The sequence below is a fragment of the Oculina patagonica genome, chromosome 4 (genome assembly GCF_052425735.1).
Source record: "Oculina patagonica isolate OP01 chromosome 4, crgOcupat, whole genome shotgun sequence".
Taxonomy (NCBI): Eukaryota; Metazoa; Cnidaria; class Anthozoa; order Scleractinia; family Oculinidae; genus Oculina; species Oculina patagonica.
The window spans coordinates 25,224,307-25,284,361 of NC_135761.1; the positions used below are offsets into that span (position 1 = coordinate 25,224,307).

Genomic DNA, 60,055 nt, shown 5'->3' on the forward strand with positions numbered 1-60,055 from the left:
CGCAGAAGGAGATGTGAGGTAGGTACAATGTACATTATTTTCTTATTTTATTTATTAAAAAATGATTGTTCACAGTCTGTCTACTTTTATCAAGATTGAGGAGAGCATGAGGCCTTATTCACATTAACTGCTTTGCTTGCATTGCCCACAATCATGAGTAATTAGAGAAAATGTGAACAGTCTTTTTAAGACAATTACAATTTAAAAATGCAAGATTTATTGTCAGCTCATTGCCAGTTCACACAAAATCAACATAAGTGCAAAATTATCATCATAAGCACAGTTCACACAAATCATGTGTGGCACAGTCCCAATGGTTAGAGCATTGAACCTTGTATATTATTTGAGTATGTAGCAACCATTTCCCCTACAAATGAAAAGTTTCCACATTTTGGCCGAATGAAAATTAGAAAAATGGAAAATTTCTCCAGGCTCATAATTCTTGTTCACCCAAAATTTGTTCTGTTTTTTTTTTTTTTTTTTTTTTTTTTTTTTGGTAAAACACTTTCAGTCACAGTGCCACTCTCTCCTACCAGGAGTATAAATTGGTAGGAACAAACTGTAAAGCCCTGGCAAAACGGTAACGCAAGTGGACGCAAGTAGTCGCAAGTTCAACTTGCGTACAAACTTGCGTTGGGTGGCCAAACGGACACGCAAGTTTAGTCGCAAGTGCACGCAAGTTTGCAAAAAGTCATTTAAAATGCTACGAGGTGAATTCAGTAGTTACAGTAAACTGCAAAAAATGCGTTGACTCACGATGGGTGGCCAAACGGTGAAAAAAATTGCGTTAACTGAAGTACAAATTTAATCTCGACCGAAGTGAACGCAAGTCAACGCAAACTTTGTGTACGCAAGTCAACGCAAGTGCACGCAAGTCCTGGCCAAATGAAGACGTACAATGTAAGTGGGCGCAAGTTTTCAACTTGCGTCTACTTGCATTGCGGTTTCGTCAGGGCTTAAGGGAAAGCAACTGAAACAAATTGCTCAAGGGGAACTTGTGATGGACTGCATGTAGTTTTATTTTCATCTTACAGCTGAGCTATTTCACTAGTTAGTAAAGTTTTTATCACTGTTGTCAGTAAATTTTTAATGTAAATATTGTAAAGCGCCATGAGCCATGGATATGGCTCTATATAAATATTTTATTATCATTATTATTACTAGCATCTATCCAAAATGAGTGCAAAACTCCTAGTCACTTTATTCTTCAGAAACATTATGTAGGATTAATGCTCTAAAGTTTGGACCACTTTGGTCTGCAGTGCAGACAGAGATAAATTTCATTAAACTTACAGAAGGTGAAAAAAGTAAGAAGAATTTTAGAATTTCCCCATTAGCAGACACCTACATTTTACCATGTTTGAGTCTTCACTCAATTAATTTTTATTGCAGGCTTTGATGCGAAGTTGCCTTCCTCAAGGCAATCTATCAGTTGAGCAGGAATTGGAGCTTTTTGGTGAGCAACATGAATTTGGTTTTCCACTCACCCCAAACTGCTCGCCATTTTGTCCCTGTCACCTTTCTTCGCGCTGATCCCGTTTTTCGCACTACTTCCCAACTTAAAAAACATCTGGAACCGGCTAGACACTGGCTAGCCAGCAGCAATACTCCAGTATAAGTGAAGAGCTAGTTAGATAATTAAAATTGTAAACTACTTTTTAGTTGTTCATTTCTTCCAAAAGTAGAGGCCTGATACAAGTTAGACGAAATTATAGGAGTTATAGGAGTCAACGAATTGTGGTCGAGGATGATGTACTGTACTTTCTTTTTTTGGCTTTTAGAGGCGATAGGAAGTAACACATGTTCACTGCTGAACTGCAAGGACTACTGGAATCGTCCTTACAAAGATGTGAGTAGGGCAGTCTTTGAGCTGAATAACAGGTCTAGAAAAAAGAAACGGCAGTAAAAATGCACGAATTGCGTGCCGAAAGTATGTCCCTGGTGAAACATTGCATGAAGGTTCGCATTAACCGTAAAGTTCACACCTTTTTGAGGAAGTTAAGATTTCGCTGAGCACTTCGCCATAAAAGGTAGAGCAGTTTTCGAAGCTATATATTTTCGGTTTGGTTATAACAGTCGTGCAAACTGCTCTATTATGACCGAAACAGAAAACAAGATGCTACATCTACCAGTAGCCATATTTTTCTGCACATGTCGCCTGTTTTTGTCTCACGTGTGGTTTGCATTTTGGTTAGCTTTTGGATGTAGACAGTCGTGCTGAACGAGATCACTTTTTCGTTCAAGGTAGAATTTCGCCCCGTGTGTATAAAGTTTGATTGCGTTACAACGTAATTAAACGATTGAAGCTCGATCCTCACCAATAAAAGATTGTCTTTTACATGTATGTACATGTACGTGTATTTGTTTTCTTTCAGATTGCTGCGTGGAAGATTGTCCTTTACGCCATAGTGTCGCCATTTTTCTTCATGGGCCTCATCGTCTATTACTATGCTATCTGGGATTACTACTAGTAAGTATTGACGCCAGGGATTTCCTCCTAGACTATGAGGATGCATGACGTGTCTTCCAAATTCTCAAAGAGACGGACCATTTTTTTTTTTTTTTACTTTTGGGGGGGGGGGGGGGAGGGGATGGGCAATGACGAAAAAAAATTGTTAATTGTTGCACAAGAAAAGTAGGAGAAGCAAAAATCTTGCACAAGTAAGCACTGGAAAAAATTCAAGCAAGCCTCTTCTGCTAAACATGGATGGTGCAAAAAAAATCTTGCAGAGGGATATGTTGGTAAAGCAAATTCTCGCAAATAACAATGCTCAAAATCATCTTACTCGGAAAAATTGCCCAACACCCCCTCAAAAATTAAATGGTCTGTTCGAACAATATGTGTTTCGATAGTCCCGGTGTTAGCAAAAATTCGATCAAACTCATTTTTCACCGCTTGAGGAGTGCTAAAGTGGGCGACATTCTAATCTGTGTTGTTTTTGTTGCATTTGTTTCAGTGGAGATTTTCCTGTGGACATCAACAAGTTACGCGAGGAAGAGGAGAGTGCTTCGACATTTGGAAACTTCAGAGGAACTTCATCACATCTGAGGAAGAGATGTGGAGGCCGCCCTCTAATGTACTAAATGTACGCAGCTATTAGAGGTCACTCTAGAATATGACTGACCACTGAAAGGCACTTTGAAGGTTGAGCAGCAACATAGCACCGCGTTTATCGATAAAATCTGTTCATGACTCAACGTACACACTGACAATAATCAACACGCAGCTTTGCAGCGGTGTCGAGAACCAGTGGGCAAGGCAGCTCACCAGCGTCATGAGTAGGATATGCTTTTGAAGAGTGCAAAAAATTGAACATAGTCACCTATTAAGGTCTATAACTTTTTATTAGAGCAGTTTTCAATTGAGTGTCGTAAAACCAAAACCAAAGTAATCACTCCGGCCAATCACAAAGGACACAGACAATCCAGTGAACCAATCAAAACTTGAAGCAAATACATGAAGCTGGCATGAAACGCGGAATAACGTGCGCGAGCGAGTCAAGATTGGTTTTGGTTTTAGTTCTGATTGGCTGAGAAAGTGGCGCGAGATTTTTAAGCCAATCACTAAGCGTAGTAATGTAAAACCAAAGCAAACGCAAGTTACTTTCGACACTCAAGTGAAAACCGCTCTAAATAAAGTACGTAAACCAATCAACTTGCATCATTTTATCGAGTGGAATTAATTTTTTTTTGGTTGGTAACGCAACGTGGTCTTAACCGACACGCGAAAATTATAAATGCAGTAGCTTGTCTTGTAACCTGCTACCGGAACTTTTGAGCTCGGTGGTTGTAACGGTTTGGACGTGAAAGCAAAGTAAAGGATAGGTACCCAAAGATTGAAAACTGTGTTCAGCCACTACCAATAGAAAACTTCCTCTGGTGTGACACCATTTTAATTACACGATTTTTTTCCTCGTATTTAATACTTGTACATGCACAGGAAGCAGAATTAACAATAAGCCCTTAGGCTTTACAGAAGGGCCTGATACGTAGCGTCAAGGGCCATTACACTCTTGTTTTGTTTAACGAAAGTTGTGTTATATTGAAGCGTGACATATACACGTGACGATACACGTCCGTCAATGAATTCATCATCAAAAGACATCAGGGATGTCTGTTTTCACTCTAAACATTTTAAAGCATGGACAAAACCGCAAAGTCTACTTTTCACGTAGTATCATCAGCCTTGCAGCCCGGGGGGGGGGGGGTACTCAAAAAAAGTTTTATACGGGGAGGCTCCGCCCCAGAAAAGGCATTCCTTTCGAATACCTTTTATTGAAAAAAGGTACCACTTTCATATACCTACACGACATGTCATATACTTAAGAGAGGAAGTTTTCTTGTCATTTTTACGTGGCGCTTAATAAATTCAAGAAGATACAGCCAAAAGTTGCGTCTGTTCGAAATATTTTGTTTAAAGACCTTCCTAAATATCTTAATGACAGATTTCCCTACCCTTTTATATACCTAAGCCTGAAAAAGGTACCCCTTTCGGGCGGAGCCTCCCCGTATAGGCCATTATAGGGAGTACCCCCCTCCCCGGGGGGCATGGTTTTGTCCATGTGCTTAAATGTTTCGGAATGGCTCTGTCCATTCACATTTCAAGTTATTTTGCTTTGCGAGACTCCATCGTGACACTTAGAGTTTCTTTTCCCCCGTAACACGTGATGTGGAAACGCGTGATTTGGGCCGGGACAAGTGAGTTCAAAGTACGGAACTTGATACAGTGTACGGGTTAATGGGCAATTTATTTGCGTTGGCTCTTCGAGCTGGCGTCATTTTAATATATTTGCTACACCGCGCCGATGAGTCCCAATAAGGACGAAACAACTGTCCGCGGTTGCAATCCTGCTGTATCGGTTCTAGTCGTGGTGGTGTCTCGCAAAGTCTACATTTCACGTAGCAGTCTTGTTTGACCGGTAGTAAGCCAAACAGAATCACTGAGAATGAATGACGTATAATTAAAGCCCTAACTATGAAAACAAGTGATTATATCACCTCCGTCCCATACCCTTACCCACATCCAGGCAATTTCAAGTGGCCCATTCTGACCCAATCAGAATGCGTGATAGACTGTCCACAGCCTCTCTATTTTACACAACGCAAAAAAAAAGCGCAAAAAAAGCGAGACGAATATGGTGACCCCCCTTTTTTATTTCAAAATTTAAGTTCCCTTAAAGTAATAAACCAGTAGACGAAGCTTGGTTAAAAATCTATGTTCAGTGCTATTTTAGGGAAATGACCTTAAACAAACAGAAACGCTAAAAAAATTACGTCAAGCTGCATTTACATTAAGTAGCACATAGAGGTGAATCAGTGTTAAAAAAATAAACATTGCTGGAACTGTATAAATCACCAGAGATAAAACTTTGCAGACGATTCATGGAAAAAGTTTTGAGTTTGATCACAGGCAGACAATCTCGACAATCCTCTGTGTTTGAGGCCGTGTGACGTAAGCATCACGGAACGCGCTATTTGATGTCCGCACGTTCACTGAATTTGAAACGATTGACCTCGGCTTGAGTCAACTGATCGTGAGAAATGCTCCATAAAATATATACTGAATTTTGCATCTTTCGATTTCAAACTTTGATCTACTGTAAGCCAGATGAATAAAGTTTACTTACATTTTATCGTTTGTGGGATCTTTTATGATTTTATGGGGTTTTGAGGCCGTTAATTCCTCGCTAGCCGTCACCGCCCCCAACAAAAGCAACGAAAGATCACACAGACGATAAAATGTAAGCAAACTTTATTTATCTGGCTTACAGTAGACTACAAGCCTGGGCCCGTCTAGAAAGCTAAGAGAAATTGAACCTTTTTGCACTTATTCGATGTATTGTTTAGATGGTTTTACGCGTCGTCATTGTTCTAGCTACGCAGGCTAAAAAATTTGACTCTTGTCTTCTGTGTACTGGTACTGTTTTTTGGTTTTGGCGCCTGCGGCCATTGGTTTCTGTGTATTACTCCGTGAACTCGCATCAAAAGGCTCTTGGGGGAAATTGCAACATCCTTTAATCCACATCTGCAAGGATTATGTCCTCAACCAAACTGCTTCAGATCTTTTTAATGCCACCAGGAGAAGAATACGATGAAGAGGAGAGAAGGAAAAGAATGGTGATTGCAGAAAAGCTACCTAACTTTCTAGCTTCCTTGAAAGGAGGACACTTCGCCAGAGTTAGTAAAGAAGAGATAAAAGAGAAGTCCGCTGCAGACCTAAAATATCCCAGTGACAATTGGCATGCAATCAAAGTAGCACACGTAAGTTAACTTTTTATTTAAAGTGGGTCAAGAGCAAATTAAACATTTCGAGCATTTACATCCGATTTACAGTGGTGTTCCAAAAATACTTTTTGTACTTTCACCCTAGACTACGAGCAGTCCCTATTTTTTTCGCAGAGTCCGTCGAGCTTGAAGCGAAAAAATAAATGAACGCTCGGGGGGAGGTGGCGGGGCGAGGCGAGAAGCGAAAAAAATAGGGACTACCGGCAAAGCCACAGCGTTTAAATATAAGGCGTTGCTCTCACAACGCAAAAATATGATTGGCTAACGCTTGGAGCGTTGACAGCAAGATGCCTACGCGTTGTCAACACTTGCATGTCATATTGCGAAGTGATGAGAGCGGGAGCTTTTGAGCTCCCGAAATCCCTTCTCGAGACTAATTTTGTCGCCTATAAAATTGCATCTCCGAAGAACATTTTTAATTCAGTGTATGTGCAGCAAGACAGCCAAAGTACTGAGCGAAAAGGGTAGAGAAGAATTCAACCAAAAGTAACTTTATTCCACCGAAATTCAATTCTTGTTTAAAAACAAGGCAACGGCTGTTTTATATAGCGCGAGCTTCGTAAATTACAAGCCGGGAATAAACAAATTTAAGCAAACAGCTTTAAGAGTTTGTGACTGGGAAATTCAGGCAGAAAAGAAAAATGTTGGAAAAAGGGGGTCGGCCGATCTCCACCAAATTTATGTGGTATGGAGGCCTTACCCAACTAGTAACCATGGTAACATTTTTTGATTGATTGACTTTATTGTTTTCGAGAACAGACCACCCCCCGAAAATTGCCCCAGTGGCGTGACAAAAGTTGTGATTTTTAGGTTAACTTTATTTATTCAAGCAACAGTCTCTAATTTACATTAACATAACACTTGTCCTTTGGTTATTTAATGCATACTAGAACAAATCTTCTCTGTATATCATTCACGATATGCATGCAAACTAAGAAGGCATGCTTCGCGACATTTTCAAAAGTCGCAAAACTAGGCATTTTCGAATCTCAGTTTCTCAAGGGTCCGGGAAGATACAAATATAAAACAAACTGCAAGTTACTCACCATATAATAATTATAGGAAAATGTTTTAAGCCAGTGTTGAAATTAGACCAGCGAATTTAATTTTTTTTAACGGTTCACTGTTTTTACCGCTTCGGCCGATTTCACACTCAGTACCATAAAATTACGGCGTCCTTGCTGCTGTCGATCTCATTATCCGGATTTAGTCGTTTGAACGCCTTCGACAAGTTTAAAAAACCAATAGCTATGGTTTCTTATCAAAATATTTATGATTTGGCTGCAAGTTGTATTCCTTTCAAGCGAGAGCAAGGTAACATTTTGCCGTAGATTGCGTGACACTGCCATTGAACACGAAGCTTTCAGCGTAGCCATCAAACCAAAGCAAGATTATCGCGTTGATTAACAGAATTGTGCCTTTTCTCCGTGAATACTTGCTCCTGATTCATAAACAGCTTTCAGACATACCATGAACGATTCCAGAATTCAGTAAAAAAAAATTGCGTTACTTCCGTTTATACCCAAATTTGGCACACAGGAAGCTGACAAAATAAGCCAATTACACAGCGAGTTTGGGCTAGGACACTTAAGTGGCAGTTTCTCTTAAGCGGTCTATCGCATTTCGGGTCGGAAAATAGTTTTCCCTCAAACTTTGCCCAGTGAACTATCTTAGGTTGTAAGTAAATGCAACGACTTTAGTTTTTGGAAATACGTTAAAATATATTTTTTTAGAGCTCTCGACAGTGAAGGCTGCAAATGGCCTATTTTGAGCTTGGCCAGAACGAGAAATTTCATAAGTTGACGAGCTCGCCGCTCAAAAACAACCAAACGCACCGCCAAATTATATTTATTATTCCTAAGTTAAGTGGTCCTTCAAAGGTTGGAAACGCATGCCAATTTTGATATATTTTGATTTACGGGTCCGTAAAAATTTAAATAACAGCAACCGTTAGATCGCTTTTTGTAAACATGCAAAAGTATGGTGTCTTCGCAGGCCTTTATTTCACGAGTCCAGACCAGACTATTCTAAATTCCAACTGAATCCTACTAAACAGATGGTAGGAAGCATAGAAATATAAAAATACCTTGCACTTTTTATCTTTCTTTGCCACAGCGACTTCGAACATTTCGTGCTTATGCGAGTAAGTAAGCTCATTTGCATAATGTGTATGAAATACACATTAAAACCCCGCCTTAAAAGGACTATGTCACAGTTTTTAACAGATTTTTGAACAGCCCAAATTTATATTTGTGTCGTAGGAAACCTAAAAATAATGGTCCATTGGCTAACGTACAATTGCTAATTTAGAGCACTAAAACTGTTTAAAAGCGCGTTTGGCTGCGGATGGCTCGGATGGAAATGGACTTCAATTTGAAAACGTTAGCCAACGTTTTCAAATTGTTTCCACGCGCCTTCAAAAAAATCGATATTTAAGTTTGATTTCTATCCCCAAATAAAGGTTATATCTTCCGTTTCATGTTTAAAGATAATGTTTTCATGGGTAAAGTTGCCTGCCACTTCTTTCAGAACAGTTTAGATCAAATAAAGGTTATATCTTCCGTTTCATGTTTAAAGATAATGTTTTCATGGGTAAAGTTGCCTGCCACTTCTTTCAGAACAGTTTAGATCAAAACTCTGCGAAAATCCCCGTGACTGGTCCCTTTAACCCTCAGACGTTTAAGAGGGAAGGACAAAACCAATCAAATCAGTCATGGCAACTCCATAAATACAAGCAGGTTTGGCCAAAAATCGTCATTTTTAATTCCTTATTTTTCCAGTCTCTTAAAACAAAATTGTGCAATTTTCAGTAGTCTTACAAGCCATTAGCACTTTGGCTTGATTTTGTATCAATTCCCGTTATTTTCTAACTTTCTCAGAAATAGTAAAATCTGAGATGGCGGATGCTAGAGGGCGGCTTTGATGATGTCATATGACGACAGCCTTTTGTTTCGTTTTACAATTTTAGTTTAATAACGGAGCAATGAAAAAAGCAGTGGACGACTCTTTTAAAGCAATACCTAAAGATGATTATAAAGAAGAAGACGGCGGCAACGACGAAGAACAACAACAACAACTAGACGATACCAACGAAGGGGGTTCTGACTGTATGAACAGAGGGCGAGATATTCACGATTCCCTTGCGCAAAAAGTCAATAACTATGGGGATACAAGATATGGCGGAAAATATGGAAAGCTAATTCAAGCAATAGAGAATCGCCTCGAGTGTAGATTTGTTCGAGCTGAAGTTTCGGTATATGGTTTCAGCTTGATTGACAATAAAAGTGAAGCAAAACGAACTGAGCAGCTATTTTGGAGAGGAGCCATTGATGCCGTGGGCGTGACCAAGGAAGGAAAGCTTTTTCTTGTTGAATGGAAGACATTAAGTCGAACGGAAAAGCTTAATGATTTCTGGAGGCAAGGAAGTGATCGTGGCTACGTTCCTGCTCTTCATCAAAGCCTGCTATACCGAAAACTCTTGAATATTCATCTAGCGACACACCGAGATTTGTCCAAAATCTTTAAACGAGTTCTTGGAGTCATGATCGTGCCAATACGCCAGGATTTTCAGGACGTAAACGACACCGATCCCCGCATTTGTTGGTCCTTCGCACAAATGCAACAAACCCAAATTTTAAATGGAATCAACAATCTTGTTTGGGAAATTTCCCCGTTCAAGTTAATTCAGCGAGTCGATTTCAAGGCTAAGCTTTTTTGTAGTAAAAAAGACTCAAGTAAGACCAGACACTGGTACACGGAGAACGTCAAACTAGTCAAAGGAAACAGGTCTCTCAAAGATACAGCCCTACTGAAAAACATTTTCAAACAGAGTGCAAAAGTAAAGGATTTACGTGAAGCGCTTAAACTCCCTCCCTTGGTAGACGTGGAAAGTGAAGAAGAAAGCGACTGATAAAGGAGAAGAATTAGCAGAAGAACCCTCAAGACTGTTATAAGGGAATATGCCCGTGGAGAAAGATCAAGGAAGGCTTTCGAGTAAAGAATTAAAATGACATCGTCTGTTATTCAAGTTTCGGTAGATATAAATACAGATGAGCCCCGATATAACGAAGTATCAGGGAACAGGGAACATGTGTTTTTTTTAACAGGGGTTCTTTATAAAGAGAACCCCGGCCCCTTAAAATGAATTTGTTAGAAAATACAAAGCCAAAAATCTTCGTTGCATCGGACTTTGGTTAGGCAAAAATTGGTTAAAATTGAACAGTGTTATTTGAGGGGTCTGAAGGGGGTAAAATGGGAACTGGTATTTCGGAAAATGTCCACTGGGAAAATGGAATTTGGGTCACTGGGAATGGGAATCACAAACAAAAAACAATAGAACTGGCACTGGAATTTGGAAAATCGGGAAAACGATAGGTAATAGTAATATATTGGACCGAGTGGAGGACAATTCAGGGAGTAATCGGGCGAGTAATTTCAAATCGGCCGAGCGCATAGCGCGAGGCCGATTTGAAATTACGAGCTCGATTACTCTCTGAATTGTACGACACGAGGTCCAATTACTAATTAATCGCATCAATAACAAAATTCGAGGTTAGGAAGTCTTTGAGAACCTTTTTTGTGTGAAAAAGTCAAAGGAAAATTCAATTGGTTGTACAAACAGTGGGAAAACAGCAAGAAAGAAATCATTTAAATGGGCGTGATTGAAGCGTGATTGAAGCGCGAATGGCGTAGGTGTCCAATCACAGGTATCCAATTTGAAGTTGCACAAATTAGATACCAGTACTTGGACACCCGTGTGATCGCGCGCCAATTACGCGACAAAGAGGCGCGCGCAGAACCAATCAAAATCGAGAATTTTGTTATAGATACGATTAGCTGGGAAATGGGATTAAGGCAAAATTTGGGCTGGGAAATGGGATTTATAACTCACCCACCCCCGTTCAGGACTCTTTTATGTTGCCTCCTAGCTTCACAGTGTCATTGTCGTGCCCTCTAGCTTTTATTTTAGGATTAAAGGATTTTCATATCTGCCGGATCTCTTTCGCATTCTATGCAGTCGCGTGATGACATTTGTTCGTATATTTCACTTATGCCAAGACTGCACGTAGTAATTGTTTAAAAACTTGGTTATTGGTCATTTTTATATTGCTTCATTGGTTCATATTTGGCAGAATTATGTGTGTTTTGCTACACTTTTATCAGTAAGGACACGGTGCGATGCCCATCACGAGGAGCGTGCAACTTATCACGTTTTATTATCAACAAACTGCCACGATATCCATATATATATGATTAGAAAGTCCTTGTTATCCGTCATCTTTACATGACAGACATCCTGCGATATACGTTGCTTGCCACGATTCGTCCAATGTTTGAGTTGTAAAACAATTATCCTGCTCAATCTTGAGGTATTAAAATCATCTGATTTTAGCCGACGAGGCCGTAAGGCGATATTCCCCGCAATTTCGCAGGATAATTGTTAAATATCGGGACTTCGTTACAAAGGCTTCGTAATATCGGGGTTCTGCTGTTGTGGTTGGTTGTAGGTTAGGTAGCCTGTGTACAGCCGTCCCGCTCCGCTCAACAAAAAAAAATACACAGGCTACAAGTTAGGACACTCGGATAGGCTTAGATTGCCAACCAACATCGATTTGTCTGTTTGGTCAAATTTTACTCCTCTGCAGTCGTATTAAAGACTTGAATAGAGAGCTTTTAACTGATATAAATTTTTCATACCATCCTTTGTCTAGATGCGAGAAACATTGTCGAAACAAGAAGAATATGCAGTACTTGCTGAGATACTTACCCAGTGGGGGTACTCCGGCTTGTTTATGACAGGGATGATCGAAGGATTTTTTTGGGTTTAAAATTTTCGATTCCGGGATTTGTTTGGGTTGGAAAATTTGGCAAGTATTTTTTTGGGTGACTTAATAATAATAATAATAATAATAACGCAGACAGGGTTCTTCAAGTAGAACAGGGAACTTTCCTCCTTGTTTTACATCCACCGGAGGAATGGGGGAGGAGTGGAAGAGGATCACAGTAGGCGCAGAATTAATCGCCGAAAAGAAAGGGGGGGACCAGGTAAAAATTTTCCCCCCTTAAGGGGAAAAAAAAATAAAAAAAAAAAATTTTTTTTTTTTTTTTTTTTTTTTTTTTTTTTTTTTTTTTTTTTTTTTTTTTTTTTTTTTTTTTTTTTTTTTTTTTTTTTTTTTTTTTTTTTTTTTTAAAAAATATTTATATATTTATTTTTATAAAAATAAAATAATTTTTAATTATATTATAAAAAAAAAAAAAAAAAAAAAAAAAAAAAAAAAAAAAAAAATAATAATAATAATAATAATAATAATAATAATAATAATAATAATAATACGACTTTATTTAATGAGGGTAACACTTGATTTAGATAGGGGATTTTTTTTAGGTGCCTTGTGATGAATTAACAAAACGAGCGTTCTTTGTGTTATGTTATTGCCGCTCCTGGCAATTTAGGGGTAATTTGACAAGGGATTTTTTGGGGGGTTATTTTTGGTCCAGGTATTTTTTTGGGTAATGTCGGAAGGCTTTGGGATTTTATTGGGTCCTGAGTTTTGCCTCCATTCGATCATCCCCGTCATTTACAAGCCGGAGTACCCCCCCCCCCCTGGGGGTACTTAGTGGCTAAAATAAACTGACGCTTTTGAAGAGATCGATTACAAAAATAGAATAAGTTATCTATAGATAGTAATTGATACCTATAAATATTTCTGAAAGATTTGAATTTTATCCTTGTTCTTCTTCTTGCTAATTACACAGGTCTACCCACGACTCCGTTATGCTTTAAGCATTTATCGTGTATAAATAAATTTTTGTTAAAACTGATTGAAATAAAATGAAACTTGAGAGTGGGATCTACAATCCGCTTCATGATTAGTTGTGACACTTGAACCTTTCTTCAGTTTTAGCTCGGAAATGTTGTGTCCCCTCTTTCCCCCCCCCCCCCGGGGGTACTCCCTATAATGGCCTATACGGGGAGGCTCCGCCCGAAAGGGGTACCTTTTTCAGGCTCCAGGTATATAAAAGGGTAGGGATTTCACAAATTTAAGTATATGAAAGGATAAGGAAATCTGCCATAATGATATTTTAAAGGGCCTTTACATTAAATATTTCGAGCAGACGCAACTTTTGAAAAACTTCCCGTTTTAGGTAAATATTATGTCGTGTAAGTATATGAAAGAGGTGCCTTTTTGTAATAAAAGGTATACAAAAGAGGTACCTTTTCTATCAAAATGGTATATAAAAGGGTAAGGGGTTGGATCTCCGGGCGGAGCCTCCCCGTACAAAACTTTTTCGAGTACCCCCCGGGCTTCCCCCTCAATGTTGCCTTAAAAATATTCAGTTTTGCCGCGTGAACAACCAGCTATTGACGGCGTTTTGAAATTTTCCAGCATTAAGGGAGGAAACAGGGAGGTGTTCCGACAATTGTGGTTTAGATTGTTGGTTAACCAGGAATAATCTTCTATCTCAATTCATTGTTCCTAGGCATTCTCCGAATGAAAGACGAATGTAAGAACCAACGTCCAAAGCCATCATCCTTGCAATTACATACGTACACTTGTATCAGCTTTTTCATTAATTTTTTTGGACAATTGTGTTCACGTGCTATGCTAATATATAGTTGGTTTATTTATTTTATCGTTTGTTAGATCGCGATCCCAGTGGAAAGAAGGCGGTGGGATGGAGCTTGGTTTTCCAGAAATAACGTTTAATAAAACTTGCAATATAGCGCATTCCCCCCTCCCTCCCCATCCTTTAGATGAAAATTCATCCTAAAGAGAAAATTCAAGTTAAATCAATCCAATCCCCCTTTGTGCTTGCGTGCCACCGATGATTTAGAATGTAGAAAAGTTCCCTGGAACTGAGTTTCTGGGGGACAAGACTGGTTCGATGTGGCGGTTAAAGCCAATCGAAGGTTTTCACGGAAACAATTCTGTCAAATGGCATGGAAGAGTCCCCTCTTTCTTCTCAAATTTCTTTTTTCAGAGAAGTACCGTGTCTCAAAGGTTTACCTTCCCCACCCCCCTTTTTTAGGTTTAAAAATTTTTCTACGCAAATGAACTGGATGAAACTGCAGTTGTCAATTTTGTACATCACGGAAAGCATCGATCAATAATTGATTTTACTTTTTCTTGATCCATTTTACTCATTTTTTTCTCTTTTTATATAATTTCATTCAGCTAAATTGTCGTCTCGCAACGCAATGTATTTGCGTCACGGCACAAATAACACTTGCAAAGAAAACTACTTAAATCTTTATATTTACACATCATATATCCCACAACGTTCATTTTTTAAATTAATTTTTCGTCAAGGCTAGTTTTCACTGGGCAAAAGTATGAACGCATAAGAAGACCGAACACAAAAATTCTTATGCTGTACTCACTAGGAATAAACATAAGGATAAGAAAACAAAATTGTCCGTTCTTCTTATGCTTATGCTTAAGCTTATTTGTAGTGAGAGCAGCACTTATGCCTCACTTATGCCCAGTGAAAACCAGCTTTTATTTACACGTCATATTTTAGTTCATTCTCAATATGAAAACAATTTAAAAAGTTAGTCTTCTTCAGATGAACACTATAAATACTGTATAGAGAATCACTGCTCGACTCGGTGAACAAAGGGCGCCTTCAGATAGTTATAAGCACTTCTTCGATTCCAAAACCACTGAATCAATAGGGTCACAAAACATGATGGAACTTGACTTGAAACACGGTATCGCTTAGCCAAAAGGGGCACAATTGTCATCTTCTCTTGGGTCCCCTTTTTGCGGACTTGCATCGGCCAGTAGACGGCCGCGCCATGTTCTGCGGACTAACCCCTCTAACAGTCATGTTCTCATCAGGCGTTAACCGCGTCAAAGAAACTTTCCGTTGCGAGAAGTAACTCTTTCCGGGCGATATACCTTTACTTAACGCACTATCAACGCCAGTGTTTGCCATCTTTGCTTTAGCTTTAGCAAAATGAGCCTTGCACGGTGGGTCAAACGTCCTTGCTAACTCTACAATGTCATAACACTCCGAAGCCTTGAGGGCGTATTGGCTGCGAAGGGCATGGACAGAGGTAGCCACACCCCGCGGGCTGGTGCATGCGGACCTGGGAGAAACTGCTGGTCTTGGATTACACGCTTCACAGGGCGGTTGTTTCGGTGCTGATGCCTTTTTGATGTCGCTTGTTTGCGTGTTCGCAGACGCAGAAGCGTTACGACCCTTTCTAGAGTTATTTTCGCTGCTAGAAGATTTCGCGCTTTGTGCGTGAGTTCGGGTTTTTGGCGGTGGTCGCGCCTCGGGATAAAGTGAACCAGGAACGAATGAAATACCTAACTGATATCCACTGTTACGGAAAGTTTGCACGCTATCCGATCCGTCGTCGGAAGCGGAAATCGCATGGTTCGATGCGCTACTCTTTCCGGCCGATGACGTTCGTCTCAGTCTATTCACAGCCGATTTCGCTCGGTATAACTGAGGCGCGCTAACTTTAGCGGACTGAGTTCTAGAATTGGACGCCTGACCGGAAGATAGCCTGGAGAATTTTTGCGACGATCCTTTAGACGAGCTTGCAGAGTCTCCGTTCTGCTTTGCTTTCTCTTCTCTGTATATTTCCCATAACACAGTCTCTTCCTTCAAATTTTCCAGCTCCTTTAATCTGTGCATAAACAGATCAGTTCTCTTCGTTCCTCGAAAACAAGCGTCTTCGACAGTCTCCTCGACCCAAGTCTCCGGATAAGGGTCGTGAAATCTGAAGTCTAAATCCTCCAGTGAAATCTCCTCTGGGACGAAGAGATCTTCAAAGTGAGGGTCACTTTCTTCCCATTCTAGCCTTGCCTTCGCATCCGCTGCAGCTAAATCATGTTGGAGCTTCTTAGGATCCGGGATCTTGTCCGTGGTGCGTTTGACGCTACTGCGAGAGGAGGGACGTAAGGTTGGAGACGGAGAGGAGGTGCGGGACGGAGAGGCGGATGATGAAGGCCGTGACATGGGTACCGGACTGCTGATGGCCCTGTAATGGAATGAACACGATATCATTTACAGCAGGATGAACACTCTAAAATAACGGACCGATGGGATCTATACATGATACGGTATCACATGGTGTACTGAGAGAGACAATCGAGGAAAATAATGTTTTAGTCTTAAATATGAAGTGGAGATGTACGGGATGAGGTGGGGATTAGTAGATCACACAAGCGCGATAATACAGAAAATCTGGCCAGTTCTCCCTTTTTCTCGTCTTATACAACAATGTAACTATATAAATTATCGCTAACAGCGCCTACCTCTCGTGTCGGCTGCAGGGTCTTGTAAGGTAACTAGCACAAGTTGGTCCTAAGTCGTTACACGGTTCGTATGGAGCTTCAGTGGCAGGGATTTCTCTCTTACTCATAGCTGCTGCCAGCTGGCTGCGACGGAGAGCGGGGCTGGCAATTCCCTCATTGTTCATGTGGTGCTGTGGAAGGTACAAACAAAGACGCGTTTGTTAACATCACTGCTTGCAGCACTGTCTTAAAGGGACTGTGTCACGGCTGAGTTAAGTTTATTTTTTAAGTGTTGCCAAATACTTGCTATGAAACTTAATTTTTGCAAAGAAATATTACTTCTATGGATCTAAATGACAAAATTATAGCTTCATTGCAACCAAATGTGTTATAAATTTAAGTTTCAAGCAAACAAGTTTAACTTTGAAAACTATTCAGCCCAACAATATTTCAAAAACCCATATCGCAATCCCTTTTCAATCTTCGTCACTTTTGGCCATCCGTGCCTTTTTTTGTATTCGCTGTGTTATTGAAATGTTATTTTATTGTTTCACGAGGTTATTTATTTATACATCACAAAATTTGATGGTCATTTCCGACGCCTAAATTTGGCTAAAATCCGTGACACAGTCCCTTTAAGGGAATTTTTAATTTTTTTACAAATGCACTGGAGACACTTGACTTTTTGTAAGACCTCTAGCCCAAGATTTGTTGCATCTGTTCAACCCGCACTATATATATCCCTAGATTTATTAACCATTGCCTTTTCCTATTTTATTTGTTCTCTTCCTTTATTTCTTTCTACCATTTAGTAAACTATGTTTACTTTTTTTGAAAAAATACGTATTAAATAACTGTAACGTGATATTCCGTTCAAGCCTAAGTTCCGTCACAAGCTTATTTCTTTAAAAGTTGGTTCTGAGGATCAATTCTCGAATTGGTAATTTCATTATTCGGATTATCAATATTTTTGTCTGGTTGACAACGTATTAACAACATCGTTAGCAAAGTTTTCACTCTTTATATGTCACAGCAAATATTCGCTTTGCCTTTTAGTCGCGTCAAAACGGCAATACAAACCTATTCCATGCCTCGTTTCATTATAATAGTTCCGCTGCATTTTAGCTCACATTTTTTAATCCCCAGATTAATTTTGCTCCTCTTAGAGCCAATGAACTGCTACTCAATAACTTCAACTACGCCATACATCATCAGGTTTAACATTAAAAAATATTTTGAAAGAAAAACTGAACCGCATTGAAAATTTTAGTTTCGACATGTCTGCGTGGCCACTATGTTGAAGCGTAGTTTTTGGCACATTTCTACAACGCTAATAAAATATAATACGGATCCAGAACATAGAAAAACATGCATTCTCGATAACCATTTTTGCCTGAATGTCATCCGTCTACTCTGTTCGCTTACTTTCTGGGGAGTAGGTGAACAGAGAAAACGGCTGAAATTCATGCAGGCTTAACCATTTTTGAAAATGAAAATTTTGACAACAGAAACCACAACAAGTTGGAGTGTGTTGAAACAAATTAAGTCCAACCAGAAATCACTTACCGTTTCTTTAAAAGAATCAACGGGAAAGCTGGAAATCTAAGAGATTACGCGGACATTTTTGACAAATAATTAAAAATGATCAGTTAGCGAAAGATTCTTGTCAAGAAACTAGCTTACCAGCAGTGTACATGTGATGGAGTCAACAAAGCGCCCATTTTAAAAGCCATATAATAGCTGAATATTCACAGCAATTCACATCAATTTCCACTCAAGTAACAAATTAAATACATGCTAGCTACCGACTTACGGTTACTAAGGGAACTTGTGAACATTTTACACAAAACCAAATCATGTTCACAATTTGCTTGTCAAATTGTACGCGTTATTGATTGAAAGGGGGCAGCAATAAAATTCACAGCACACAAACCGCCCATAAATTTTTTTTTCTAAAATTTGATAGATTTTAAACGTGAACATTATACATACCTTATTCTTACTATTTTTCGCGAGTTCTAATTTTCGCGATTTTCGCGATTTCAAAATAATCGCGAAAATTAATACGCGCGAAAAAAACATTGCGCGAATTTTAAACACGCGAAAATTAATACCATATTTTGTATCAAAACAATAAAAATTTAAAGTGTTTGGAACTGGAACTATCCTTTCTTGAAAATATTGATCTTTTCGACTGGTTTTTGACTAGCACTCTTCCTCTGATTACCGCGTGTTTTCTTTAGCTTGATAATCGACCAAAACCTCTTTAGAACAGTCACCAAAGTTTCCGTTTGCAGACTCCTTGTAGTTACATTGAACCAGACCTTCGTATATTTCCAGTTCTTTCTTAGGCATTGACGACTGATCCAGAAAACACTGACAAAATCGCGAAATTTAATACACTTTTGCTCCAAGAATTTATACTCGCGAAATTTGTCTGCCGAGTTTTCGCGAAATTAAGTACGCGCGAAAATTTAGTAAGAATAAGGTAGCTACATTCGATTTTGAGAAAAAGGGCGTAACGCGTTAAAGAAAAAAAAAGCATTTTTCATTACATTGTCCTTTTATCTTGAAAAACGTTAGCTCAAAATATGTTGTAAGTTATACAGTTGCAGTTCCGATGTTGATGACATTATCAGTGCATTGTACTGAACTTGCTGGTTACATTCTGTCTTGAAAATTTCAGCAACTGCCATACGCTATTTAATTACGTGAATGCTTTCAATATCGTTTTGGAGCCAGTTCAAGGCTCAACATGCAAACACTGTGATGTTTCCCTTATAAACAAAGAATGTTATTGAGTTGATATTTTTAAGAAGCAAAACCATTAACAACCACAGAGGGAAAGAAGAAGAAAACTACATTTTATACTGTTTTTAGTGAATTGTTAATTGCTCATAAATATCAAATTTAAAATTCAAATCGGAAAGCTCTTTTTGTTGACCGAAAATAATGGAGTCTTACTTAATTGAAGCTGACAGCTGCTAACTTATGAAGAAATGGTAAAAGTGCATGCATAACAAATAGCCACTAAAACATACATCTTACATGTACTTATAATTTGTTACTTAGTTTAACATGAAAATTAATACTTGTGGCCAATGTCCAAGAAAAAAATTGTCCAAGCTCTTTAAATTAATAGCTCTTTGGAGCTAGTCACATTTTCATTTTCACAAGTTTCCATTTTCACTGGCTGTTAAATACAATTAAATATTGTGAAAACATTGAACATACACTGCATTAAACATCACTTCACAACAGGAGCAAGCTATTAATAAGTTTCATTTTTCAACTGCAACTAAACATTTTCACCTGTAAAATACTTTTTAATTAACATTGACTATAAATCTTTTTTTTCTTTATATCCAGAGCAAAGTCTTCAATATAAACACTAGTAACGCAGATGGTATTTTTTGGTAGTCGTGAATTTGATTAAACATTACATGACTGTATATGAATTATGCAGGTCTCACCTTGAAGCTGTAGATTCTCTGTTGATTCATGCACTGGTTAACATCTCGCACTTGCTGTGTGAGTCGTTTGAAGAGTTGCTTTGGATGAAAGGGGAAAATCTTGCATTAAAAACTTGAGATTACCAGTTATTACAACAAATGGTATTATTCATGACAAAGGACATTTATTAAATTATGATTTTGCCAGAATTTTAATAGGATTCATGGACACAAATTTATTTTTTGACATTTTGACACCTTGTGGAAAAATAATGTCTTTTACATGGAGGAATAATGAAATGTTAAAAGATGAGTGGCTATGTATAATGAAAAGGCTGTTCACCTACATGTACTTCAGAAACCTTAATCAGATCATCACAAATTTCAAAATGAACTCAGCCTTAAGGCATATCTCACCAGGGTACCAGGAGCCAGAGGTTTTCCTTGCATATTTAAAGTGGACTAGGTGGTGAAGAATCACCTGTTGCTTTGATAATGGGTATCTAGATTTTTTAATAAGGGTGGCTGAACACAATTTAGTTCCTTTATTTTGCAATCACTGTCCAAACCGTTGCAGCTGCCGAGCTCAAAACTGACAGGTAACAAGATAAGCTGCAGTAGCCTACTGCAAAATAATGGATGTTTCATGACCATTTTTGTTACGACCCGCTGATGACATTATTAGTTAACAATTTGTGCCAGCAACACACTCTGTCCATTGCCTCGGAAATCCAAAATCTGGAACTCTCCGTGCCTTTGCGGAATTCCAATTGTAAGTATCCCCCCATGCCTTCAGAATTCAAGTGCAAAGAAACCCCCTTCCCCTCAGAATTCCAAAAAGCAGTGTCGGTGGTATGGTATGAATATTTTCTAAAATCACCCATTTCAGATTTCTGGAATCAGCAGTTTTCTTGGTTTCTTACAATTCTAATGACTGGTTTGTTAGAAATTGTGCCTTTCTAGAAAACAATATTTAAAAACCCTTTCAACTGCACACACACACACACACACAGCATAAATTACATTTTGTTTCTCTCAAAGCCTCGAGTCACACGTGCTTGGACTTGTGTCAGCACTGAACCCCAAAGAGTGCACGGAAACTGTGTTCAGCCACCTTAAGATACCTCAGATTGGCTCCTTTTGACCAATGATCAAACACAACAGAAAATCACAGGTCCTTGCTCCAGAGCTATTCTCTGCTTGTATTATCCGTGCAAGAAAAAACCACAGGGCCAGACACTTTGACATATTTTATATATGTATAGCATTCATTTACAAATATTTCATGACACCATTTAAATGAGTATTTGTTTCTGCATGAACTTGTGCTCTTTGATTGCTTTCAATAAAATCATTGAGGGGTGTCGAATGGTAAATGCGAGACTTTGCGAGACGGCAAGACTGATATCCTTTCTGCGAGCCCGAGACCTTTTCAGCCTTGCAAAAGAAATTGAGACTCCGAGAAGGCGTCAAAGAAAAATTCGAGATGACGAGACCCCTGAAATTTGGCTAAAATTTTGCGAGACACGCATTTTTTGAAGGACCATTCACCACCCCTTCATAATCATTGCACACACTGAAGTGAAGCAAATAACACCCTTCCTGTGCTCATAGCAATAGTAAACTAAAGTGAATAGCTAGTTTCTTACCATTGTAAGTTTGAATTCCTTGTAAGTATCTATGATAAAAAACAATAAATAAAAGATATCAATCTGGTGGCCTGCGCACTTGTACATGTAAGGTTTTCATTGTTGATTTTTAAAACAGGGAATAATAAAAGTACAATAATGATAATGATCTCATTTTGACCTTCCAGGTCTGGGATTGGTGATCCAATTTTGGCCTTTTATTCTGAAATGGGGATGCTGAATGGCAAAAAATTGTAAAACCCATGGGGCCTGTCTAAAAAGTGATGGATGATGCAATTGGAAATTAAAAACATCATAATTATTTCTGGTCTGAGATAGGGCATACAAATTAGGTAGGGGCTCCTAGACACCAGCAAAGCATCCCCAAACAAATTTTCCTGGGTACCCCACCCCTCGCCAAGGGCACATGCACATGTGGACATGAAGAAGAAAATGGGAACTGGGATTTCGGACCAGCACTGGGAATCACAAACAAATAAACAATAGAACTGGGACTGGGATGCAGAAAATCAGGAAAACAATAGGCTGGGAAATGGGATTTGCGATTTAATTTCAGGACGGTTGTGTGTAAAAGTGGGATGGGGATGTGGGGACTGGGACATGAGGGCACATGTTTGGGATGCTAGATGCAGGGAGGCATTGCCTGGGACTCAGAGACGTGGGACTCAGGACGTGGGATCGGGGACGTGAATGTGGGAACGCGACAAAGAGGACATGGGGTCCTTTTCTAAGTCACTGCCCTTCAGGACCCTCATAAAAAATTATCTTGAAAAGTTGAGCCACAATCTGTTAAGATTATTGTGGAGAACAGTTATATTTTTCCTCGCGAAGCGAGGCCGAAGGCCGAGCGTAGCGGGGTGTATAATTTTGTCCCTCAAAGGGCTCAGGCGGGATGAAATCTCGTGTGGAGTTTACGGTCATATTTGTGAGCTTGGTGTATGGCGGAAATGACGTCACACGGCCGCGCGCTGGTGGCCTAATGGTGTGAGCGTCGAACTTCAAATCAGATTTTCGGGATGAGGGCAGGGGTTCGAATCCGGCTAAAGTTTCTTCTTTTTTTTTTTTACTTTTTATTGTGGGTTCGAATCCTGAGCCTTTCATTTTTTTCATTTTTCTTTTCGGATTAAAATACCACTGATTTCCACATAATACTCCCTCAACGCCTATTCAGGCCCGGCATAGTCAACGAACGTTCGAAAAGAGACCACGATCAAATTAGTCGAATCGGCATCGAACGAAATCGAACACCAGACTTTCAGTGAGTTCGATTTCCGAACAAATCGAATTCAATCGAACAAATCGAACTCAATCGAACTCAACCATCTGATTTGTTCGATTGATGACCGAACTCAATCGAACACAATTAAATGGATTGCGTTCGATTGGCTCTGGTAAACCAATACAAGCAAGCCTATCAAAGCAGGTTTTTCTCGTGCTTTTTTACAATTTATTCAATAAAGGAAACCCCATTTATAATCTGTCCAAGAGAACAGAACAGAACAGATAAAGCTATCATTATTCCCGCGGGCGTATTCCGAAATTTTGTACCTTTCCTTTATAGCTACAGGTAAATTCCTAACTTCGACACAGGCAACGGCACACAGTAGATGGATGATTATGAAAATATCTTACTAACGATATACATGATTCTCTCAAATTCATCTTGGACAATTAACAGTGACCAAGAGAGTAAGAGGTGAACGAGCGTCAGTATATTGGATGTATGGGAGCATCTTATAATTACTGCCATGATAGAAAGGATAAACAGTTAATGCAACAGTAAAATTATTTTTCTCCTCAGGTCAAAATCAAAGTAAATGATCAGATGTTCGTGTACATTTATTTCTTGAGTGTCAAGAGTTGTCTTACCCCGCGAAGGTGACCACATGTAATTGTCCGCGCTCATTTACAATTCGGAATGCACGGCCTTTCTTGTCTACCGTATTTTATTTCAAACCTTGAAAACTTCACCATCCTTTACGTCAAAGCGGCATTCCTGGTAGCATTTACTACGCATTTGAAGTTTACAATCCACAGCGCATCTGAAGCCATTTCTGCATTTCTTCGTTTACGAAAAACACGTGCGCTACACTCCGGGCTGAAGTAACTCGAGCTTCCAAGATCTGGTTATGGATTTTCAACGCCTGTTTTACACAAATCACGAGTTCGAAAATCAAACGTTCGATTGGGTTCGATTGATTTTTTTTCTTTACGGTGAGTTCGATTTCGTTCGATTGCCGAACTCAATCGAACTCAATCCATGAATTGAGTTCGATTGAGTTCGATTGAGTTCAATTGAAATTTAGTTCGATTGGGTTCGATTGGCTATGCCGGGATTCAGGCTATAAACCTTTCATGGCCATCAGAAGCGCGCGGGCGGAGGGTTCGAATTCTCCTGCCGTTCGTTCTTCTTTTTTTTAATGCCCTGAAATAAATGTCTAAAATGCGAATATCCAATAATTTGTCGATGATTTTGAAAATAGCCTGCGCTTCCCAACGCTTATACCTCTTTTATACGAACCAGAAAGAGCCGCCATTTTCAAAGCGGAGTAGACCCTGGGAACGAGGGTGTCGCAGCCATGTCCGTTACTAGGCAACAATAACAAATCACCGGTTAAAACTGGTTATCACTCCTTATTTATAAGACCCCCCCCCCCTCCCTCCCCAACTCAGAGCTTCGCGAGGCCCTGCGAGTCACGTATTACTAGTAAATTATTGTAAAAACACAGAAGTTAAATTTATAGTGATTCATTCAGAGAAAACCAGTGATCCATTTTGCACTATCAATTTACAGAACATGTGTTGTCCAATTTAAATCTGCAAATTTCTAAAGGGAGAGGGGGTGGCCCTAGGGGGGTACTCGAAAAAGTTTCGTACGGGGAGGATCCGCCAGGAGATCTAACCCCTTACCCTTTTATATACCATTGTGATAGAAAAGGTACCCCTTTTGTATACCTTTTATTGCTAAAAGGCACCTCTTTCATATACCTACACGACATCACATTTACCTAAAACGGGAAGTTTTCTTGTCATTTTTATGTAGCACTAAATAAATTAAGACGATACAGCCAAAAGTTGCGTCTGCTCGAAATATTTAATGTAAAAGCCTTTTAAAATATCATTATGGCATGTTTCCCTACCCTTTCATATACCTACAGTGTAAACTTCTGAAATCTCTACCCTTTTATATACCTGGAGCCTGAAAAAGGTACCCCTTTCGGGCGGAGCTCCCTGTATAGGCCATTATAGGGAGTACCCCCCCCCCGGGGGGGGGGGGGGGCACTAGCTTGCTTGTGGTTAGCTTCACCCTGGTTTGCTCGCAGGCAGCTTTTACTCCAGTTGGCTTGCAGTTAGTTTTTACTCTGGTTAGCCTTTATTTGTTGGTTAGGGCAATATACTATTGCTGCCCTGTCATTCCGCTATTCTGCCGAATGTGGTCATCAAGACGGGGGTCCAGTAGGCAAATTTTCTGGAAGTATATTTTTTCCTGTGAATGGTTTATATAAAACGCACCCACAATCATGAATTTTATAAGCTATATTACTACATTTACTGCTGATTTTTCTTTGAATGTGAGTTGGCATTTCGATAACAGAACTGCTGGAAGATGGATGTCAAAATTTCTGCAGTTCAATGGAATCAACACTTGGCAGACATAATTAAATTTCTTGACATGTTAGCTTAATTTACGGATTATATTTAACACTCATGGCAGCGAATAATCGTGATTAAGCCCCTTCGTATTCAAAACGTAAACAATTAAGGCCACAAAACCGCAAATATTTTCTTGCAGCTGATATAAATTTGCTTACCACTAATTTCGCCATCGCTTGTTTCCAAAAACACGTCCGCAGAGGCACTTCGAAGAGGTGATACACTTTTAGCTCGAACATTCTGCAAATTTAACACAAAACAAATATCAAAAGCCTTGAGAAACAGAATTAGAGCGAATTCGTGATCTGATCGAGCCACCTGAATGCGATCTCTTGTTATAGCTAGGATCAATTCTAAATCTCCGTGGAAAAAATAAACAAAACTCACTTTCGATTTAGCTTTATTCTCCGTTGACTGTTGTCGATAGTGATGAGGAATATGTATCACTCTGCCTCTTATCCAGTCTTTGTTTAAACTTCGGCCGCTGCAAAAGACGGCGATATAAAATCAATTCGAGTTCAAACAACAAAGAAATCAATTTTTGATGCACAGCAACGCTGCTCTGTAAACATGCAAGACCTGTGGAAGAAATTTCTTTGGGTTATCGAAGTGGCCGAGTTCGGAATTTGCCAATTCTGTGAATACACGGCGCAAAGAGAAGGCTTAACTGCTACATATTGAACTGGGACCGCCATTTTGCAGTTGCCATACTTACAGACGGTATTGTTCATGGCTCATTTGGCTAAATTCACCGGTTGCTATTGAACTCCATGCACGCTTTTGATTTCATTCACTGGTATGGCCTCAGGGGAGCGAAGGTGCTAATTACTCGCCGAGTAGCAATTGACCGATTTGTATACAATCAATAAGGGATCGTGTAATACCGAAGAGCTCCGATTGTTTCCGAAATGGACGAAAAACTTAAAATAAAATAAATTCTTTGGTTGATTTACAAACATTTAGCGCCTATTCGTATGCAAATGATATTAAACAAAGCATAAATTTCGAGGGTCAATGAGTGCTGAAACAGGAAGTTTTAAGCTAATGTAGGGGAGTGCCCAAAAACAGTTCTTTTATTGGGTCAGCAAAAACAAAACGATTGTGCGATTTGCTGATACATAAAAAGTATAAAGAGTAGTGCATTTTCTATCCTACAACAAAAAGCTTTGAGATATAGAATTTACTTCTGGAGTGTTGTGGTGAAGAGGAGAGAGGTATAACACAGGTCAAGATTTAAAAATTTACAGCCATTGTAAAAACGAGGAAGCGTAATAACCGGTCATGCCAATCGAAATCCCGATCTCTGTTGAAGTTCGAAGCTAGCGTTGCGTAGCACCAGATGTTCACAGACTTCTATTATCACAAGAAAGTAAATTGTCATCAGGAACTAAATGTTTCCGGGGGGAGTATTCCTCTACAAAAGCTGGGAGATCCTGGAGCTATATAGGGTACGGTACTGCCTCAGCGATCAATGGCCGTTTGTGCTGTTAAAGATTTTGCCATTTAATTTTGCAGGGTTGGGCCTGATTGAATAAGCGCACAAGCTAAGAAGGTCATTTCATTTAAGAAAACGCAACAAATACCGCTTCATCTGGCTAATGTATCAATAAAAGATCAAGTGTTAAGGCTTAATCTAAAATAGAGAATGAAAAACGAGCGACACACCTCCCAAAAACAATGTGAGAGTAACTCCCCCCCCCCCCCACCCTCCCTGTTATCCGGTGGTTGGAGACTCCTTTGAGGTTGCTGCAAGACTAGTTTCCGTACCAGACTGTAAGTGGATGAGGAAGTCAACATAGCCTTGACAAAGGTCCATACCATGTTTACCCCTTTTTCATTAAAGTCGTGGCTAAATACGATTATAGCCGACTTTTTGCATGACCCCTTTACAGCTGCACATATGCAGCCAAGGATGTCATTGCACCTCATAATTGACTACTATGCGTTCTCCTTCATTGAACACATTGTATGATCAGACGATAAGATCACCCCACTGCACTTCGACTGTAAACAGGAAGTTTAACGAGCAAAGACGATTCCAGACCGGGTTCGAAAACAATTCTGAAAATGTTTCCTTGCTTTCTGAAGCACGCTATTTTTGTAGTCTAAATAAAGCAACTAAATCAACCCGGAAACTTGCAAATAGATTGAGAGATTTCTCTATCTGAATGTCTAATTTAGTAATGCGGTAGCGAAAACACACACACACACAAAAATTAAATTAAAAAAAGTGAAGGACCGAGTGTCTCTTGACGTCAATGCATTTGTCATCTTAAAATTAAACTTTAATAACGTATGTAAATCCTGATAAGAACTTCGAAAAAAGAGAAGCAATACACAACTTCACATAGACGAAATTTTCAAGTCTTAAAGTCAGTCGGGCATAGTAATGATATCACTAATAGCACTAATATCAGCAATTATTAATATAAAATTAAATCCGTTCTTATAATTCTGGCAATGGCGTGACTACTGATAGCCTGGAGAACATTAACAGGCGGCTTATTTAGGTCATCAAGGTGAAAAGCTGATTTGCATTTTTAGCTTTTGCTCGCGAAAAAAAAAATAACCTTCAAACAATTGAACAATTGTTGCTTTCGAAAGGGGTCTGCGTAACTAAGATTATAAGTGGTCCGTAGCTGAATATTGCACGGACACTTATCAGATAAACACTGGAACAACACGTCCTCGGTCTATTTTAGTAAGCACTTGGTTGGCTTCAAAGCTCTGCGCGTTTCTCATCGTTTCTTCATGTTTTTAAGTTTTCAACGGGCCTAAATGCAGTCTGGAGGAACCATGATTTTGCAGAAGATCTTGACCCTGGCTCTAGGCACATCAATGCTCATTGCGTTCTCAGGTTTGCACTTACTTTTAATGTTATAGTCCTAAAATTGCTCGCATGATGATGTTTTAGTGCTAATTCAAGTTTTCGTGATGTTCTATGCCGGCTTTAAGTTTATATTTATAGCCGAAGAACCTGATCGGAGCTAGTCGAGGTCGTCTCAACTTACTTCATGTTCAAACAAGTTGAATTGTTTTCACAAATCAAAACGCAACTCATTTATTTTGACTAATAGCAGCAAGGTGTATTAGTAAGTCTATTTTGGACTTAAAAACGTAAGCTTTTCTATTACGAACAAATTGTAGCCATGTCAACGGAGAAACGGACATTTTTAGACCCCGAATTCAAACGTTGTGCAATGTGATTGGACTTTAATTTCCGGGTTCGCGGGGAAACGAAATGAGGTCCGCAACATGTACAGGCAAGTGTGGGCCTCTTGCTAGATTAAACTTGTTCGTTCATTACTGAGTCAATTGAGCAAAATTGTACACTCTAAATGAAAATTCATAAGCTAGCTTTTTATTTCAAATAAATCGTACAAAAAAGCAGGTTTATGACTAGTGGTTATCACAAACTAGAGTAGTGTGCGCGTTCACGGTAACCGGACGTTTCGCCTACGAGTGGATGTGGTCGATTGGCCTACGTCTATAGTCGGTTGGCTAACAAATTCATATTAATTTGAAATTTAGTGATAAGAACATAACAATCTTTATGCCAAATCAATCCGCATAAAAGATTCCTTTTCTACTTGGATTTTGACGATGCCATCAAATTCACCGACATAACACGACAGTTGTAAACAAAGGAAACCCAGGAAAACAAAGGAGCGAAAGGACTTCGGCCAAAAGTTGATCAACATGTACGACCTAGAATACTTTTCGTTCTTTAAACGTGAGCAAAGGGCGTCTACCGCTTAGCGATTTTTGAACGCCGAAAAGGTGGTTGTGAATTCGGACGGTGCGAACTCGGTTGGGAGCGAAACCTTTATCATCCAAAATTGACAAAGATATTTTCAAAATTATTTCAGTGTTTCTTTTTTTGTTGATGAAAAAGAACTAAAAGAGGCATTAGCGTACTAACTTTATACGTTAGCGAAACGACCTACAGCTCGTTAAGGAAACGTCTTTAGACGTACGGGCGAATCGACGTAAGACGTTAGCGAACTGGTCGTTAGCCGGAATCCACTCGTAGGCGAAACGACATATCTGGGTGAGAAAGCCGCATAAATTGACCGTCATTGACGTAATACCTATACTGGTACCAAACAAATTAAAGCACTAAAGATTGTTTTGGTCAGCAAGAATCTAAGCTAACTCAGCCAGGATGGTGCTTGAGGTTCGGCTTCATATTATGTACTTTGTACCCAAGTGTTTTGCTATTTATGCTCGGTGACGTAGCCGGGAGTATATTTCAATATTCAATACTTGCAAGATTATTCAATATTCCCAACCATGCAAATCCGCCTCTTCACGCGTACGAAATTCAATAAGAAACAATTCGCCGACTTCTTCCTTGTCAGGAAAAACGCGAAATTTGGTACCAGATTTGTAACTTTCCAGTGAGGTTTTCTGTTTATTACTTTCACCCTCATGCATGTTCAGCTTTGACTTTGGCCGATATATAACGAGTGTTTATTTTAGACCACTTGGCGTCAACAAGTGGTTGATAGCAGGAGGCTCGAAAGAGAGCTCAAGACTGCCCGTAAAATTAAAAAATTATTCATATAACGCAGTAGACGCATTCGAATAGCTAGACTCTACTATACACATGTGACATACTGAGGCAATTTTTATCAAGCTATATATCCACTGAAAACGTAGCCTGCGTGGCCGGCGTTCAAAAGGGAAGGAGAAGGGGAGTTCGAGCGCGAAGCGCGAGGTGCGAGGAGAGAGCGCGAAGCCCCTTCTTCTTCCCCTTTGAACGCCGGCCACGCAGGCTACTGTAAACGACCCGGGAAATTAAAAAACAGATCGTGTTGTCAATCGGTCAAATTAGGGATGAGGTGTGACAGACATAGTTAGACATTAAATTTAGTTCAAACGAGTATTTAACATGATTGGTAATTAAGTTTTGTCGCAGTTTGATTGCTTTATTGAAAGAGGTTTTTTTTTGGCAATTATTCCGTCTGCGGCCAAAGTAAGTTCGTTCGTTATTTGCCTATTTGGACAGTTCCGAAAGTTGCATGTATTGTTAAGGTACAAGTCGATGTTGAACCTGTTTCATTTATATATAGTGAACCACCTTTCAAAAAGTAAAGGTTTTCGAAAACACAGACGATGCCGATTTCTTATTTTCTTCTCGTTAATATTTTTAAAAGCAAGAAGGCATCTTTTTATCCGAACATCGCTTATCGCGAATAGACCCCGTTGACGTTTTTTTGTCCACGCTTTACAAATATGTATCAGTCCCAAGCAGGTCTGTCTTCGGGTGTGCAACCTACTACATTGGTAAGGTCGGCGCGAGTGTTCAGGGCAGGGCAGTGATTCTACTCTTGGCAGTAGGCATAAATTGATTGTGCTCGGCAACTTTTGAGCAACTTTTTGCGTTTTGAGCAACTTTTTGTAGTACCAGCAACCTAGGGCAACTTTTGCCTTCCTTGGCAATTTTGAGCAAAAATTGATATAAAACCGATCCAAACCATAAAAGGTTCGAAAGGTCGTTTCATTTCGAGATTTTATCTTTTTTATCTTTTTTTTTTTTTTATTTTTATTTTTTATTTTTTATTATTATTGAAGTTATGTTGAATTTAAAGAGTATTTGATTAAACAAAGTATTTATATTTCTCATATAACAATGGCTTTTTGGCCTCTTTTAATGATTGTAAGAATATTTAATGAAAATGTTTAAATGGAAACAAACAAACAAACACGTTTTGAGTATTTATCTAAAACAAAACGACTCTAGAGCAAGCAACTCTTTTAAATTTTGGTGGCAACTTATTGATATTTGAGCAACTTTAGAGCAACTTTTGGGTATATTGTGAAGCAACTTTTCCTGAATTTACTAGCACAATCTATTCATGCCTACTTGGCAGACTTGAGGTCTTAGAGCCAAGGAGGCGTCCTTACGTATCATGCCTGTGATGTATCATCCTAACATACCGTGGTTTTTGGTCTACCCCAACCTCACTCTTGTTTTAACAAAGACTGCATTGTCTAAACGAACCTCATGTGAATGCTGTCACAGGCTCGACAGATTTCCTTTTTAGCGCTCTATGGTCTCTATGGTAACTGCCCCGGATCAGCATTGGGTGTGGTGGCAGATACATCCAGAAAGGAAGTAGTATAATTATAAAAAAAGCTCAGGATCATCTACAGAATAAAAGAATTATACTGATTATGAATTACATCGAGTTACTTGCTTCCGTTGTTTCGTTCGTGAAGCTATATTTACATAAAGTACTGGCAGGTGCTAAAACCCAGACGCTGGATTCTGAACGATAGACAAGTAGACGGGGACGATGGACGATGGACGAGTGCACGAATGACTATGTGCCAATTCAGAGTCTTTAAGGAATTTTAAAATATTGGGCAGCGAAAATCAGTGTCTGTTTTGTCACGCAACATGACGTAAACGAGGGGAGCACCGAAAATTAGGCAGATAATAACTAATTATTATTGATTATTATGGACGAAATTCAAAGACACAATCATTGGCAAAGACGAATCTCTGAAATGTCACATGTCAATTTCCTGGTTTTCGATTCGCCCACTCCGAGCTCGAGCTCGACATTCTCTATTACAAAATATCAGCTCTTAGACTTGCTTAAAGGTCAGACGTTTTTCCGAAGCATGAAATATAAATATATAAAAAAAACTATACCATCGAGCGGGCCCAGAATTAAATGAAAGGCAAAGTGACGTTTTATAGCGTACCCACCCCCTAGGAAAAACGGAAGGGAGATATAAAAGGCTACACGTAGGTTAAGGACAGTGGAAACCGGCCATTTGCACACAATCTCGAACCCGTACTCCGATCTAAAATCCCTTTTGGTCAGAAGCGACAAGACCGGTCTTTTAATTTCTGAACGCAATTTCCAGTGTAACAAAATAAAAATGTGAAATAATCTTAGTTCTTGTATTATGCCTTTTCTGTCAGGAATAAGGAAAATATTTTGTGTAATAGTATTTTCGGTTTCCTTACGTGAAAATGAGTTGGCAACACGACAGCATAATAAACTGAAATACTCTGTCATTGCTTCATGTGATAAATAAATTTATGTCAGTGACATTTCAGATATTCGTTTTCGCCAGATTTGAATTTAGACTAATAATTATAAAAACAGACCCTAAATTTCGCGGCTCAATATTTTAAAATGCCCTAAAGATTCTGTCAAAGATAGGCATGGCATATCGTCCATCGTCTACCCCACCATCGTCCATCGTCTACTCGTCTTTCGTCCAGAATCCAACGTCTGGGTTTTAGCCCATGCCTAAAATCCTGGTCAGCTGCTGATATGGATTCTAATTAATTGGCTTGTCTTCTCAGCTGTGGTCGCTTCTCAGCTTTCGGTGGCGATTTAGCTTTTTGGCTTCTCAGTTCTTGTACACACAATACGGCCATATTGCAATCGGTGTAAAGGCGACTCTACAATTGCTGTTTAGGGGCACCATGATTGTGCAGATCATCCTTCCACTATTTCTTGGTTTAGTCCTCATCAGTACCATTACAGGTAACTGTATTTTAGTGGTAACCGCTTACACGTTGCTAATCTGGAGTTGAGGTTTCATGCTCAAACACCGTTTACATGCTAATTTTGATGATATTACCTAAAAGCCGAAATCTAAAGTATATTGGCTTGTGATTGTTGGATTACTCTTATTACAGTGTATAGAGAACTAACGCTCGTGTTAATTAGGGTATTTAAACCTGGAGGTATTCGAATTGAGGGAAACTTACTCCTGACTAAAGGAAATTAACGCGAAAAAGAGGTAACTTTTTTAAATGAAGGAAATTTACGCGATTAACACAAGAAAGCGCAGTTTAAAGCAACAAAAAAAAATTATTTTCACATTGAATGTTTTTGGCAAATCATAAGAAGTTGACCCTGGCTCTTAGCACATCAGTGCTCGTTACCATTAAGGTGATTCCTCGGTATTGCATTGCGCATCCTTTCTGCGCATAAGTTTTCGCGTCATTTAGCGCGCGCACGAGCGCGCGCGCACACAGAACACTACGAGATTCCCTTCAGGCTAAGCTCGGTAGGGAAATAAATGGTCGCTTACTCTTAAACGAGCACGGTGACCCCCATTTTTTAATGCATTAATTTAAATGTCAAACTGTTGTCTACAATATATCGCCATTTAAAAAAAAGTTTAAAATTCTACATTGAGATATTTTAATTTTAATACTGTAAAAAAAAAACGTTTTTAGGTAGTGCCGTTAACGTGCGCACGAAGCAAATCTTAAATTTCTTTCCTTATCTTAATTCCTGTACAATAAGAATAGTTTTTAACATAAGATCAAAGTCTATTTTGTTGAACTAGACTAATTCTTTAATGCAAAATTTTTTTCTGGAAACAATAGCGATCCCCATTTGGATTACTAGGGTTCCTAATATATATCTCGCGGGTCGTAAATTTGCTATAATGCCCATCCATTTTACACAAAAACTAGCGCGGTGACCCCCATTTTTTATTTCATTTTTTCAATGCTCATAACATAATTGTTACCTGGACCAAGTTTCAGAAAATTTTAAATACTCCTTCTATTTCAGTGGAATCACCTTAAGTGCTAATTCAAGCTGTCGTGATCCAGAACCTGATCGGGGCTAGTTGAGGTCGTCTTAACTTACTTCAGTCATGTTCAAACAAGTTGATTTTTTCACAAATCAAAACGAAACTCATTTATTTTGACTAATTGCAGTTAGGTGGATTAGCAGGGTCTATTTTGGAATTAAAAAATTTAAGCTTTTCTATTACGAACAAATTGTAGCCATGTTAACGGAGAAAGGGACATTTTTAGACCCAGAATTCGAACGTTTTGCAATCTGGTTTGACTTTCTGTCGGGGAAACGAAGCTAGGTCCGCAATCTGTACAGGCAAGTCAGTGGGTCCCTATGCTGGAATAACGTGATCGTCCATGAGTAAATTGAGCGAAATTTTAAACTTGGAATGAGTAATCATAACTTAGCTTTTAATTTCAAAAAATCATACAAAAATCCAGGTTAATTACTAACAGTAATCACAGATTAGAAGAGCGCGTGCGTTCGACAATCTGGGTGAGAAATAGAGGATAATACATGGTTGCGCCGAGATGTGAAATTTATCTTCCAGTGTTCAAATCGATATCGCACGAGTGAGCGCAGCGAACGAGTGAGATATCTATTTTAATACGAGAAGAAAAATTTCATATCTCCAGCAACCATGTATTATTCTGTTTATTATATAAACCTACTAATTACGATGTTTTTGACGACTTTCCGAAGATTTCTGAAAGTTTTCAAAATGTTGTCCGAAGGTCATACGAATGTTTCTGAACATTTTCCGAACATTTCCGAAAATTTCCGAAGATTGCAGAGGAACATCCAAAGATGTTTCGACTTAACCCTTTGACGTACAATGGGGGGGGGGGGGGGGGGGCTGGATGTCACCCCCGCATAAGGTTTTACCGAAATTTTGAAAAGGGGGTTCACTCAACAATGCTGAAACTTTCAGTAGCTGTTCATTCATCCCTTGCGGAAATTTTGAAATGTCAATCATGTGCCCATAATATTTGGCGTTGCCAATGGCAACGTCATAATTACAAGCAGCTCATATTTCTTTATTTTTTCCAGGTTGTCGAAAACGCAGATGATGACGATTTTTTTCTTTTCGTTATTTTTTTTAAAAGCAAGAAGGCAACTTTTTATCGGAACATCGTTGTGAAATTGATGAATTGTAAACAACTGGTAAAAGGTCACTGGTCTCTATTTATAAAATTGGATGAATGTTCCTCAGTATTGCAAATAGACCCGTTGACGGGTTGCCAAAACTAGTCCGAGGATACCAGGAAACTTTCAATTAAAACTAATTTACAGTCATGCTTTTTAAATCGAAAGTTTAAAGAGCGCAATCAAAATCTGTAATTTCTGACGATTATTAAATTAACGTTCTGTTAATGGACTATTTGGGCGTTTGGCGGGTGGTTTTTGTCATCGTACGTCAGCCAGTCTTTGAGTTCGTCCTCGTTCTAGCTTAAGTCTTCTTGATGTCGATAGATTATCTAATAATTATTTAATATTAGTATATACACACTCAGTGATCTTGGTGTTTCAAGCAATCTGATTGGTTCGCTATCTCGGGCTAATGAGCATTATTCACTCCCTACGGAGTGAATAATGCTTGATCCAAACTGAAACAAAATGGCCGGCGTAAACTCGCGTTTCGCCGGCGTTTCTGAATCGCAAATACTAAGAATACAAGAAGATGCTGAACCAGAAAAGACAAAAAAAGGCTAAGAAATTTGGCCTGATGGTTTTCAAAGTAAGAGAAGACTACATATTTCGCAATTTGCAGCACAATGTCCACACAACTCGAGTACTAAAACGATAAACAATTGCTTACCGTCAAGTCGCCCTTCGCCTGGCATCGGCAAAAATAAATACCGCAGATTTATCGGCAGCAACATCAAGTGTTATTCAACCAAGATCTTCTACAAATATTCAGGAAAATGTCTTTGTGCAAGAAAACATCCAGTTTTCACCACAGTTCTGCAGACATTCAGTAAGCTTATCAGGGGCGGATCCGGGATTTTTCAAAGGGGGGTGGCTGTTTACAAATATTTTTGTTTACTTTATTGTTTAAGCCCCAGGTTTTTTTATGGGGGGGGCGGGGGAGGGGGTAATTCAGGCGTTTAGGCAGGAATTTTTGGGAGTGCAAATTTTTTGGGGCCAAAAGCCCATACTTCATGGGCCGCAGGCTCCATGCCCCTAGGGGGTCTGGGCTCCCCGAGAAAATTTTTAAAAATTGAAGCCTCTTAGACGTAATTTCCGTGATTCTGAGCAGCTTTAACGTCTTTCAATTAAGCTATTTTAAAAACCGCTGTTTTCCCTTGATAATTTGATAAAACTTTTCTTTCCTCAACTTACCTTGTTCAACATTGAATTATATTTGGGACAGAAACTCTAGTTCTTATACGAACAGTGATTGAAATTTGAAGTTGAACTTACGAACTTACACGAAAAAACAGATATACGTTGTTTTGTTCACCCACGAGCGTGAGAATTTTTAGCCCCTAGCAAAGTGGGCTGGGGATGACGTGGTAAGTCAATGCTTTGCTTGTGAAGAATCGCTTTGTTCGATTTTGATTCATGCAAAGAAAACAGTAAGACAACTCCCTAAAAAGATGCAAATGGAGAAGAAAATCATGCCAGCAAGGTTAAAAACAACTCTTGAACGCTAAAAGGAATGGTTATCTTTTTAAAATTATGCACACGTTTTGTTACATTAAAAGCACAGTAAATTTCCGCCCAAACACGGCGTCGAAAATACCCTATAAAGTTCCTTAACTTTGGACGGCTGGAGGGCCGCCTGGCTAAAGGGGGTGGATGTTAACAAATTTCAACTTTACTTTAGCTAAAAATGTTAACACCTTTTTCATCTTACGCAGTGGCATTGTCCTTATTGTCTATTTTAATGTGTTTTTTTTTTTACTTTTCTTGTGGATCAAGGGGGTTGGCTAGCCACCCAATCCACCCCCCCCCCCCCTGGATCCGCCCCTGCTTATAATTCAAACTTTCACGACAGGTGGATGCTTCGCCAACTGCTCTTTCAATTTTCAATTCAAGTGAACTTCAAAAGCTTTGATTCAACGGTCAAAATGTTTTGCAAGCAGGTTTTTGATCAGATTGCAGGTTTGAGTGGTGTTAAAGGACCATTTTGCTAGATTGTGACGAGGATTTTATCGAAGATTAACTAGATTTACCATGTTTGAAGATTCTGTAAACTGTTTCGCGCATGTTGGTTAGTGCCGCTTATATGTACGTTTTCCACGCATGAATTGAGAGGTCAATTAAATCGACTTTAAATGGTTTCCTTCTGAAAACTTTGAGATCGCTTGTTTGTTGAGATCACTTCGTACATTCCGCGGCTCGGTGAATATTCTACCACTATTCACCTCGATTTCAAAGAATAATTGTTAATTGTACCCTTTCCTCGAAGTCTCGTACCCGGCCCCTGCATTCAGATATGTCCAGGATTGAACGCTAATGAGATGCACAAAGTGTCCTTATTAATAAAAATTCACCAAAATACACCAAATTTTTTAAATATTAAGTAATATAGAAATGTCAAATAACACAGTCAAACATGAAGTACTCATTAAACAATACCTGCGTTCAATCCTGGACATAAGTGATCTGGCGCGCTACAGTTCTAAGCCTTGGAACCGATAGTTGTAATTTGCAAGGATATAGATTATGTTATTACACTTATTAGGACTGACATAATATGAATAAACTTTTCACATTGAATAGTCCACTCAGTGGATTGAAATGAACTCATGAAACAAACAAACAAACATGACGATGATGGTGATGATTTGGAAAGAATCACAACAAAAATACAGTGGCACTGGTTCTAACTGTCTAATAGTATCTTCTAAAGATGGATTATCTCTTTTGCCTTATAGAAGCCTCAAACTCTACAACTGCAATCACAAATGGCACAACTGAGTAAGTTTCAGACGTTGACGTTACCTATTGCCTTTCCACCTAATCCTTTGAAACCATGCATTGCATATGGAAGTCTATCTAATGGGTGTAATTAGACTTGAAACTTAAAAGTGGCAGTTTTGGTGAGATCATCATTGAGTATACGAAGTACAATGAAGAGGTTTCAAGTTTTACAGGGGGAAAGTTTCACGTGAGGTAGTTGCCATCGGTTTTGGTTTGGCAAATGATTTGCCAAGAAAACAGCACCTCGTTCTATGTTAGGACTTTTGTTAATCGGCCAGGGAACGTGGCAGGAGTTTATTAAATCATTTACAATAAAGCTTTAGCAAACACAAAGTCAAGGTCCAGGGCAAATACATAGTCGCTTCAACAATCGTTTAATAACTCTATTTTAGATAACCTTTCTTGGGGTATAAGCCACTTTCAAACTGGGCCTGCAAAAGCTACTTAATATTTTCTGAGTACCTCAGTGAATGTCCACAAAAAAATGCATATATCAATGCACGAGTAAATTGAAGTCCTTATTTGTAATGAAAGCATAGTTAATAGAGGAAAATGGTTATGAAGCCCGGCAAAGTTCTTTGTTATAGGTTTTTGTTTGCTATTTTGGGGGTTGACCGTGCACAAAACCTGACAAAATACAATAGGTGGTTACGTGTGTTCATGCAACTAACCAATAAAAACATTGCCATTACGTAACTCATGCATAGTGTATGAGAGCAAAACAAAAGATGTGCACGGTCATGGACCTTCGAACCTAAATCTTGGCCTCTTTGTTTGCTCCTTTGATGTTTGCCGGGCTTCCTAACCATTTCCCTCTATTAACTATGATGAAAGCTAGTCTTATATAATCCACGCGCTCTGTAGAATTACAACTAAGACTCTTGGGATTGATCTTCCGGATATCAAGTTAAATAGGTCACGTTAACAGTTTGTTTATGGACAATGCAACCACCATCCTTTCTTCCCTTAGATGCGTGCCCGCTGACAGAACTAAACGGTCTGCAGTCCATACAGAACCTGGGGTGTGCATACCATATCAATCTGCATTTTCAAACGGTTACTGTAAAGACATCATTGGTTATCTACCAGTCTACGGAACAGACTTCATGGAGCTGCAAAATAACGAAGATAATATGCTGCGCTTTCGAGTAGCAAAGGGCTTTGTAGAACAGGCGCTAAAGAATTCAACAGAGGAGGACGGTTTTGTTGTGCGGCAAAGCTGTCTGGATATGGTGGACGATGTGTACTGTCACCATTATTTTAAGCGCTGCTACATTTCTTCCAGACCACCACTTATTTGCAGAGAAGCATGCGAGCAATTGTACTACCATGTGTGTGATCGCGAGTTCAAGATGGTGGAAGATTTCATGAAATCGAGGGAGGGTATAGATTACCCCTATTACTTCGACATAATAAACTGCACGACTCTGCCATTTCGAAATGAATCGTCCAACTGCTATTATCCTGACAAGATACGAGGTCAGTGGTGGCATGAAGACTGGTACGCCGTCATCTGTCACATTTTATGTGCGAGGGATTACGGAGGGGAGAAGCCCTACAATCTCTTGTGCATCTAATGTGAGAGACGACAGCGACTGGTTACCAAGCAGGGAACTGGGGAGGTGTCATAATCATCGCGCCCTACAGCTTTCTCACTTCGCTAAGATTTGACGTAGATTGAAAGCACCCCTCTAGTTTTGCAGATTGTTGCTTAGTCGGTCGCCAATTCACGTTTATTGATATCATCAGAGAAAAAAGGAACTTCTTTTCTTCACACTGTCACGCTTGTTTGTGTTATGACTTGCATTCTCTTGAGTCCCAGTGTGGCCACTTAGCCGCCTGGAGACGAAAGTGGTTTCTATTAGCTTATCAACTCATCTGCTGCCAATGCTTTTTCTACCGCAGAGCTAAATGTCACTACTGAAGTTCAAAGAACCTTTCGGTTCTTTACACTTTCGCCAAATAAAAGGTGGTGTTAAGACCAGATCGGGAACACCAACGCCTAAAAATTAATATGTTCTCAGCTGACCAATATTTTTGAAATAAAACGATAATGAATTACTTAGTGTAAAACTGAACGACGTTGGAATTTCCACTTTTCCACTATAGCTAAATAACACGGAAAGTAAATTAAAACAGTAAAATTAATAACTTATTTTTTCTCTTTATTACGATCAGACAAACTTGACGTCCTGAAGAGTGAAGGTAAGATCTTGTAATTAAATTTCTTCAGGAAACTATGAAAGTTTTGCTAGATTCGGTTAATCAATACTAAACTTCTATACGTTAAATGTCCAAAGGTGATCAGTATCAGAAGGTTTCCAATGTCATTTAAACAGTGTTTAAGTAAGCAGGTGATTGAGAAGAGTCTGAGAAGGTAGTTCTTTCTTATTGCTTAGTAAAAGGTTTTGTTACCTTTTAAAATTTAAATTTATTTGAAGAGGCAACAGGCTTAAACGAGCCAATCGGTAAAAGGTTTACTACTCTGTTCAGTCAATCGGATGCAGAAGCTAAGGGCCACGTTGACTCCCACTTCAGTTCTTTTCCTAGTATTGCTCAGGTTGGACAACCACAGACTAGGTGAAACATTGTAATTGTAACGCTGCAAATTTTACATACACGCCATTCTCTGTTATTTTAATTTCGTCTTTTTTTTATAAAAACATCGACTCAAATCTAAGGTCAAACTTTTATTTGCAGACTGCTTCTATGGAGATGGACGTGGTTACCGTGGCAACAGAAGTGTAACAGTTTCCGGGTACACCTGTCAGTCGTGGGATGCCCAATGCCCCCATAAACACAATATCAATGGAAAGATTTACAAATCGATTGAAGATAGTGGCAACTTATGTCGTAATCCAGGCGGGTTTGCGAAGGACGGGCCTTGGTGCTTCACCACAAATAGGACTGTGAGATGGGAGTACTGTGATGTGCCTAAATGTGGCAAACATCGTAAGTAGATTGGTAGACAAAGAAGTAGATGTTTCTGCTATGGGAGAGTAGAGCTTAAGTATGCGTTAAATGCGTCCTATCCTTTTACCACTAACATCTTTCGCATAATTTTGCTGTGTGTGTTGTAAATTAAGGGCTATTCAAGATAATAGTAAAACAGAAGTCCTACTGACCTTTCTGTCAACGAAGTACAACAATGGCCGACTCAAAGAAGTTTATTTCTCGACATATGCTAACCGCTGCAACAATAATTGACCAAACGTGTTACTCTAAAATCTGTCTAACTACTTCTTTGATCGAGTTAAAGTTATAGTTTCCAATCTAAGATCTTTTTATCGTTTAGCGCCCTCAAGCCCACCAGGCGATTTTCGAGGTCACAACTTAAGTTCAACAAGCATTAAAGTCAACTGGGGAAACGTTCCAAAGCCCCTCGTACATGGAGTTCTTCTTGGATTCCACGTGGCCTGCGAGAGACGTAACAAGTCAGACAGTCATTTTGTGGAGTTATCGCCTGTAGAACATAATTGGGTGTTCAAAGGACTCCAAAAATATAGGAATTATAGCTGCTGGCTGAGAGCGTACAACAACTATGGAAATGGTACTTGGAGTAAAGAATTGGTCATTTTAACTGATGAAGATGGTATGTTATTATAAGGAGAGAGAACGATCTAACCGATGATCTTGGATGGTTGTATGCTATGGTTAACATAACATATATGTGAATCGTTTTCAGTGGGGTTAAAGAAAAAGGATAAATTAAGAAAAAGAAATAGTTGTCGTATTGCTGAGAGAGATTCTACTGTTTACAAAACAAAAGAGTTGTAAGAAAGGAAGCAAAGGGTAGATAGAATTTAGGGCCGTAACCAGACCTTTGCTATAGACGAGGCAAGATCTCGATAGTGGGTTCTGGGGGCATGCCCTCCAGAAAAGTTTGAAATCTACAAGCTCTGAATCGCTTTTTAGAGACATTTTTCATTCGGTATTTCTTGAGTAAAAAACAATCTTGCTAACGGAGGATTATTTTCCCATCAAATAAAAACATATTTTGTTTTTAATTTTGGGTAAAGAATTAGACGAGGCAAGTGCCTCGTCTTGGCTCTTGCTAGTAACAGCCATGGAATTAGGTAACTCAGGCGTACAGTTAGTAGGTATGGTATAGTAACCAAATATGTTGTGTTTCTTTGATAGTGCCTGATGCTCCGCCTGAGAGTTTAAAGGCATGGAATCTAAGCTCAACTAGTCTTCACATCCAGTGGGATCCAATCCCTTTCGGGTATCGGAATGGAAAAATCCTTCGATACAAAGTGGACATAAATGCAGAAAAACAAACAAGGGAGCGATTCAAAGCTACAAAGTACACAGAATCGACATCACTTACTCTCAGGGGACTTCAGAAGTACAGCAAGTATAAGATAAGTGTTTCTGGGATAACAAGACGAGGCAATGGACCTTTTCGCTCAAAAGTGGTGCAAACGGATGAAGATGGTAAGAAAGTCCCGATTCATAAACAAATTTTTACTGACCTGGGTCCAGTTGTTCAAAGAGTTGATAAAGCTATTCACCGGAAACATCAAAACATACTACGTTATTCACTGGATAGCGATTTCAGTATTCGGTGGATAGCGTGATCCACTTTTTGACCAATCGGGGCCAGTACGTTTAATGCATGATCAAACTGCAAAGTCTGCTTGATTATAGGAGAATTGTATCTCTTTGCATAAATGTTCATTTTTCCTCTTTTTAGTCCCAGATCGCCCTCCAAAGGACATAACAGCAGTTAGCATAGGAAAAGATACAGTACAAGTTGACTGGAGTCCAGTTCCACCGGGATACACCAATGGAGAGGTGCTTGGGTACCAGGTTATTTACAGTGATGTCAACGAAACCTCACGCGCCAACAGCAGTTTAGTTTCACCAAAAGAGACCCACTTAAGGATTAAAGGATTGAAAGCGAACACCAATTATAGTTTTCAGGTTCTTGCCTTTACAGCCAAGGGAAATGGGCCTAAGAGTATGGCGTACTATGCTAGAACTTTCCAAGGTAGTTATTCTATTTTTTGTTTAGTTGTTTGTATGTTTTCTTTGTTTTTCACCTGATACGACCCTTTTCATTTTTTTTTGTTGAATTTCAATATTTTGGCAGATGTCTTTTTCGAGGCTAGGTCTGAAACAATTCATTTTGAATTCATGGTGACAAGTGTTGCATGTCACAATCAAAGACTCTTATTGGGCTGGTTTTTTTTCAATTCGTACACACTCTCCTAAAACCTTTCTATATATTGGTCATAACTGAAAACAGCAGTAACAACAACATTGTTAGCTACAAAAGTCACTTATGTCGTCCAGGATTGAACGCAAGTATTGTTTAATAAGTACTTCATGTTTGACTGTGTTATTTGACATTTCCATATTACTTCATATTTGACAGATTTTGGTGTGTTTTGGTGAACTTTTATTAATGAGGATACTTTGTGATGCCTGTCACGAGGAACGTGCATCTCATTAGCGTTCAATCCTGGACATATCTAGCTGGCTAGCTAGTTACAGCGTTCCTCTACAACGCATGTTCAATACACAAGTAAAATGTAAACTAGTTTCATTAAAAATCAGATTTCTATTAATTCCTTGTTACATTGCTGAATGAGCTCACCCAAAGATAAAAATGTTCCCTTGAGAGAAAACTTACTTCCTTTTTTTGTTTCATTTATCTTCCAGATTCACCCAAAAAGACGATCGTCGGCCCTAGTATAGACCCAGGAGCGACAGATAGTGCAAAAGGTAATGCAACAACACAAAATCTTCCATGAAGCTTAATCATTTCTAAAATCTGTTGATTTTGGCTATATGGCCAGGTGGAGGGCAAAGAAAATACGTGCAAATTAAAACGCAAAATTAAATGTACAGCTATTACTCAAATCTAATCAGTAAATCGTTTGACATCGTACTCTTTGACAAACACAGTCTTTTCTGTGATATTAGTTTTGCCCCATGTTCAACACAACGAAAAAGTTAGACAGCTCAAAATCCTCTAACATATTTTTTATCCTACATTATTACAGTGAGCATAATTGTTGCTGCTGTGTTCTCCGGCACCGTTGCATTTGGGGCAGTTTTCTTGGTGGTATACTTTGTCCGAAAGAAGAGGATTTCGTCAAGTTCTGACAGTGGAAATGGTAGGGTGACAAGTAACTATTGATTCAAAGTGTTCTTCTGCATGTAGTTCCCTCATAACTATTATTTAGATGTACCTCTGAATGTAGATCTAATAAACTTCACATCCCGGTTTAGGTTGTTCAGTTGCACCTTATGCCATTTCCTCCCCCGACTGGCTTAATGACATCATCAACACTCATAGGCACGGATACGAGACGATAGATGATGACAATGTTCCCACCACAACTCGCCGACCACATTACATCAACATTGCTGCTGATGGCTCGCTTGACCTTCCACCACACTTAAAGAATATTGTTACCGAGTTTGAACAGCTTTATGAAAACACACACTATAAGAGGTTGAAACCGTATGGTAGACGGCGATCGCTCGAAGGAGCTGTCGACAGGCTTGGCAACCCTGTGTATGATAGCCTGCTAAGAGTGATTTCTCCAATCCCTGCTTCCCAAGAAAATAGATGCAAGGAAGGTGTGCAAGCGAGTGCCACTGCAAAAATGGAACGCAGGCAACACAATTCCGTTGATCTGGGTGAGCTACGAGGGTTTATTGGGGCTCTTCAGGGCAATGCATCCGACATGGAGATGACAGAAATGGGAACCGTGGAGCAAAGATGTCCGCGCCGTTTCTCTGTTGACATGGGTCAGGTAAGAGAGTTTATCGCTCTCAGAGAAATGAAGATCTTTCCCAAAGAAGAGATCTCGACTTTAGCTGACCACCCAGAAGCACAGGTAGAAAGTGGCAATGACGCCACTTGTTAACTGTTTACAGACTGAAAGAAAAACTCTTTGATAAAATGAACTTTGCAAGCAAATATAAGGAAATTGCATGTCTGGACACAGGCTAGTTAAACATCAAGCCTCTGTCCTGCGGGCTTCCTGCTGACCGTGGTTATTTATTCCAGGTTCCAGATAGCATAAAAGTGATAATGTTTTAACTTTGAGGGGTGTAGATAAAACCTTCTAATAGTATTTGGCCACTGGCAGTACTTCCATTTGGTGCTGTTTGTATTGTCAACATTTTATCAAATGTACTTGTACAGTAGTTTAGCCAGTGTTTTATTTTTCCTGTCTCTTATTTTCCTAAGAGTAGAAAGAGACGGATAATGAGGAATTATGGTAGTGTTCTTATTCAAATGCAAGCTAGTTGAACAATGATAGGAAGAGCCAATGCTGCCTCAACATAGCTTTAAATTTGTAGCAGGTGAAATAAAGACACTGTGCCTTTGAGAAGATGGTGATCATTTTTACTCGTGCATATTATCTTAAACATGTGATTTATTTCTCTTTGTGTGAATTTTATATTTTGCAGTTACAGTTCAATAAATTAAATCATGCTATCCTTGCATCCAAATGCATGGCATTTGTAGACCTCAACTATATTGACAGCTCAAACATCCCTGACAATTAGCATGCAGTTGTAGTAGGTTTTCTAACACAAGTATCTGTATATAAATTAAATAGCGTTTAGCTGTTGTTGAGAAGCTTGGAGGAAGACTCTTCTTCCAAAAGACGGTTTTTTGAGCAACAGTACAAAACAGTGTAAATAATACAGTGTATATAATACAAATAATGCTTTCAAAAATGGCACTTTACATTAGCAGCCACAATGATCTGTTTCATTGTGAGTCTAGGCATCACATAGTTATATTTGAGATATTTTTAATAGAACATTTAAAAAAAAGATAAAAAATAGACTAACAACCCTTGCCATTTATCTCACTAGTGTAAAGCGTATGTGTCGTGATTTAGTGATGTATATAAGGTGCATTTATTGCAACTGTAAATAATGTCTTTATACAAATAAATGTTTTACGTTACTGACAACATGTTTGAAAAATTACTCTAAATTTAATTGTTGGATTATAACGAGGAAAGTTTTCAAGTAAGAAATCAAAATGGTCGCTCTCGTTTTCCCCGAGCAAAAGTCAACTCAGCTATTTGCAGTGAATGCTCGAGCTCATTGTCTTAAAATCAAATAGTCTGTACAAGCATCGATGAAAAAGTTAAACGCCACGATTGGTTTGTGTCGGTTTTTAGCCAAAATGTTTTGTCAAACTTGGTACAGACCAAGTGTAATCGGGCCTACCTATTTCTATGACCAAAATGAAGCTCCGACATACGATGCAAGGGGATGAGCTTTTTTCTTGGCGAACGGGCCACTTTGTTATAAATGTGGATAGACTAAATGCCTTTTTACCGGTTTTTTTTTCACCCTGCCTCCTCCTCCCTCTCCTGTTATGAATATCGGTCCCAAGTAATGTCCAATGTTAGTGAAGGACTAAGGATAATATCCTGATGAAGTTTAAAAGGAGGTCTGTCGTTGGCGTTGAGACCTACTACATCGACAAGTTCGGCATGAGTGTGTATGGAGGGTTGTCTTGAAAGTAACGTCGGTGATCCATACAACCCAAGCAGATTTGAGGTCTCAGAGTTTATGAAGCCGTGTAACAACATATGTCGTGTCTTATGAAAATAACAATAAATTAAGAAATCAATAAACTACGCTAAATCATTAAAGTCCCTAGATGATACAACAGATTTAAAAACCATGTTCTATTAATGAACTTTTGAAACCCGTCAAAGATTCTTCAAGGCGGGCCTCATTGTCTAATGAGTTCCCAAAAGAGTCCCCTGCAAATTTAATTGACTTCTTAACAAAGTCCGTATTAGGCTTGGGAAGCACCAAGCAGTTCTTTCTTCTTAGATTATATCCGCTCTCTTGTTTTGACCACAAGTGACGTAGGTGGGAGGGAGCATCTACGGAGACACATTTGTACACTAAACAAAGTATCCGTCGAATGTACATTTGCTTTAAAGACTTCCACTTGGTTTTCAGTAATACGTCATCTGAGGGGGTAAGCCAGTCGAGACCGTAAATCAACTTGGCCGCACGTACATGGATATTCTCAAGTTCACTAAAAATTGCTGCACCACACGAACCCCAGACAAGCATTCCATACGTAACAGAGGGCAAAATTACTTTAAAATAAAAGTCAACCCTTACTTGAACTGGTAAAAAAATACAATGATCGCAAGAGGTTTAGTTTTTTAGTAAAGCATTTGCACAATTCCTTGACGTGAATTGACGTGAATTGACGTTTGCCTAAGGTTTTCGAGGAACATCTGGAGACATTTCAACTTTAGAGGTCATTCTGTTACAGACTCGTCAGCAAACATGACATCATCAATATCTTCACGATGTTATTATTTAACAAATTTTCCTCTTAAAATGTTTTTTAGATACTTTATTTGCTGTAATATCGCATTAAACTGTTTAGAAATCTTACCTTCAAAGGGAAACTAACATATATTTAGAGAAGTTTTCTTGATAAGAAGCTATGTTTTGGATATTTTTTGGGCAACTTTCGAGCAACTTTCATTAGTATTTATTAATCAAAAGCTACTTTTTTGGATTTTTGGAGCAACTTTTTGAGAAATTACGGGCAACTTTTTGGGAAATCTCGAGCAACTTGTGGAAAGCCCTGCTGGCGAGTCGAAGAGCTGTGTAGCATCAGAAGTGAAAAAGTAGACTTCAGGCCCCGGTTTTTTCAAAGGATGAATTCACTATTCACTGGATAAATCATGGAATCCAATATGGAAAGCGTAGTTTTTTTTTGTCATAACTTATCCACAGGATAATTATTAATAATTAATATCCAGTCGATAGCGTTATCTACTGCTTTGAACAACCGGGGCCTGGTATCACAGGAAAGTGAAATGTAAACAGAAACATGAATGATTCTGGAGGTAGACTACGTTACTCCCCTTCAGAACCTACAAGGAGATCCTGTAGCTACGTTGAGACGGTGCCGCCCTAACGATTGATGGTTTTTGAGCTGTTACATATTATTGTTTCATTTTATTGATCACGTTCAAAATCGACCAAAACGGAATGTTTGTTGGTAACGTGTGTTGCTTGTCGAGCCCGAAACATCTTGAGAACTATTGAGAAACACCCAAACAAACACTGCTGAGGGTACCCCTGGGCTAATTTTAGATTAACAGAAACTCTTTTTTTGTTATCGGAGGTTGGTTGTCGCTGCCAGAGTAGTTTGATACCATACCATAAGCGAATTCGGACGTCACATACCATGTTTATTTTTCAGTAGCGATGGCTAAATGCGACTGCATGATAAAAAAAACCCTGCGCAAACAGCAACCGGGGAAGGCATCGAAAGATGAGCAAACCTGCAAACGTGACTCTTCACAACTGATCACTATCCGCTATCCTTCATCGAACGTCGGGTCAGATATTTCACTTTAAACTGACAACAGGAAGTTTTAAACAAACAAAGAGGAGTTTCAGTCTGGACGGTTCGAAAACAACTCTGTGGGAGTCTGTTCTACAGCATGCTATTTTAAAACCTAAATGAAACAGCTCACACCAAACCGGCACTTTTGCACACAAATTTCTATCTGGGTGTCTATTAAGTTCTGTGGTAATAAAAATAAAAACATCGATAAACAAAGGTAAATTCATTTTTTTCGCAATATTAAAAATTGTCTCAAATATCGCGTTTCAGTTGGGGCTGTTTACATGATACTGGAATGACTTTCATTCCGGAACGAGTTTCGTTCCAGAATGAAGTTCGTTCTGCATTCACATGGCGGTCTTGCGATCGCGGTTTTCGCGCGTGATCAAAAGCAAAGATGGCGCAAGTTAACCGCCAAATTTTTTTGTGCCTATTAATGGCCACCTCTGCAATTGTAACGAACAATTTGACCATAGAGCTGCTTTTTTGGGCTGAAAAGGAAAGACGATCACGTTTTTTTCGCTCTGAGTCCTATGCTGTTTCATCACGGTACGGAGTTCGTTTTCACTGTACATGATACCAGAATGAGATGCCATACCAGAACGAAAATTTCATTCCGGAATGAACTTATTCCAGAATGACTTGTGCGGGAACGAAATTTGGTCTCGGTATCATGTAAACAGATCCAGAGAAATATGTTGGGATGAAATGAACTCGTTCCGGAATGAAAGTCATTCTGGTTTCATGTAAACAGCCCCCTATGGTCCGTAGTTGAATATTGATGCACATTCATTAGATAAAACACTGGCGCACAACGTTTTCGGTCCATTTCAGAGAACACTTAGTTGGCTTGCCAGCTCTGCGCGTTTTGACTTGTTAGCGGCTCTGATTACTGTCTGGAGAGGAACCATGCTTTGGCAAAAAAACCTGACACTGGCTTTCGGTGCATTAGTCCTTGTAACCCTCCCAGGTTTGAACTCAATTGTAACTATACAGTCCCAGTTCATGGTGTGTTCATCTATATATTCTGCCGAAAAGGGGTTGAAGAGTCAACTTGCTCTATTGTTTAATTATTTTCGGCATGCTGCTTTTCACAAATCTAAACGCAACTTTTTGGTTTTGTCTAGAATAATATAGCAAGGCTCTCTCAAGGCTCAGATGGTTTTAAACGTCTTCGAACAAATTTTAAACGTGAAAACGGTAATTTTTAGACCCGAAAGTTGACGAGAAATTGGACTTTGAGTCGGGTAAACGAAAAGCAGGGATATGCCAGTGTGGGCCCATTTCTAGATAAAAATTGAAAAATCATGGGTCGGTGAACAACATTTTAACTTCAAATTATTAATGAGTTTGAATTCGAAGTAGAGAGGATGCCTGAAACTTGTCACTGGCTACATGCTGGAAGTGTCGACTGTATATCATGCACTTTGTAGCAAAGTGTTTCACACTTTCGAACAGCCATGCTCAGAAGATTTCCTGTCACGACACGGACAAGACTCGGACAAACAAGCCGAAATGGTGGACGATTTTCCTAAAACACTTTCTAAAACAGCCGGTGTTCCTAAAACACCTTCATAAAACAAAAACTTCGTTTTGATTCCTTCTATTTCCCTCAGAACACGCTGATGTTTTCTGAGCCTCGTGGGGGTTATATTCATTTGCATTTTATTTTTAGACCTCGCGCACTTCACTATTGAAACCAAAATTTACAGCCATGCTTTTTCAATGGAAAATTTAAAGAGCGAGGTCGAAGAATGTAATTTCTGACGATCGAGAAAACATGGGCCGGAACAAATAAGTCATAAATTAATATTCTGTGTAGGGACTATTTAGGCATTTGGCCGTTGGTTTTTTTGTCGTTCTACGTCAGCCACCCTTCGTTTTCTCCCCCTTTCTTGCTCAAGTTTTTTTTTTTATTTCCATATATTGTCTAATAATTATTCATTATTGTACCCTTTCCTCGCAGTCTCGTGTCGCTGCATTTAATGAGGAATACGTTTCGACATTTTTCGTCATATCTAAAGGGTGGTGTTTTAGTGGTTTTTCGTATCTGGCGTGGTACAGGTTCTACGCGTTAGAACCGACAGTTGTTATTGCCAGGATTACAGATTATGTAAAAAGGATAACAATTCTGCATCAGATAAATGACTGGCTCGCATTACTCTCTAACAGTCTACTCAGTGGACTGAAACTAACGCATGAAACAATTACATACTTTCCATGTACATTTCAAAGCTGGCACGCCAATGGGACGCATAAGGTCTCGAACCATCAAAACTCGAAGAAAATACATGTAGCCAGCACGAAGCGCGGGAAAACGTGTGCGAGCAAGTCACGATTGTTTTTAGTCTTACTACCGGTTGGCTGAGAAAGTGGCGCGAGATTTTGAAACCAATTTTTAAACATAATAAAGCAAAACCAAAGTAAACGCGCATCATTTTCGACACTTAATGATAACTCTATTGATAATTATAATAATAATAATAATAATAATAATAATAATAATAATAATAATAATAATAATAATAATAATCTGGCAAGACTCATACAAATATACAGCGATATTGGACTAAATGTCTAATAAGATATATGTCTCAGTCTAAATATGGCTCATTTTGTTTGTCTTTTAGAAGCCTCAAACTCTACAGTTACAATCAGAAACGGCACATCTGAGTAAGTTTGACTTCACTTGATGTTACCTATTGTGTTTTCAAACAATACACGGGAAGTTATTAAATGGCTGCAATTAGTAGGGGAAAGTGGTTGTTTGGGGGAAATTTTTATCGAGTACATGAAGTACTACTAAGGGCCTCTTCATATGATCCCGGTTGACCGGGCTGGCCCAGTTACCGAGATCTCGGCTCACTCCTATTTTCTTTGTAAAATTTTGGATGTGTTCATATGAGAAGGTGGGCCAGCCCGGTTACCGATATCTCGGTTTCTGCAACCGAGATCTTGGCAATCGGGAAGAATATTTTCCCATATGAACACTCCAGCCCGGTCGCCGGGACGCAACTTTTTTTGAGAAAATAGCTTCCCTTTCGTAACTGGGTGGTCAAAATGGCTTAATTTTGCCTTGTATCTATTTCCACTTCAGAAATATGCGAATTGGCTTTACTAATAAAGTTACAAGGGTCAATAAAGCTTCGATAGTCGCGAAAGATGCATTTTTATGTGTCGCTATTTTGGCTTCGTTTCTTGAATTTTATCCCCGTCAACCGGGCTAAAATTTTCCATATGAACAGACGTCAAAATCCGTCCTGGTAACTGAGACAGCCCGTTAACCGGGCTCATGTGAAGAGCCCCTAAAAATGGTGTCGATTCTTACAGCACATTAACGTCACTCATTAAAAAACTGCGGCAAAGTGTCACGAGAGGGTAATAACGATTGGTTTTGGTTTATCACCTGATTTTATCAAGTGATTTGACATTGACTGGTGAGGCAGAGTTTTATAAAAACTTGACATAGAGCTTTAGCCTTGGGATAACCACTTTAATATTAATAACGTTTGTAGGGGTATAAGCCAGTTTTGAGCTAGATCTGCAACTAATATTTATATTTTATATTTTGTAATTTATATGCTTAATATATCCTATATACACTACTTTAATCTAATTAGTTCCTTTGTTAATTTTGCAATTTTTTATTACCTTTTTATTATTGTCATACGTTTTATACATGAGCCTCTCGCTCGGATGTGGAGGGTAAGCTCAACTTTTGTTCGCAACTTGCAACGCACCCGCTGAATAATTAAAAGCTCAGCGGTAACCACTCCCGTAGACGCGCTCTGATTGGAGGGGCGGATTCCGCCCCCTCCGTAACTTCCAGAATATTTAGGCAATCACAATGAAACTTAGAGGATATAAAGTATGTTCGAAAATCCATGGTAACGTCAAGTTCCCGACACAACAACTTCTCCTTCCAAATTATTCCCAGTTAAAGTTTAGATAAACTCGCAAAGTTTGGCAGCGTTTGGTTGAATCTTGAAAAATATATAACCGTTTAAATTCAGCGTGGGCATTTTCCAACCTCCCCTGGTCTGGATAGGGTTAAGAACCTCCGGGATTCATTTTCCGATTAAGCTGCGAAGTGGCAAAGGGGAAATATGGTAAAACATGTGGTATTTCGTAGCACAGTGAAGATGTAATTAGCAAGTAAACTAGGTTTATTTATTGACATAATGCAAACAGCATCCTTTCTTTCCTTAGATGCGTACCCGCTCCAGTTCATACAAAAGCGGGAGTGTGCACGCCATATCAAGTCGCATTTCCAAAGGGTTACTGCAAAGATATTATTGGTTATCTACCAGTCTACGGAACGCATCAATTCGAGCTGCATCTCAACGAGATAAAACTGTTGCTCTTTCAGAAATTTTTAGAGCGGTCACGAGCGAATTCAACAGAAGAAGGCTGGCAAATAATAACCAACGACAAATCTTTTGCTGTGCGGCAAAGCTGTCTGGATATGGTGGATGATGTGTACTGTCACCATTATTTTAAGCGCTGCTACATTTCTTCCAGACCACAAGTTATTTGCAGAGAAGCATGCGAGGAATTGTTCTTCCAAGTGTGTGATCGGGAGCACGAAATGGTTAAAACGTTGAATTTTGACATAATAGACTGCACCACTCTGCCATTTCGAAATCAATCGTCCAACTGCTATTATCCTGACAAGATACGAGGTCAGTGGCGGCGTGGAGACTGGTACGCCGTCGTCTGTCACATTTCATGTGTGAGGGATTATGGAGGGGAAAAACCCTACAATCTCTTGCGCATCTAATGTGAGAGACGACAGCGACTGGTTACCAAGCAGGGAATGAGGGGGAGGTGTTATAATCATCGCCCGTTATAGCTTCCTCGCTCGCAGCTTTGTTTTCAAACGACCAAATTTAAGCTAAGTTAAATATATGGAAAGCATCCCTCGAGTTTTGCAGATTGCCGTTTAGTTAGCCGTCGAGGGGTTTTGCGAGAATTTGTTACCGATACTACACTTTCCCTCTAGCTTATACTAATTAACATGGTTGGTGCTTCTTTGTTTAATGCTTTGCGCACCCGTCGGTCCCAGCATACTCCCTAAGCCGCCCATGATTGGCGAAAACGCAAATGAGAAGTCTTGGAAATTATCCGACAGAAAGCAGTGATGTCATAAGCCTAACGCCCGGTTAGTCTGGTTACTAGGCTGTCCTGTCCCCAGGGTCTTTTAAAAGTTGACATTAGAGTCGTAGCTTCCTTTTCTAACAAACATATCCGCTCTCAATGCTCTGTCTACCACAGAGCTAAAATAAGCCACTGCCGGAAGCTTAAAGAACCTTTTAACGCTTTGTTTTCGCCAAACAAAGTGTTGTGCTGGGAACACAAACACCCAAACTGTTCCCTGCAGAGCGATATTCTTAAATTAACTGGTAATGGATTAATGTAAAAATGAAATACAAGGAACTGTCCATCTGCCACTAAAACAGGAAATAAATTAAAACAGTAAAATTAATAATTTTATCCTACTTTTTCTTTTTTACGATCAGAGAAACTTAACGTTCTGGATAGTAAAGGTAAGTCCTTATATCTTTCTTCAGGAAATTATATACGTTTTGTAGATTCTGTGAATCAATACTAACCTTCGTGAAATGTTATATTTCTTTATATACCGTAATGATTGCTTAGTAAAGGGATTTGTTACCTTTGAAAATTCTGATTGTTTTTAAGAGCAACACGCGTTAACGAGGCAATCAGTGAACGGTTTACTACTCTGTACAACCAATCGATGCAAAAGCCAAGGGCAGTATTAATTCGCGCTTTCATGTCGATGTTACTCATCAAGCGAGACATGCAATCAATCAATCACAGAATCTCAGGTATTTTTTTTGTTATTATTGAAACATCGCCTCAAGGTCCACGTAAACGTTTTGTTTGCAGACTGCTTCTATGGAGATGGACGTGGTTACCACGGCAACAGAAGCGTCACAGTTTCTGGGTACACCTGTCAGTCGTGGAATGCCCAATGCCCCCATAAACACAATATCAATGGAAAGATTTACAAATCGTTTGAACAAAGTGGCAATTTATGTCGTAATCCAGGAGGGTACGCTTTGCATGGGCCGTGGTGTTTCACCACAGATAGGACCGTACGATGGGAGTACTGTGATGTGCCTAAATGTGCCGAACGACGTAAGTAGATTGGAATGTCACGATGTAGATTTTCTTTGCCATTAGAACAAGACAGGGGTCTCTATATTTTTGCTACCGAAAACTTTCACAAAGTAATTTTATTGTGTGCGTTCTACGTTCAACGAAGCACAACAATGCCGGTGGCCGGTTTTAAGGTTATTATTTCTCGTGTTTCCTATCCGCTACAACAATAGCTGAGCACACGGGTTACTTTTAATTCTTCCAATTTCTTCTTTGACCAAGTTTTAGTTATATTTTATCTTATAGCGCCGTCAAGCCCACCAATTAATTTCCGAGGTCACAACATGAGCTCAACAAGCATAAAACTCACTTGGGGAGATGTTCCAAAGGACCTTATTCATGGAATACTTCTTGGATTTCACGTGGTCTGCAAGAGACTTAAAACATCAGACAGTCCATTTGCAGATTTGTTGCCTGCAGAACATGAATGGGTGTTTGAAGGACTCCAAAAATATAGGAATTACAGTTGCCGGCTGAGAGCGTACAACAACTATGGAAATGGTACCTGGAGTGAAGAATTGGACATTTCAACTGATGACGATGGTATGTTACTAGAAGCAGGAGTGAAAGGGATCGAATCGATGATCTTGGTTGGTTGTATACCATCGTTAAGAGAACAAAATATGTAAAACGCTTCAGGGATAAAAGAAAATAGAAGGAAATACACACACGCTATAGTTTTTTTTGCTGAAGAACTGACCGATCGACCTAATGAATGACTGAATTGCTCCTGCGTGCTTATGCGATCAACTTATCGCTCGTGGCTGCTATCGATAAAAAGAGACCACTGCTCATAAATCAGAAGACGTTATAAGAGACGAAACCAAAAATATACAGAGTAATCAGGCGAAATTTGTTTCTTTGCTGTCTTTACAGTAAGTGGATGCGGTGTAGTCACCAAGTATATGTTGTTTCTCTTTGATAGTGCCTGATGCTCCACCTGAGAGTTTAAAGGCATGGAATCTAAGCTCTACTAGTCTTCGCGTCCAGTGGGATCCAATCCCTTTCGGACATCGGAATGGAAAAATTATTCGATACAAAGTGGACATAAATGCAGAGAATCAAACATGGGAGCGACTCAAAGCTACAAAGTACACAGAATCAACATCACTCACGCTTACGGGACTTCAGAAATACAGCAAGTATGTGATCAGTGTTTCGGGGATAACAAGACGAGGCAAAGGACCTTTACGGTCAAAAACAGTGCAAACGGACGAAGATGGTAAGTAAGTTAAGGAGGCTCGATGTAGTTTTTTAAGCCAAAGGGTGGTTGTTTTGAAAATTAAAATTATCTAGGGAGCCAGTATTCGATTTTTGCCAAAATACATCATAATGATCAAATATGACCAAATTTTAATTTTTTACCCGTCACTTTGTCACAAAGGTTACCATAGCAACGATTGACGTTTTCTTTTGTTCTCAAACAAGCTTGATTTTCTCGAAATCTACATTGAATCTTGGTGTTTATTTTTTGATATGTTAAAGTTTAGTAGATTGACTAACTGTTGACGAAATTTTAGAAAAATCTGTAAGAGCGTTTTCAAGTAAATCAAGAATGAAATTTTCAGAAAAACACCATTTTAATATAAAATAGGCGCTTTAAAATTGTTTCGTATTATTGCAGCACAGTTACTTTCACTGAAATATAAATACTTACACCACAAAAGACCAATAACTAAAAGCGAAAGACTTTTTGCTTATTTGTTAAAATATATCGACTGCCGATTGTAGGAAATTATAAGAAAATACCAAAAACTTCATTCTTGATTTACTCTAAAACGCTTTTACAAATTTTTCTAAAATTTTGTGTACAGGTAGTCAATCTACTATACTTGAACATATAATAAAATGAATACCAAGAGTCAATCTAGATTTCGAGAAAATCAAGCTTGTTTGAGAACAAAAGAAAACGTCAATCGTTGCTATGGTAACCTTTGTGACAAAGAGACGGGTAAAAAATTAAAATTTGGTCATATTTGATCATTATGGTGTATTTTGGCAAAAATCGAACATTGGCTTCCTCGATAATTTTAATTTTCAAAACAACCACCCTTTGGCAAAAAACAACTACATCGAGCCTCCTTAAGTCATAATTCATAAACACTATACATGATCAAACGGCAGTCTGCTTGATCATAAGTGAAACATATAACGCCTTTGCATAAAGGTGATGTTTGAATATAAAGGTACATTGTACTATTGACGTGCCCCAATAGCAGGTAGGGAGCCTAATTTTATTGCAACCTTTGATGCGAATTAAGAGTAATCATAACATTGAATCTTTCCGGTGTCATCCCTTAATTTAACCAACAACGACGCTGATACGAAAAGAAAATTTCAATTCAACTGATGAAGATGGTATGTTAGTAGTAAGAAGAGACATAAAGAGTTCGATAATCTTGGGTGGTTGTATACTCATTTAGAGAATGGGATGAAGGAAAAGAAAAGAAAAACTGGGAAAAACCTAATTCACACACGCAAGATTGCTTAACTGACTGACCGACCGACTGACTGACTGAGTGAATGATAGAATGAATGACAGACTTCCTCCTGCATGCTCAACGTATTGCCTGTTTTGCTGCCACCAGGAAATTCTACTTCATTCTTACCAAAAAGGAGAGAAGTAAAAGACAAAACAAATAGTAGATAAAAACAGAGTGTTTAGGACGGCGACATACGGTGAAGCTACCAAATTTGTTATTTCCCTTTAATATGATAGTGCCTGATGCTCCGCCTGAGAGTTTAATGGCCTGGAATCTAAGCTCTACTAGTCTTCACGTCCAGTGGGATCCAATCCCATTCAGGCATCGGAATGGAAAAATTCTTCGATACAAAGTGGACATAAGCGACTGGAAGCGACTGAAAGTTACAAAGTACACAGAAATGACATCATTCACGCTCAAGGGACTTAAAAAATACAGCAAGTATAAGATTAGTGTTTCTGGGATGACAAGACGAGGCAAAGGACCTCCACTCTCAAAAATGGTGCAAACGGACGAAGATGGTAAAGAAGCCTAATTCTTAAATAAACACTCATAGAAAGTATGTTTCATACATGATAATAAATGCAACGCCTCTGAATTCAATGAAACTTTGCATAAAGGTGATTTCAAAATATAAAGGTAACATTAGAAAGGCGTTGAGTATTTAACAGATACTTGATTGCAAATACATGTAAGTATAAGATGTACGTATCCGTACCATTTAAACATTGCAAATTTTCTTTTTCCTCCTAGTTCCTTATCGCCCACCAGAGAACATAACTGCAGTTAGCATAGGGACAGATACAGTACAAGTTGACTGGAGTTCAGTTCCATCGGAATATACCAATGGAGAGGTGCTTGGGTACAAAGTGCTTTACAGAGATGTCAACGATAGCTCACGTGTCAACATCAGTTTAGCGTCACCAAACGAAACCCATTCAAAGATCAAAGGATTGAAAGTCAACACCAATTATAGTTTTCAGGTTCTTGCCTTTACAGCCAAGGGAAATGGGCTTAAGAGTATGGCGTACTATGCTAGAACTTTCCCAGGTATTTAAGATATTTTTTGTTCATTTTTTTGCATGAAATAAGTTGTTTACCTGAAACGAGCCCTTCAAATTTTCTTTTGAATATCGTTGTTTTGCCAGTGTTTCAAAGTCTGTCAAAATTGATTTTGATTTCATTAAATTGTGACAAGTGTTGTCGCAATCCTAAATTCATATTGTGCTTGTTGTTTAATGTGGCGTATAGCTCTCGTTATGCCGATCCACATATATTCATGTCCAACAAAAAAAAAAACAACATTAACAGCTAGGTTACAACGTTTCCTCCCACCGACGGCGGGCTAAAATATATATCCTGCTGAATTCTCCATTTTTAAAGCCCCTAATAAGACGCCACAATGACCTATAAAATTAGTAGTAGTAGTAGTAGTAGTAGTAGTAGTAGTAGTAGTAGTAGTAGTAGTAGTAGTAGTAGTAGTAGTAGTAGTATATACCACACAAGTGAATAGTGCATTTCGCGCGTTCTGATTGGTTTATTCGGAGGTGATAAGCAAATCACTTTTCACCTCCAAGCAGCTGAAGAGAAACAAAAAGGCTTTCCGTGTCTCTTCGGTGACCGAAAGTAATATATTTTGGTCCGCTAGCTAGTTATTTAACTTGTGTGTAGTATACTAAAACAGTTATTCATCTTAGTGTCGGTGAATGTGGTGGATATTTACCCTGCCACTTCGTGGCTTGGTAAATATCCACCACTACTCACCGACACTGAGGTGAATAACTGTTTTAACAATTATAAAATTAATCCTTATTACATCGTGAAATTAACTCACCAAAGATAAAAACGTCCCTTTATGAGAAAACTTACTACCTCGTTCCTTTTGTCTTTCAGATCTAACCAATAAGGAGACCGTCGACCCTAGCATAGAACAAGGAGAGGTACACAGTGCAAAAGGTTATGAAAACAGTACAAAGTTTCCATAAAGCTAAATCCTTACTTAAATCTATTGAGCTTAGCTTTATGGCCAGATGGAAGGTAGACAAAATACGTGCTACTGAAAACGCAAAATTAATCAACTGCTATATCTTTTACTCAGATTTAATCAGTAAAACTCTTGACATCGTATTGACAGACCCAGCCTTTTTTGTGATATTAGTTTTGCCCCATGTTCAACACAACGAAAAAGCTGAACAGTTCAGAATCCGCTAATACTTTTTTTTTTATCTTACATTATTACAGTAAGCACAATTGTTATTGCTGCTGTGTTCTCCGGCACCGTTGCATTTGGGTCAGTTTTTCTAGTGGTATACCTCGTCCGAAAGAAGAGGATTTCATCAAATTCCGACAGTGGAAATGGTAGGATGACAAGGAACTATTAATTCTGTAATAACCACTATGACTATTATTTATTTATTTGAATGTAGCGCTTATTATATTTTTCTTAATTACATATCCAGGTTTGGGTTGTTCAGTTACACCTTATGTCATTTCCACTCCTGACTTGCTTAATGAACGGTACAAGAGGCTGCAGCCACGTGATAGACGACGATTACTCAAAGGAGCAGTCGATGGAGTAAGAAACCCTTTGTATGATGGAATTTTAAGAGTGATCTCTCCAACCGCTGCTTTCCAGGGAAACAAATGCAGGCAAGATGTGCAAACGCGTGCCACTGCAAACATGGAAGACAAGCAACACCTTTCTGTTGATCTAGGTGAGCTACGAGGGTTTGTTGAAGCTCTTCAGGGCTATGCATGTGGCATGGAGATGGCTAAAGTGGAAACCGTGAAGCAAAGATGCCAGCGTCGTTTCTCTGTTGATATGGGCCAGGTAAGAGAGTTAATTGCTCTCGGAGAAATGAAGATCTCCTAAAGTCGAGAAGGCTCGACTTTAGCTGACCAACCAGAAACACAGGAAGCAAGTCACAGTGACGCCACTTGTTAACTGTTTACAGATTGACACAAAAGCGCTTTGATAACGTGAACTTTGCAAGCTGAAGGAGATAGGATGTCTTAGCACAGGCCAGCAAAACAACATTCCTCTGACCTATGGGTTGCCTGTGGACTGTGATACTTGGAACAAAAAACTTAGCCGAACGATTTTCTTTTAAATTTAAGTGTGTGGATAAAACCTTGCAATAGTGTTCGGCAATTAGCAGTACTTTTATGTAGTGCTGTTTGGTTTTCCTGTATATTTTGCCAAATGACGTTTAGCCAGTATT

The 60,055-nt window shown here is 39.0% G+C and overlaps 4 protein-coding genes and 1 pseudogene across 8 annotated transcripts; 4 read left to right on the plus strand and 1 right to left on the minus strand.

Moving 5' to 3' along the window:
- Nucleotides 1–6: 6 nt before the first annotated feature.
- On the plus strand, nucleotides 7–5,674 carry LOC144649926 (uncharacterized). The gene is made up of 5 exons (XM_078509519.1): nucleotides 7–18; nucleotides 1,393–1,456; nucleotides 1,782–1,849; nucleotides 2,376–2,470; nucleotides 2,958–5,674. The coding sequence occupies exons 2-5, from the start codon at nucleotides 1,399–1,401 to the stop codon at nucleotides 3,082–3,084; spliced, it is 348 nt and encodes a 115-aa protein (XP_078365645.1). The 5' UTR covers nucleotides 7–18; nucleotides 1,393–1,398; the 3' UTR covers nucleotides 3,085–5,674.
- A 126-nt stretch (nucleotides 5,675–5,800) lies between these two features.
- On the plus strand, nucleotides 5,801–12,164 carry LOC144652725 (uncharacterized). Its single transcript, XM_078512775.1, has 2 exons — nucleotides 5,801–6,261; nucleotides 9,254–12,164. Exons 1-2 carry the CDS (start codon nucleotides 6,037–6,039, stop codon nucleotides 10,193–10,195), a joined length of 1,167 nt encoding a protein of 388 aa, XP_078368901.1. The 5' UTR covers nucleotides 5,801–6,036; the 3' UTR covers nucleotides 10,196–12,164.
- Nucleotides 12,165–14,390: 2,226 nt separating this feature from the next.
- On the minus strand, nucleotides 14,391–26,130 carry LOC144649962 (uncharacterized). Of its 2 annotated transcripts, none has more exons than XM_078509565.1 (7): nucleotides 26,009–26,130; nucleotides 25,681–25,777; nucleotides 25,452–25,533; nucleotides 21,640–21,668; nucleotides 20,012–20,089; nucleotides 16,560–16,729; nucleotides 14,391–16,282 (listed from the first exon to the last, which is right to left on the minus strand). In XM_078509565.1, exons 1-7 carry the CDS (start codon nucleotides 26,029–26,031, stop codon nucleotides 15,028–15,030), a joined length of 1,734 nt encoding a protein of 577 aa, XP_078365691.1. In that variant the 5' UTR covers nucleotides 26,032–26,130; the 3' UTR covers nucleotides 14,391–15,027. The 2 variants fall into 2 exon arrangements, with proteins under 2 accessions (XP_078365691.1, XP_078365690.1); XM_078509564.1 differs by lacking the exon at nucleotides 26,009–26,130 and adding an exon at nucleotides 25,873–25,997.
- Nucleotides 26,131–27,873: 1,743 nt separating this feature from the next.
- On the plus strand, nucleotides 27,874–45,739 carry LOC144649949 (uncharacterized). 3 transcript variants are annotated; one of them, XM_078509540.1, is made up of 12 exons: nucleotides 27,874–28,150; nucleotides 32,624–32,807; nucleotides 37,748–37,787; nucleotides 38,761–39,269; nucleotides 39,969–39,995; nucleotides 40,491–40,742; nucleotides 41,086–41,382; nucleotides 41,931–42,227; nucleotides 42,487–42,783; nucleotides 43,458–43,520; nucleotides 43,802–43,915; nucleotides 44,031–45,739. In XM_078509540.1, the coding sequence occupies exons 2-12, from the start codon at nucleotides 32,747–32,749 to the stop codon at nucleotides 44,672–44,674; spliced, it is 2,601 nt and encodes an 866-aa protein (XP_078365666.1). In that variant the 5' UTR covers nucleotides 27,874–28,150; nucleotides 32,624–32,746; the 3' UTR covers nucleotides 44,675–45,739. The 3 variants fall into 3 exon arrangements, with proteins under 3 accessions (XP_078365666.1, XP_078365664.1, XP_078365667.1); XM_078509538.1 differs by lacking the exon at nucleotides 32,624–32,807 and having other exon boundaries at nucleotides 37,745–37,787; XM_078509541.1 differs by lacking the exon at nucleotides 27,874–28,150 and having other exon boundaries at nucleotides 31,712–32,807.
- Nucleotides 45,740–49,022: 3,283 nt separating this feature from the next.
- LOC144648259 (uncharacterized) lies at nucleotides 49,023–59,778 on the plus strand (annotated as a pseudogene). The gene is made up of 12 exons (XR_013569675.1): nucleotides 49,023–49,138; nucleotides 50,799–50,841; nucleotides 52,378–52,850; nucleotides 53,688–53,714; nucleotides 54,079–54,330; nucleotides 54,598–54,894; nucleotides 55,277–55,573; nucleotides 57,071–57,355; nucleotides 57,588–57,884; nucleotides 58,728–58,790; nucleotides 59,076–59,192; nucleotides 59,294–59,778. The product of XR_013569675.1 is annotated as an uncharacterized LOC144648259 (transcript).
- The last annotated feature ends 277 nt before the right edge of the window (nucleotides 59,779–60,055 follow it).

Excerpts from the sequence above, each read along its gene's own strand:
- LOC144649926 (XM_078509519.1), top strand. The coding sequence starts at position 1,399 with ATGCGAAGTTGCCTTCCTCAAGGCAATCTATCAGTTGAGCAGGAATTG. Across the intron at positions 1,457-1,781 it reads GCAGGAATTGGAGCTTTTTG|AGGCGATAGGAAGTAACACA; the intron begins GTGAGCAACATG and ends TTTGGCTTTTAG. Across the intron at positions 1,850-2,375 it reads GGAATCGTCCTTACAAAGAT|ATTGCTGCGTGGAAGATTGT; the intron begins GTGAGTAGGGCA and ends GTTTTCTTTCAG.
- LOC144652725 (XM_078512775.1), top strand. The coding sequence starts at position 6,037 with ATGTCCTCAACCAAACTGCTTCAGATCTTTTTAATGCCACCAGGAGAA. Across the intron at positions 6,262-9,253 it reads ATGCAATCAAAGTAGCACAC|TTTAATAACGGAGCAATGAA; the intron begins GTAAGTTAACTT and ends TTACAATTTTAG.
- LOC144649962 (XM_078509564.1), bottom strand. The coding sequence starts at position 25,988 with ATGGCGGTCCCAGTTCAATATGTAGCAGTTAAGCCTTCTCTTTGCGCC. Across the intron at positions 20,090-21,639 it reads AGGAATTCAAACTTACAATG|CAACTCTTCAAACGACTCAC; the intron begins GTAAGAAACTAG and ends TTTCATCCAAAG. Across the intron at positions 16,730-20,011 it reads AGAGAATCTACAGCTTCAAG|CACCACATGAACAATGAGGG; the intron begins GTGAGACCTGCA and ends TACCTTCCACAG.
- LOC144649949 (XM_078509538.1), top strand. The coding sequence starts at position 28,072 with ATGCAGTCTGGAGGAACCATGATTTTGCAGAAGATCTTGACCCTGGCT. Across the intron at positions 28,151-37,744 it reads AATGCTCATTGCGTTCTCAG|AAGCCTCAAACTCTACAACT; the intron begins GTTTGCACTTAC and ends TTTGCCTTATAG. Across the intron at positions 42,784-43,457 it reads CTATGCTAGAACTTTCCAAG|ATTCACCCAAAAAGACGATC; the intron begins GTAGTTATTCTA and ends TTTATCTTCCAG.